We start from the raw sequence: 63,020 nt of genomic DNA, 5'->3' as shown, positions 1-63,020 counted from the left end.
GATGTTAAAACTTGTTCTTGGACTAGCCAAGTTTCCCCCTGATTGGGTTAGGTTAATTTCAGTTGTTCCTGCATTTGTTCAATGTGTGATATTCCTGTAATGCTTGTGTTCTTGTTATAATTGTATTTGTATCCTGTTAGTGTGTTAGATGTTTGTGTACACATGTTAATTTCAGTTAAATGTTTGTTTGTGTGTGTTCATGTTAGACTTTCTATTCACTGTTAAATACTCACTGTTATGCTGTTTGTCATGTTCTAAATCACCATGCTAGGGACTTGATGAATCTCTAATGTCTTATTGTGTAGTACATTGATCACATTGCTTTAGAAGGCTAAACAAGTTTAGGAAAAACTTGAACTTAGTTCATCATCACCTCACTTTCACAATGTATGCCAAGTATACTTTGTAGTTAGGTTCATGAGCTGCTGATAAGCTGCAACTCAAGCTGAATTCATAATCCTTTGACTAGTTGTGCTGTAGAAAGACAATTAGTGCTTTGGAAAGAATACCATAGTTGTGTTTAACTTTCTATAGGAGAATACATAGTAGAAGTTAGAGTGAATTCAACCCCTAGTTCCATAATCAACCTTCCCTGTCATCCATAAATCCATCTTCAACTGTTAGTCTTGTTTCCTTCCACTTGTTTGGTTTACCTGCATTTCTGTTTTGCATTTTCACTGCTTACTTGCTTTCCCTGCTGCATTTCTTCTATTGCTGCAACTGCTGCTGCAGCACTTGTGCTGCTGCACTGTTTTTCCCTCTTCTTGGCCTTGTGCTGTTTTGCCACTTCTTTGCCTGCTGCTCTGCCAAAGTGCTGCTGCTGCCCCTTCTTCTCCTGCAGCCAAGCCAATTCTTCTGTTGCTGCTGCCTTTCTGCAGCTGCTGCTGCCAAACTGCTGCAGCTCTTGCTCCTGCTGCTGCTGCTCCAAAGCCCATAGTCCACATTTCTGAGCCCAAGCTCAGTTCAATCCAATTCAAAATCATTCAAAGGCCCAAAGCACAATCATAACCCATTGGTAACCAAAATCCATTGGTACCCAAAGCCCAACAATAGCAAATTTAGGAACCCAATTAGCTAGAAAACTCCAAACACACCCGATCTCTGTGGATCGACCCGTACTTGCACGAGCTACAACTGACGACCGTGCACTTGCGGTATTACTGTAGGCCCGTTTCTATTGCTTCATTTATACACCTTTCGGGGCCCAACAGTTACCCAGTTCTTCTTCTATATTCATATGAGAAAGTTCTCTCATTTCTTCCCCTTTTTCTTCCTCCAACAGAGCTTTCGCTTTGTAACTATGATCCATTAGAAGTAAAAAAAAAAAAGGTTTTCCTCAGAGAAAAAAATAGCTAAAATACTCACAAGTAAAGTTTCCCTGTAAATTTCTATCAAGAATGAACAATGATCAAGAAAGATGAAGTTCTCTTTAACATATGAGTTTTATGAAATGATCAAAATGGAACACGTTTTATATAAATATGAGTTGACTTTGGGTTTTGGGTTTTAATCTTACGATGAATAGAGTTTTTTTAATGTTTTGATCTTCTCTGAAAACAGAGTATCTTGGAAAACAAGGGGAAAGAGTAAAGCATGAAGAATGGAATTTCTTTTAAACTCAGTTAGGGGTACTATTGGTAAAGTACAAATTATCTTTGTTTCTACTGCGAAGATGTTTCGGTGATGTAGTGCTGCTGGGACCATTGTAGTTTTGTTAACGTCCGATTTGAGCCACATGAACTTTTACTAAATTGTTTGATGGTTTAGGATGTAAGGTGATGCAGGGGTTTAGAAGGTGTTTGGATGTGAAAATTGCAATAAAGGTTTATCTTAGAAACTAGACTATATCCCAATTGCTTGCCGAAAGTATCGAAAAATAAGAGGGGTAAAAAATCCTAACATTTTTAGGGGCGACCCAAAAATATTTAGGGGGGACTATTTTATACTCGGGATGTCCTAATCATTAGTAAAATACTTATATGTGTTAGAGCGCTGCTCGGTCGAACTCGCAAGCGTTGTTATCTCAAGATTGTTTGTCAAGTTTAGTTGTTAAAACTATAAGTCTTGATTCCTAGTCTACTATAGCTATGCCACGAATTAGGATAGAATGTGTAGTTCAGCTTTAGACTTCACGACGTTCATTGATTGAAGATGAAGAACTACTAAGGGGAGCTTGTGGAACTTCAACAACAAAAGGTATGTGGAGACTTGAACTCATCTATCACTCAAAAGTCTATTCAATTTTATCTCCTATTGAGACAAAAGTCGTATAGCTATATAGACTTTACATTATACACATTTGATATTTCGAGCTGAGTTTAACTCGCTTATATCTTTCTCGAAATATGTGTTGGAAAGATTTTTGCTTTAACCACGTTCATCATTATTCTTGACGAAAGTCAAAAGATGATCATGTGAAAATCACCTGGTAACATCTTACATGATTTGTTTCAGACAGTCATTTGATGTAGGCTCGGAATGTTTCGTATTGATCATTCGATCACTTGAAAATTTCTTATAAGCTAATAGTTTGTGTGAGATATCTACTGTCGTCTTCTAAGAATGTTTCAATGATTTAAATGGGAGTTGATAACCCATGTCTGGATACATTATGGTTTGTGTACTTAGTGTACGAACTGTTTTGACGGAATTCAGGACCGGAAGTTTGCATACCCGTTCGCAAACTTATTCAACTGTTTAAGTCAGGGTACTTAAGTTTGCATACCCGTTCGAAAAATTATTCAACTGTTTAAGTCAGGGAACCAAGTTTGCGTACCCATTCGCAAACTGATTTAACTGTTGAAGTCCGGGAACCAAGTTTGCGTACCCATTTGCAAACTGTCGTCATGTGACCAATGTACGAAACTTAAGTTCGCGTACTTGTTTGCAAAATGAAGTGGTTCAAGTTCTTAAATAAGTTAAGTATGATCTCATATTCATGAACAAATATATTTGCAAATTAAGGAATGCAATCTTTGCAAACCGTGGCTAAAATGTTCATGAATTGATTCTTTGAATCAATTCGATTTTGCTTCAATTGTGTCTTGTATACTTCTATGAGAATATAAACAATTGAACAACTCAATGAGTAACACAATTAATTAGATTCATTTGATTATCAATTGATCTAGAAGTGTTAAGATGAACAAGGGATAAGAGAAAAGTGTTCAAATTGCTAACTTCGGTTAACTGTTATTGAGCCAACTCAATATACACGTTTAGGTATGGTTACCCATATCTAAATGAAGGTATATTTCATTTGTGTGTAACAAGCTAATTAAAGACCATCTAACGATGGAAAGATATTACCTTGAATCTTGAAAGATATTACCTTGAATCCTGAATCGGGTTTCATCTGACGGTGAATATTGATTGATTTGTTCCAAAGTTATCAAACCCTGATTTGAAGACTATATAAAGGAGAACTCTAGCAACTGGGAAACCTAATCCCCACACCTCCTGTGTGATACTAGTTGTGACTAGAGTCGATTCTCCTTTAACCTAGGTTTTTCCTAATACCATTATAGGTTAACGACTTAAAGACTTCATTGGGATTCTGAATCCAGGCCCAACTATTTTCTCCATAGTTGCGTGTTCAGATCTTACTTTGTTCTATCGTATTGAGTACTATCTTCTCTAAGATTTTCTCGAGATTTATCTCCGATAAGTAAGATATAAAATGTAATCACAAAGCTCTTCGTCTCATTCTTTGTGATTCCACAATAACTTTTTCTAGTACCATATAGTTAAGTTATTGTGAGGTGACTGATATTTCTAGGTTGTTCTTTGGGAATATAAGACCGGATTATCAATTGGTTCTTGTTCACCTTGATTTACCAAAAGACGGAACAAAACTTCGTAGGTATTTCTGTGGGAGACAGATTTATCTATTCGAATAGACTTTTCTCCGTGAGACAGATTTTTTTATCAAGTCTTCGACTTTGGGTCGTAGCAACTCTTAGTTGTGGGTGAGATCAGCTAAGGGAATCAAGTGCTTAGAGTCCTGCTGGGATTCAGAGACGTAAAGAACGCGACTGTACCTTAATCAGTGTGAGATTGGTTAGGGCTCAACTATATTCCGGTCTTAAGTTAACTTGTAGTAGGCTAGAGTTTGTAGCGGCTTAATACAGTGTGGTGTTCAAATCTGGACTAGGTCCCGGGGGTTTTCTGCATTTGTGGTTTCCTCATTAACAAAACTTTTGGTGTCTGTGTCATTTCTTTTCTGCATTATATTTTCTATATAATTGAAATATCACAGGTTGTGCGTAGTTCAATCAATCGGTAAATCCAACCTTTGGTTGTTGATTGAAATTGATTGACGTATGGATATTGGTCTTTGGTACCATCCAAGTTATTTCTCATATTGATCCGGCTCACAGATTTCTATCTGTTCAATTGCGGATTGATTTGAGAAATTGGAATATAACTCTTGGATATATTTTCCTTGATTGAGTCTGACTGTCTAGTTGATTCTCTTGGAATTATATTGGAGTTAGTCCATACAGATTTCCTAAACGAAATATTGGGTATGGTTGTTAGACCCCCGCTTTTTTAATTGGTATTAGGGCGGGCAAACACGTTAAATACCTCATAAGTCTGTGTTTGTAGCAATCTGACTCTATTGACAGATATACTATCTCAAACAACACATCACCAGTTCAGAAACGTTCTGACTTGGTTCAAAGCTTTGTTTCTCCTGAGAAATCTCTCATATCTTCTTCATTGTCTGAAACTGTGTATAACTGGGAAACACGCCTAGATGAACAGTTGGATGATATTTTGGATGAAAGTGATTCAGACGATGGATACGATGTTGATGAGGAAGTCTCGCAATACATCAAGCTTTTTGACCATATCATAAAGAAAAAGAAGTCAACATCTTGCTTGGCTGAGTTTCTGACTCCTCTCTGTCTAGAAAACAAGAAAATGAGAAAACTCTTTAAAGGTTATGATTTTGGATATAATCTCTTACAATCCCTTGTTAAAGATCGTGAAGAAGATGTGCATTCAAAAAATTCTGAATGTGAAAATCTTCATCGAAATCTCTTTATGTTGAAAAGAAAACTTGCAGAGTCTGAAGCAAGGTGTGACTCTCAACAAAATTGTCTTAATGACAGAGAAAGTGTCTTTCTCTCTCGAGAAAAACGCCTTGAGGCTGATTTAGCTGCTTCTCTTGATAAAATCAAGATGTTAGAGGAGGACTTGAAAAAGTTCAATACTAGTTCGAACAAATTAACCACTATGCTAGGAACAAGTAAAAATCATCGTGATACACGAGGATTGGGCTATAAGGGAATAGATGCTCCAAGTATTAACAAAGAGGTAAAATTTGTCAAGGCTAGTGATTCTTCTCAACAAAAGGTTTCCACTGATGGCAAAAGTGAAATACCTTCACAGAAGTTAAGGTTCGAAAGAGCAAAGTTTATCAACCTCCGAAGCCAACACATACGAATCCGGGTAAGAACATTCCTTATATTTGTCATTATTGTGGAAACAAAGGTCACCTGAAAAGGAGATGTCGTTTTCGTATAAGGAATGAGAAAATTCATGATGTTCTTGTTTGGGCATCACAAGAAGTTATGAAACCAAGATCATATGTTAAGGATAATCCCATTAACATTCCAGGTTGTAAATATCCAACCTTTAGGCAAAGGAATCAGTGTTGTAATAAATCTTGATTTGCCTATAAACGTCATACGAAGCCTTTTCACAATCGTAATGGTTATCAAAAGGATAACTCCGTAGACGAAGATAAGATTCGATGCTCCCAATTGGAGAAAAACTAACTTGAAAAAGAATAGTCAATCCAATTCTCTTCTGAGAAATCTAGAAGAGAGTAATGGGAAGAAGGTTATGGTTGTTCCTAAACGCACTCATCAATGGGTACCAAAGAAAGCCCAGAAAATTTCATGACTATGGAGAAGGAAAAATCCATGATGTTGGAAGTTACAATTTGCTTGGGAAAAATGAATTTGGATATGAAAGGTTCTAAAAGTGATCTCTTTCATGATAATTCAAAAGTGGAACACAACAATCGGTGGAAGAAGAAACGAAATAAACCAAAAACTATAGATTGTGAGAAATCCATGGTTGCGGAAAAGTAGGTTTCTGACACCTGTGGTGAGCATGACATTGTTCACCACAACACAACTTGATTGTGTTGAAAGTGCATCCTTACCAAGAAATGTCATGTTATGTATACGTTGAGGGAAGCATAAGAATTGGCGCGCACACATTATGTTGGGTATGATTTTGAATTTTTGGTAACATTGTAGAATTCGATTGGATTCTTCTAAAAAGGTATGTCTCTAATCTTGAGCAAGATTTATGTTTTTATTATTTGCTTAAAGTACTTATACTGATTCATGCACCTTTTGTTTTCGTTCATGTCTACCTAACTAGATTTGTGTGTAAGGTTCTTAAATATTCCGGTTTGAAAATAGTTGTTCGGGATGTTTGGCCTTCTTGGTACACTTCAGAAATGCATACCAGTTTGCAAACCAGTTTTTAAACTGAAATTTTGTAATAAAATCCAGGGAAATTCGTTTACATACCAGTTTGCAAACTGAAAATCCAGTTATTCCCGTTTGCATATCCGTTTGCGAACTGGCATGTAGACGTCGGTAAACTTGTTTTGGCCGTAACTTCTTCGTCCGAACTCGGAATGACCTCATTTTTTTTTTATTTTCTTCCTATTTGAATTTTATTCAAAATGGGGATGAGAATTCCTGAATTTGGATGAGTTAAGATTGGTCTTTGTCTAGTCTCTTGTTTTTGAGTGTTTTTCCCTGTTTCGTTGCACTTGTTCCACTTCTCATGGACTTGCGCACTTGGATTCTTGGAGTACTTTTATTCTAAGCTCTTTTGTATCTTTGTTAAGAATGTTGTTGGTGAATCACAAAGAAGAAAGTTCAAGAATGGGTAGTAGTACACGTTACTCTGGGATTCTTGAATGTTCACAATCCTCTTTTGTGAACTTTGGTGCATGGTCGTTAATGACTTTGTATTTTCTTTTTTGTTAAGAAAATATTTTTATACGCCATCGTATCTATTCTTGGTGTAAATCCGTGCAAAAAAGATTGATTCTACCTTCTAAGAGTAAAGATTGATTTTGCAGTATTAATCTTTATTGGTTTTATATATTGCAAAAATGTTATGGGATATGTGTGTTTACGTACGTGAACTATGATTGTATCATATATGTCAAAATTTAAGTATATTATGTCATTATGCAAATATTGATAAAAGATAGAATGAACTTTTGTATATTCCATAGTATTGATCTTTCCCTGATCCACTTTTATGTGAAAGTACTGTATGGCTCCATAAATTTTCTTATGTTGAGTGTTTCCGATTAAATTAATCATTACGGTTCTCTTGTGGTTCATTTATTCGAGTATTCTGGATACAAATTCATGTTTCATGTGATTTGTTAATGTCCAAAGAAATCCTTCTTTTCTCGTAAAAGTAAGGTTGCTCTTGTTGTTCTTTCGGGAATGACATTTTATGGTGGAGAGTTCTTAATTGAACTTGTGCTTAATTGTCAAATATTTGTGGGGAGTACGGCTGTGGAATATTATAGGAGTTATCTTGTATCTTTATAAACTCCTTGATGAATACACTAAGTTTCGACTATGTGAAATCATCGAAACAAAGTTGATATGTTCTCTTTTAGTTATGAAGCATCCCTTTGAGAATTTCAATATGATCCCGCTAGTTTTCGTACCTTTGCCAATTTATATTGACAAAAAGGGGGAGAATAATTTTGTAGTTCACACTACATATACATACGGTTTACGGATCATTATGTAAGGGGGAGTGGTTTTCATTGTGAGATTAAGTATTGACTAAGGGGGAGTGATACATATCACCATAGTATTATTGTCAAAGTTGTGATACAATTGAACTTTGATGTTGTGTAATAATACTATGACACTGTATAACAATAATTGAGAACAATTATTTGCTTATTGTTATGGCTACGGATCTTCAACAACTATGATGCTGAGTAGAACACGTTCAGAATCACTGGAGTACTTGGAGTGACGAAGAATTCAAGGAATGTTGAAGAATTCGAGGAATGTTGAAGAACCAAGGAAATCAAGCATTTGGATGAGATGCTACAAAGTTTATTTATTTTTTAATCCATACGTATTGATAGTTTTGTCACTAAAATTAACAAAGGGGGAGATTGTTAGAGCACTGCCCGGTCGAACTCGCAAGCGTTGTTATCTCAAGCTTGTTTGTCAAGTTTAGTTGTCAAAACTATGAGTCTTGATTTCTAGTCTACTTATAGCTATGTATCTGATTAGGATAGAATGTGTAGTTGAGCTTTAGACTTCACGGCGTTCATCGATTGAAGACGAAGAACTACTAAGGGGAGCTTGTGTAACTTCATCAACAAAAGTTATGTGGAGACTTGAACTCATTTATCATTCAAAAGTCCATTCAATTCTATCTCCTATTGAGACAAAAGTCGTATAGCTATCTGTTAAAGTCTGCGGGCATCCAACTCAAAACCAATTGGAAATGAGTGGAGCGGCCCTTGCATATTATATTTGAGTTAATTAAGCGGATTATAGCGATGTGGGATTATTTTTCCTTTCACACGCCCCCTCTCGTGTAAGGCCAGTCACTGGGCCTCACACGTGGACCTCCGTACGAGTTACCAGTCCATTGGTAACAGGTGTACACAGGTGAGTGACTAAATCAGAGGGTAACACCTAGGCCAGTATCGGCACTGGCCTACACCCCGGGTGTACAAGTGACAAAATCGGTTAAACACTTCGGCCAGTAACTCGGCCTATACCCGGCGTACGTAGGTATGGGTCTGGGGCTTACCTCTGATACCATGTTAAAGTCTGCGGGCATCCAACTCAAAACCAATTGTCAATGAGTGGAGCGGCCCTCACATATTATATTTTAAGTTAATTAAGCGGATTATAGTGATGTGGGACTATTTGTCCTTTCACACTATCTAGACTTTATATTATACACATTTGATATTTCGAGCTGAGTTTAACTCGCTTATATCCTTCTCGAAATATGTGTTGGAATGCTTTTTGCTTTAACCACGTTCATCATTATTCTTGACGAAAGTCAAAAGATGATCATATGAAAATCACCTGGTAACATCTTACATGATTTGTGTAAGACAATCATTTGATGTAGGCTCGGAATGTTTCGTATTGATCATTCGATCACTTGAAAATTTCTTATAAGATAATAGTTTGTGTGAGACAGTTATTTTCGTCTTCTAAGAATGTTTCAATGATTGAAATGGGAGTTAAGAGCTAAAACCCATGTCTGGATACGTTACGGTTTGTGTACTTATTGTACAAACTGTTTTGACGGAATTCAGGAACGGAAGTTTGCATACCCGTTCACAAACTTATTCAACTGTTTAAGTCAGGGTACTTAAGTTTGCATACCCGTTCGCAAAATGATTTAAATGTTGAAGTCCGGGAACCAAGTTTGCATACCCGTTCGCAAACGGTTTCAACTGATTTCGGTCCGGAGCTAAAGTTTGCGTACCCGTTTGCAAACTGTCGGCTTGTGACCAATGTCTGGAACTTAAGTTCGCGTGCCCGTTATGATTTCATACTCATGAAAAAATACATTTATAAATCAAGGAATGCAATCTTTGGAAACCGTGGCTAAAATGTACATGAACTGATTCTTTGAATCAATCTGATTTTGCTTCAATTGTGTCTTGTATACTTCTGTGAGAATATAAACAATTGATCAACTCTATGAGTAACACAATTAGATTCGTTTGATTACCAATTGATCTAGAAGTGTTAAGATGAACAAGGTTAAGAGAAAAGTGTTCATATGGCCAACTTCGATTAATTGTTATTGGTCCAACTCAATATACACGTTTAGGTACGGTTACCCATATCTAAATGAAGGAATATCTCATTTGTGTGTAACAAGATAAAGACCATCTAACGGTGGAAAGATATTAGCTTGAATCTTGAATCAGGTTTTATCTAACGATGATTATTGATTACTTCGTTCCAAAGTTATCAAACCCTGATTTGAAGACTATATAAGGGAGAACTCTAGCAACTGGGAAACCTAATACACACACCTCTTGTGTGATACTAGTTGCGATTAGAGTCGATTCTCCTTTAATCTAGGTTTTTCCTAAAACCATTATACGTTAACGACTTAATGACTTCATTGGGATTCTGAAGCCAGACCTAACTATTTTCTCTATAGTTGCGCGTTCTGATCTTACTTTGTTCTATCGCATTAAGTACTATCTTCTCTAAGATTTTCTCGAGATTTATCTCCAATAGGTAAGATATAAAAAGTAATCACAAATCTCTTCGTCTCATTCTTTGTGATTCCACAATTACTTGTTCTACAACCATATAGTTAAGTTATTCTGAGGTGATTGATATTTCTAGGAAGTTCTTCCGGAATATAAGACTGGATTATCAATTGGTTCATGTTCACCTTGATTTATCAAAAGACCGAACAAAACTTCGTAGGTATTTCTATGGGAGACAGATTTATCTATTCAAATAGACTTTTTTGTGTGAGACAGATTTGTTTATCAAGTCTTCGACTTTGGTGTAGCAACTCTTAGTTGTGGGTGAGATCAGCTAAGGGAATCAAGTGCGTAGAGTCCTGCTGGGATTCATAGACGTAACGAACGCGACTGTACCTTAATCAGTGTGAGATTGGTTAGGGTTCAACTACATTCCAGTCTGAAGTTAACTTGTAGTAGGCTAGAGTTTGTAGCGGCTTAATACAGTGTGGTGGTCAAATCTGGACTAGATCCTGGGATTTTTCTGCATCTGCAGTTTCCTCGTTAACAAAACTTCTGGTGCCTGTGTTATTTCTTTTCCGCATTATATTTTCTATCGGTGGAGGGACGGGTCATTACAAATGGTATCAGATCCGACGACGGTTCACCTGCCGAGGGTGAGAAGGTACGCTGGACGGGGTTGGTCCAGGTGCTTCTCATGAAGGGCGGGGAACGTCGGAGATCTAGGCTTGTATGTATATTCCTGAGCCGAGGACGGTTCCAATTTAAGGTGGTGGTATTGTAATACCCCGATATGCGGCAGTGGTTTGACGAATGGAATATAAGTAATGGTTTGTCCTTTCCTAACACCGAGGCCTAATGGGTTCACTTGACTGAGTTGTGGGAAAAACTTTTCAGTTAAGCATGCTCGGCCGGGAGTAGTCACAAGATGGGTGACCTCTCGGGAAGCTGCTGCAGGATGACCGTAGTAGTGCCGCTAAAAATCCTACACTGCTGGATAACCGCAGTGGATAAATAGGAACAATATCGGTGTTAGTTGGAATGCAACTTGGGACGTGTCACTTGTGCTCGGATGGGAGAGTATGTTGGGCCGTTATGCCAGATACTGGTGTCACAAGAGGCAAGGAACGTATACATTATACTGAGGCCTTTTCAGCACAATTGGCTCCACAGTTGGCAGAAAACTCTGCAGTTAAAGCGTGCTCGGGCGGGAGCAATCCAGAGATGGGTGACCTCCCGAGAAGTTACTGCTGGATGAAAACCCCACACTGCCGGATAACCGCAGTAGCTAAGCTGGGACAATATCGGTGGAGGGACGGGTCATTATATTATTTTCTTAGTGTGATTGATAAAATTATGATTTACTTATTATCAATTAAAAATATAACTGGAATTGTAAACAGTCAAACTGGTCATCTGTTAGTCAACTGTTTGACCGGGATTCATCGGGCACCAAACTCAAATTTGGACAAAATTAGGCACCAAACGCAAAGACATACCATTTTATAGGCACCAAACTCAAAAAATCTCTTTAATCAAACATAAGCATCAAAAGTCTAAAAATTATCGATTATTTTGGCACTTAACCCAGTAGATTTAATCTAAAGACCTAAATGTGAGCCTACTTACGTCCAAGTCTTGAATACGTTTTTAACTAAATTACCACTTTTGTAGTCTTGCATACGGTGCCCAGGAAAAAGGTGCCACTGTCTTGCTCGAAGTAACCCCCAGAAGTCTCTCACACTGACAAAACTCTCAAATTTAACTTGGCATTTCATAAACCTCACAGCATAGACTACTCTCATAAACCTCACAGCAAACTACAGCATAGACTTAGAAATATAGAATGAAAAGATATTCAAGGAAAGGGAGCTAGTACCTGAGTAATGTGTGTGTTTTTTCCGTCATTTGCGCCGTAAGCAGAAAGTGCAGCATCCTAATTCGCCTGAAATACCTAGGGAAGCAAGTTACTGTATGTAATGTTCCCTCCCATAAAAATTAGGGGAGAGAATACTCTGAACAAAATTATTGTGATAACTAGATACTACGTACAACTATGTTGAGATGGGACGAGGAGAGCAAAGAACACGGCTCGAGATATATTACTATTGTTGAGAGATTCTTCGAATTTGGGGTAAGGAGGAGGCAATTCAAGAATAGATTTTTGGAGCAGATTATGGAAGTTTATATTCCTAGTTGTAGTAGTATTTAATTAATGTTCACCGCCAAATTTGTAAAACCTTGTACTAGTACAAAAGCAAGTCCTAGACGAAGTCAGTTTCATTCATCGATCTATGCTTACCTATAAATACAAACAAATAGCATACTTATGGTACCCATGCATTCATAAGCTTCTCTTCTCCTCTTCTCTCTTTAAAATTTAATCCAAGCATACTTGCAAATTTCTACCATAAAGATGATGAAGTTTATGTCCAGTTTACTGTCAAGATTATTGCATGCATACACCAATTCAAAAACCAATAGTAATTCGTCCGAAGAGGCGCCCATTAACTCTATACCACGTGAGGTGTTTACGGAGATATTAGCGAAAGTTGCATCTGCATCTTTGGTCGATCACTTCAACGCAAACCAAAGGTATGGAATTTCAAACCAAAATCTTTGTTTAGCTAAACATGCACGTTGTTTTGATATCTCTGTACCGAAGCTTTTAATTAATGTTTCCTGCATGATGATTGTATGCATCTGAAATTTATCTAATATGGTTCTGTATTTCTGTATTTCAGTTGTAAACTTTTCCATGAGGCTGGAAGCGATAATCTCATCTTTCAACATGCTTCTGTCGAACAACTACCAATAATCCAATGGTACCCGAAGCCCGAGGTTGCTACATTCTTGAAACAATGTGAAGAAGCGCAGAACCCAGAAGTTCTGTATAGGAAAGGAATGGTGGAATTCTTCCATAACAATGAAACTGAATTAGGGAAAGAGTTATTGCAGAAATCAGCAAATCTCGGGCACGTAGTTGCTGCGTATGTTCTTGGTATCATATTAATTGATGCTGGTGATGATGAAGATGATGTTCTCAGGGGGAAACAATTACTGACACAAAAAAGCAGGTGCACGGGAAAGAGATCAAGAAATGGAGAGATTGAAGAGTGTCGAAAGAAAGCAAAGAAGAGCATTGGTGGAATGTGGGTAAATAACTCGTTAAGTGGTGCAAAGAAATATAGCTGCAATAATATAGAGTACACAGCCAGAAATCAAACTGACGAAGCGGAAAATCAAGTGCTTGAATGCGAAACATGTAATTGCAACAAAGAACTAGCTTATTTTTATGATATGTTGGGTATCATGAACAACTAGCTAGTCATGTTTTCAATTGTGTATTTGTTAATTTAATCAAATTATTTCCGAGCTTCCTACCTGGGGTTCTCATATCTTTCTGCATTTTATTTTCTTCGTAAAATTCTACGAATGGTTCCGTTATTTTTCGTGAAATTCTACTACGATTTTGTACAATTTCGCGTTACTCTTGATAGTATGAGAACATGACTTCAAAATGAAACATCCACAAGTACAAACTTAGTTTCATGACCGTAAATCAATGTACTAAATTTTCTGAATAGACAAAGTGCTTAAGAAGGATTTTGCATTAAATTTGGTGTTAGATCGGAGGAAAAAAAAAGGTTTGGGAGTCTATCAGACAACCGCACGACCACCACAGCAGGCCAAGGGCCAAGCTGAGAACGATCATCTACAGCGGCAAGGGCTACACCATAGGCCTGTGCGCCATTAATCACGCTCTGGTCGTGCGGTCATGGTTCATCAACCAGACTGCGGTTCCTGTCTCCTTGGAACTCAAGGATACAGAAGTACAGGCCTATAGAACAGATCCTGTTCAAGTAAGGTCGAGCTCGTTTCTCAAATCTAGCAGATTATATTCCTATAGTTTCCGTCGGAGCTTAATGGTATGGGACTAAATGACTATATGACCTTGAGAGTTCTTCCAAAGGTGTACCAACAACAACTTGTATTCCTTCCACACATGCTTAGCAAGGATCCAAAAGGTGGAATCAAAAAGAAATTATTAGTGAAAGTCGGAATGAGTTTTTCTGGAAGTAGTAGTACTGAGATTTTCAAATCGGATTTCTCCAAAGTAGTTAAAGTCGAAAGTTAAATCAGCATCAGCGAAGCACTTCTTAAACTTCTCTTTATGTGTTGCAGCAACTAGCATGGAGAACAGATCTATTTCTCTAGTCTAGCTTACACAATGAAAGGATATTATGCTATTATTCTCATACTAGAAAATATCATTAACACAAAGGAGACTTTAAATTTCAGTTGGATTGAGCGTAACTGGTCGCAGCCTCCAGTTCAAGAATTTTGCAATCTACTTATGCAGAATGGTCAGTATCTGTCATCTTTTATCAGTTGAATGAACTAGAATTACTTCATATTTGTTCAGTAGATTTTTTCATGGTTGTTCGGTTTGTTGGAACGCTATACAGAATTTCTCAACGGATCGAAGTTCTATTAAGATGCTGAAACTTGACATGTTTTGAAAGCACAAACACAGAAATGAGAAAAACATTGTTACAAGACAAGATGGTGCTGCTGGAATAATTCATATTTGCAAATGATGCCAGCTTCCAATTCTTTACCCCCCACCTCCAATACTCTCTATACTATGAAACAGAAGCACAACTTGTATATGCGTGTCTAAACTCGGCAACAATGTTTGAACATTCTTCTTGGCGTGGAATTTTCCAGTTTTATGTGGATAATTATTCTTAATGCATTTTAACATGAATCCAACTGCAGCAACTACTGTGATGGATAATAATTGGAACCTGGCGTCAAAATAATTAGTCCAATTGCACAATATTGTGTTGTTACTCATTTGGGAATCTTGTTTGCCCGTGCTGAATGTGTTGTAATAAACAACTGCAATAACAGTGCCCAGAGAGTTGTCACATACGCCTAAACGCAGCAGAGCAAGGTAGCCTTGGACCTAGGAAACTAAACATTTGGTTTTGAGGATTGTTGGGTTCCTCTTTGGAAAAGAGAAACCCTCCAAAAATAGGCGTATGCCGCTTAGAAACGGCAAGCACACGGTATTCTTTAGTAAAAGGCGAAAGAATAGTTCGCTTTGTGCTTACCGCACGGCTGCGTGAATCATTATCAAGAGCGTAGTGCTACTTTTATACACAGCAATTTGCGGACAGTTGTACTCCCTAACCCGTGTGGGACTAATATCCCCTTTCACTTCTACTCTCAACTGAGACTTTACAGTTACAGTCGCTAGTCCAAGATTGTTTCCAGGCCTGCTTACAGCTTACACAAGGAGACGGCCTTGTTAATGTTTAAAAACATATCCTACTATATCTTTTATAGGTTGAATGAACTAGAATGGCTAAACTAGTACAACCGTTGTCACGGTAGGAGGGCCGACTGAAGAAGAATCTGAAGATTGTATTTGTCTAGGACTACTTTCGTTTCGTTTCAGAAAAAGTGATACTTTCGCTCGAATATCATTTTTTCTGAAACAGAGCGAAAGTATCACTTTTTATGAAACGGAATGAAAGTATCACTTTTTCTGAAACGAAAAGTATCACTTTTACAGAAACGAAAAATTAGTTGATCCATAAACCAAAATATGGTTGAATGATGTGTTATGCATCTTTTATAATGGTTTGCATAATGGTTATGCATTTAATTTTCGAAAATTGTGCCTAAAGCGAAAGTATCATTTTTCTTGAAGTGGAGGGAGTACATACGTGTTTTTTTTTTATTTGAAGCATGTAGCATACATTTTGTTAGTTGCAACGAAAAATTAATTTATGCATAAACCAATGGCTACATAAAGTATTATGTATCTTTTGTGGTGGTTTGCATAATGGATGTATATTTAAATTTCTAAAATTATGCTTAAATGATAAATACCTCCGAATTTTTCGTAAAAGTTCTAAATTTGATATTTGTTGTTTGTACTCGCTGCGTAGGTTTTTTTATAAGCTTTCCAACGAGATAAAATTTGTAAAATTCCAAGATACGGATTTTTAGATATGTTATATTAAAGTTTACATTCCAATTATACCCCTAAAAAATAGGATACACAAGGAGTTATAGTAATTAGACTAAAACAAAGAGACAATTTTGTCTAGTGAAAAAGTAACCATGGACATGGAAATTTCCAATTTTTTTCATGAAATTGAAAATTTGTGTTAGGTTTCATTTGACAAAAAAGTGACCATAAAAGGGACTCCCTCCCTACGGGACCTTCGGGTCCTCCGGTCGGTCGGCCCAATTAGAATGCTAAGTACAACTTTTGAAGAACGATTTTTTGGTGACCATGGTTTTTTTGGGGGGACCATGCTTTTATTTTGGGTAAAGTTAGAAGTAAATCTAGGTCACCCCTTATTTAGATATTTATATTAATACCTAAATTACCCTCCTGATTAATTTTGGGTGATGTTTAGTGAATGATTTAGTTAAAAACAATTAGTGAGATTAAATTAAAAGATGAGTTTATTATTAGTTGAGTAGAATTATTGAGAGAGTAGAGTTAGAGAAGATGAAGGAGAAAAACATGGAAAATAGATTTTTTTTCCAATTCACTAAGTTTGAGTATTCAAATGATGAAAATCCATCTGATTCTTCATCGCCATCCTCTCCTAGAATATTTGTTAATCTTCAAAATGATCCGGATTTGAACTGGATTTTGAACAGTTCGGTTACTTTATATGAAGAACAAGTAACCGAACTTATTTGAAGCTGTAGTTCGGTTACTTTATATGAAGAACAAGTAACCGAACTCATCTAAAGTTGTAGTCGGTTGCCCCGTGAGATGAATAAGTAACCGAACTCATCTGAAAGTGTAGTTCGGTTACTTGTTCCAAACACGCAGGTTACCGAACTCTCTAATAATAGAATTTCTAGGAGTTACAGCGTTATGTTCGGTTGGTTCTCAACTAACCGAACTTTGGTGTACAAAGTTCGGTTGGTTCGCAAACTGCATGCACTTTTGATCTAACCGAACTTTACGTAATAGTTTACAAAGTTCGGTTCTTTCGCAAACTTGGGATTCCAACAATCGGTCTCGCGATTGCAGTTTTAGTCTTTTTAGCTGGTACACCATATTATAGACATAAATTGCCCATGGGAAGTCCGAACTTTGAGTTCGGTTTCTGCGATAAAATTGTAAAGTTACCAAACTTAACAAACAAACAAAAATGTGAAGTTCCAGCGCCTATTGGCTAAGTTCGGTTACTTTGTAGTTTTAAAATTTTTTGCGAAAAAACCGAACTCTATTGGCTAAGTTCGGTTATTTTGGAACTCATCATAGTGGCTACAACAACACAGTTCGGTTAGACTGTATTTATTTATTTTTTCGGTTCTAAGGGTGGAGTTCGGTTACTTTGTAGTTTTAAAAAATTTTGCGAAAACAATCAAACAGAGAGTTCGGTGACTTAGATTTAAATCCAATAGAACCGAACTGTTCTTCGTGTTCTTCATTTTCAAGAAGTTCGGTTAGTAAACTAGGGTTTTTTGGAAAATCGGCATAACCGAACATGGCTCTGTAACTCCTACTAAAACCCCATTTTGATGATTTCTATTCGATTGAAGCAATCAAAATCAAATTAAAGTGAAGGGTTTGTTGGAAAATACCTCCGGAGTGGTCCCGTGACAGAATCAGGCTGCGGCTGGCATCTTTTATACTCGACAAAATTATCATGTAACAGAACTTAATTGTAATTGCATTGATGTTGTTACATTTCTTAAATAGGCGGTGGTGGTGGTGGTGGGAGAAAGGTGGTAATCGGTGGTTGGTTGTGGTGATAATCGGAGGTGGTGGTGGTAATCGGCGGTGGTGGTGGTAATCGGTGGTTGGTGGTGTTGATAATCGGAGGAGGTGGTGGTGGTAATCGGCGGTGGTGGTGGGAGGAGGTGGTGGTTATATATATATATATAGGTGGTTATTAGGTTGGTTTTAAATTAAATTAGGTTAAGGGTAGGTTAGTCATTTCAACGTTTTAGGACACCCCTTATCACTATAGGGAAAGTGGCCTAATAAAACCATGGTCCCCTCAAAAAAATCATGGTCCCTAAAAAATCATTCCTTTTAAAGGTGTGGAATGAGTAACTCATACATACTAAGGTCAACGAAAATTGTTATTGAGATGTTAACTAGCTCAAGACTAATGCTGAGCCAAAGCTAGAATTGAGATGTGAACCAGTCATGTTTAAGAGAGCACAAGACTCATGCTGAGGGAAAGCTAGACCTTTAAAGGCTATACCATGGACATGGTGAACAAATCCATTTCTCTTGATTACACAATAAAAGGATTTACAACAGCATTCTCTTCATGCAAGAAAGTATCATTCTGGGGCTGGGAGCTTACATTCTGCTCGGGATTTTTATTAACACAAAGGAGATGTTAAAGCGCAGTTGGATTGAGCCTAACTGGAACTGGTCACAGGCTCCAGAAAATAGTGGAGAGTCAATTCTATTATGGTATTCACCCCTTACAGACAATAGTGTTAACATAACTGAACTTCGTGTTCTTTGGTTTATCGTCGCTATATTCTTGCCATCTGTAGTTGTACTTTTCTACATAATTTGGCCCAGTACTATTCAGGATTTTAAGCAGCACCGCGAGCTTGCTGCAGCCATAAGAAGTCTAAAATGTGCAGCGAATGGTTCTTAAAACACTGTTTTTCACATTGGGACATGTTGATACTAGATATCATGTTACCAACCAGGGTATACGGCCTTGCCTGTATCTAGATAGCTGCTAATGCTTGTTGCCAGATTTCTACTTCTTTGATATTTAAAATAAAGAAAAAAAGTTTGCTCTTTGAGTGTCGAAGCTAATGGTTCGAATCCTCTTTTGTTGTCCAAAAACCTCAGGTAATCTCTGATAATATTTTAGTGGATGTTCATTTTTTCTTAACTGTAAGTAGGGTTGTGGCGCTTATAATGATTTATGCCCCATAAAATCAGCTCTTGTGAATGGAGAATATACGCATAAAAATTACTGAAAATTTTATTTTCAAGAAGTGAAGATGTACTGCGTTTTGTTTAGTATTTCTAGCGAGCATATCTTCAAACTTATGTGGGAATTAACGGTTGTGAACACTGAAATTCAGTTTGTTACCCACAATATCACTGCCAAACACGAAAACTGTCATGTCCGCTACATTATATACTTCTTTCAATTGAACTCTCAAAACTTGGTAATGTGCTTAACAAGGCAAACTGTGATATATTTTTATTTTCATAACAAGGATGAGAACAGTTATTGGGGGTGTGGGGAATTAGCTCCTCGCCACATATATTTGAAGATGACATCTTCTGAAGAGAGGGTCATATCTAGGCCTGTCAATGGAAGAATATCCGTCGGATATTTAGAAATCCGATATCCGACATGTTAAGCATTACCGGATATTCGATATCCGATAATATCCTACAGGATATCAAAATCAGATATCGATTCCGATAGGTTAAGCTGTCGGATATCCGATAAATATCCGATAGTATCCGGTTATAACAAAAAAGTTTAAAAACCCCTGTAAAACATTTTCATAATTGACACTTATGGGATATTTATCCGACAATATCCGATAATATCCGATACTAGACTCGAAATTAGGATAAATTACAAATAAGTTCCTATACTATCGGATATGGGATATTAACATTTCGGATGGGGTCTAATCCGTTTCCGATATGTTAAGGAAGAAATATCCGATAAAATATCCGATCTGATATCCGATAAAACGGATAAAATCCTATAGGATCTCGAATACTCGGAAACGGATACCGGACAAATATTGACAGGCCTAGTCATATCCTTCATCTCCAGGACTGTGTTGCGGATTCTTAGTAGGATTCACAGTCGGAAAGCCTATGATGAAGCAACTGAGCACTGACTGGCCATCACTTTCCTCAACAATTCTCTTTGGGTCTCATTGCAAGTATATTTGAACAGCAAACAGGGTTGCATTGGCTTTAGCTTCAGTTGGAAGAATGTTAGTCAAAAAGGTAGCAGCACAGCCTTTGAAGATATTCTTGCAGGCAACAATCAGTGTTGATTTTTTGGCAGCCTTCAGGAATAAAACCTAAGGGCAGACACACAAAACTTTTGGGCTTGTGATATTGGCAGGGGCAGCGTGGACCTCACACCCACTCAAAATCAAATTATGACGTATAATCCACCTCTATGAGAATGGATCTTAGGCAAGCGCCCTTCCAAAGTGCAATGGAAGTCACTAACCTAGGCCATAACCCTTCATGACCAGCCATAGACACCGTTAAGGTACGTATGGTTTCCAGTTGAATTTCAAGCTTCTCTTATAGGCTTGTTTTCTGTATCTTTTATCTTATACAACCGAGGTGGGACTATTACCACCTTTTAGCTTTACTTGCTCCCACGGGTAGTTATGCTTACAGTAATCTTTTTAGAGCATTGCGCTCAAAATCAGTACGTCTGTTTGGCCATATATAAGGAGCAGCACCAAATCAGAATGTGGTGTAAGATGATTGATTTAGAATTGGTAACTTCTGAAAGTACAGTCCACGGAATTAGTTTCAGTGTAACTCCATTAAGGGCGCCAGGTTTTACGCTTGCAAAACATTTTGATTTTGAACCTGGAATGACATGGTCTCTAACATTGTTTTCTGGAAATTTCGTCATTTTAACAGGCTGAACTAGTGGGACATCATTGATCTGAATCGTCATGAAACTTCCTTTTGACTAGTTAATGGGAAGTATTTGTTGGAGTTTTACTTGGTTAAAATTTTGCTACCTCGTCTGAACAAAAAGAAATGTGATCAAGGGAACCAGCAATTTCTAGTCGGCAATAATCCATTCGACAGGTTCTCTGCTTATGCATTATAGTGTGCAGCCAATGAGTTCTGTGGATTCAATCAAATGAGTTATAGCTTCTACAGCATAGATAAATGCACGCATCAGATCTATCTCAGCTGAAAGACACAGAACACAAATAGGACTTTAAAAAGGAGAAAATTTGGAGATCGGGCTTATAAGGACAATAGTTGATTTTCTAAAAGCAATCGAAATACTGCATACAATAATTCAAGGTGAACTAAGCAACATTACAGAATGTTTTTATCAGAGTTGTACTTCAAGTGTACGTCCAAAACGAAAAATTAAACTTCCTTTGGTCTTCAGAATGCTAACCATGGGAATAGCATTTTGCAATCGAACTTAGAATCTTTATAACCCCAGCATAGGTTGACACATTCATCTACAATGAAAGGCAATTCCAAAATCCATTCAGTTGTAATCAAAACATTCATCCAATTCTTGTCTTGCAAACGATATAAGAAGCTTGTAGATAGAGATTACCTAGCAAATGGCTTAAATGTGAGAGTAACTACATGTCTGCCTGGAATTGTCTTTGATTTCTCGACATTAATACGATGATCATCGCGTGAACCTGCATTCAAATAACAAAAAAAGACCCATCAATTCACTACTAAGATACACACATTCTAGAACTACGGCAGCAGCTAAACAGTTGATTTCTTTGAGGAATAAAAACAAACAGTAAGCGTGCAACAAAGAATGAGGAATGAATTAGGATGAAAATGAAATTACCTTTTTCCCTTGGAGGTAACCTAGATCTTATAGATGGTTCATCATCTTCAGAACGATGATATGTTTGCGGTTTCTCTTTCGATGAGGACGACGAAAGGAACCGAGGAGAACAAGACGACGAGGGATGCTTCAGTGGTGACATAGTAGTAGTAGTAGTAGTAGTGAGGGATCGAAAGATAAGATGTGAAGATTTCCTTGCCATCACCGTCGCCATTTCCGATCGATTTGATTGATTGAATCTCTAATCTTCTTCTTCTTCTCTGAATCTCGACACGAACCAGTAAAACTGAAACTCAGATTTAGAGAGCCTCTAATTTAGAACCTAAGATGTTATTAGCTAATGCCAATACTGGTTAAGGGCGCCACACCTACTATTAACTATTCGCACACACCGGACGGAATAAGACTGGTGACTAGATACTGAAACTGGAACACAAGTTCCAGTAATAACATCAATCAACAACAAATTGGTTTCCAAATTCTAGAACATTGGCCCAGAGCTAGACAGGAAGCCTGCACTGAACAGCAAGGAACTAGTAAACAATATTGATCTTAGTTTCAGTGAAGAATGAGTAGAATATGCTCCTTACGATATGGGTCGTCTGTTAATAAGAGATGGAAAAAAGAATATGCCAGCGCAGCAGGGAATTCAGAAAACACGGTAAATCAAATTGCAGAGACCAAACAACTGTAGAGTTCCAACTCAGGTATGACCAGCTCAATTTTTACCAGCAAGAGCACAACCAAATCAGCCAAACAATTCATTATAGCTGGGGAGATTATCTTTTTCTCTTACAGAAACAAACTCCTTACACTCTTCTTCAGTCAAAGAATCCCTCTTTTTCTTTGCCGTTTTAGTCAACGGTGAGTCGTCAATGGTGTAACAGGCTGCTTACTGCTTAGCATAGTGCGAAGCTTAAGCCATGATCCAGTCAGAAGGTGTTTACAAACGAAAATCGGGTTGTCATTTTGGAAACATGGACACCACGAGGAGTGCATCTATGTGCACCCTCGCTAAACTAAGGGTGCACAGTCCTACCATTGTTATTGGCCTATATTAAACCCTGGTTATTTCTGAATTTGATCTACAAAGAATTAAACTGTTTTGTCATCCATAAAATTATTTGTTAATCCTTCAGATAACGATCGTCTTGATGATCCTTGGAATTAAGCTTCAAGGATACTGGGCAGAACGAATTGGTTTGGTTTGAATCTTAATCAGTGCGTAAAATGACATAATCCTGGAAATGGGGTGACAAGAATTGAGGCCATAGGTAGTCAGGTAAGTATGAAGCCATCCAAAATTATGTTTAAGAATACTGATTCGATTTGCAGAGCAGTTTGCATTTCGCGTTTCAGAAACATTTAAAATTTATTAAAAAAAAAAAAAAAAAGTGTTGAAAGAAAGCTAAATTTTTATTGCAATGGATCGAAGAAGGGATGGGAAGGTTAAGTCGTTGATTAATTTGTTTGATAACGAAGAAGGAGGAAACTGAAGAGCCTAACAAGCCAAAATTACAACGAAAAGGAAGGCTCCAATAACGTCTGTAATAATACGTTTGCTTCTACAATTTCCGATGAGTTACACTTAATTTTAAAATAAAATAATAAACTAGATAACTGCCGCAGCAGTTGAGGGACGACCAAAGAAAAAAAAGAACAAACAGGTTGGATAATACTGTTTTGTTCCTTTTTTTTTTTTTGGCACATAAAGCAAATTTGATTAATTCTCTGCACATTTGTTGTGACGGACAACATTAGTTATTTTTCATCACATAGGGACTCCCTTTGGTCGTCCAATTAAACATGGTAAGTAACTTGGGTTAAATTTAAACCAATGATTAAGGGAGGAAACGAGATTCTGAACATACAATATAAAGAAGAACAAGAGGCAACGACATGCACCTCCTTAATCAGCAGTTAGACAAGCACTAGAGACTCGACTGTGCAAAAGTTTATATGCACTAGAGACTCAACAACTGAAAAAGTTTGGGCTTATAATATTGGCAGGGGCCGCGCGGACGCGTTCCCCCTCAGGAACAAATTATGACGTAGACTCTCCCTCAATGGGGAGATCTTAGGCGAGCGCCCTTCCAAAGTGCAATGGAAGTCACTAAGCTAGGCCATGACCCTTTATGATCAGCCATAGACCCCGTCCAGGTAAGTATGATTTCCAGCTGCAGTTCAAGCTTCTCTTATAGGATTGTTTTCTATATTTTTTCTTCAGTCCAACCGGAGTGGTAGTATTATTGTTACTTTCGTTCATTCTTCATTCTTTTCATGGGTAGAGGCTGTGCCTATAATCCAATATCTTAAACATCTAACAATCCAGTTTTTTGCAAGACAGCAGAGTTTTCTATGTCTTCCACTAGAACAGAACATTAGGATTTTGGCTGGGGAAGTTCTGGCCGAACCCTTTACACAGGTTCACCAAATCCGAGTTACCTAGATTGCGTGGAGTGTGAAAAAGAGTTTTCATTGTTGATTTTTCCGGGAGTACTAAGATTTTCCAACCAGAAGTTCATTGGCATTAGTGCAAGGCTTCAATTTTTTGAAAAACCCCTTTAAATACTATAGCATGGACCGCAAATCCGTTGCTCAGGTCTAGATTACTTAACGGATTTACAGTCATACAACAAAATATCCTTAGTTTGGGGCTGGGAGCTTACATTCTGCTCAAGCTATATTAACACAAAGGAAATGTTGAAGTGCAGTTGGGGTGAGCGTAACTGGTCACAGGCTCAGTTCAAGTTTTTCAATATCTTTCATCATTTCAATGAAATTGTAATTCAGGTGCTCACAATTGGTTCGAAAGCACAAGACTCAAATCCATAATTGAAATCCAATAATTTTCAGATTTCTTACTGTAAAATGCACAGCATCAGGTCTGTCTCTAGTCAAAGACATAGAACACAAACAGGACATAAAGAACATTCAAGCACAGGCACAAGGATATATATTCCAGATGATGAAGGATGAAAAAATATAGACGTGACAGATGAAGAAATTTGATAATGATGCAACCTTAGCACTGATTATGAGCCTAATTGACCTTCCCCTTAGAAGAAACAACACTTGCAGATAAGCTTGTTCCTAACATTAATCTTAGATTTGGTGGGGGTGCGCCAGGCCCTTGCAGTAGTGCAACGCAAAGGCGACGCGTGAGAACCCCAGCAGCAAGCTGCTGTGATGGGAACTCCCCCATGAAAAAAATTAATTTAATATCGTGTGAGCCGATGGCTCACATATCAGATATTAAACTGATAAGAACAGATACTACACTTGATCTTAGCCAAAAGGCCGAGAAAGGTATGCTTCTTCTCAGTTTAAGCTTCTGTTTTTATATTTCCTTTTTTCCATACCACTGCTCTAGACTAGTCTATGTGGGACTAAAGCATAAATTCACCCTGACAATTGGGGTGGGATGAAATTCCAGCTTTATACAAGTACTGTTCGGGTTTTTTCCCTGCGATCTAATTGGGACCTTTCCTATCTTTTCAACTCTAGTGTTATCAGGACCACTTGTACTATTGGGAGGTGAACCCCATGGATGGGCGCCCTTGCCACATTAGCCAAAGAGGTGGCGAATTTATGGCGTGCAGAATATACAGGAGGTGAAAGGGAAGAGCTGCAAAGAGATTTTTCATGGATGAGATCAAGATAAGATATTCTCTCTGTAATGTAGCAAGACTAATAAGAGGCAATTTTGTCAAGAGTAACTGTTTGTAAACATGAAAGTTCAACAGACAAGTTCATGAGTTACAAACTACAACACAATATACACATCAAATTCAAAGACATCCGGTTAATTAGAGTTGTTCTTGTATTTGTATGGAAATTAGAGTTAAAGGTTGTCATTATGACGACAAGTTCATATGAGATACAATCATACAAATAACTATTCACCAATACACATCAAATGAGAGTAATAACCTAAGAAGAAAAATATGCCCATGAAACATGAATTTGAATGCAAAAGAGAATGTCCATTATGTAAATATAGATTGCCTATGAAGCAGTACCAATTTTTTCTGCAAAATTCACACTTCTTGTGTGTAAAAATCATTATAATTTGCTCCTCTGATGATCTGATACATAAGAGCAGTTACATTGTATTTTAAGATTACTTTCTTAGTTCCTTAATTCTTAGCCTCAAAAAGGAAAAAAATACATGAGTGTGGATCTAACAACAGCCTCAAATAGAAACTTTACATATGCTCTTTTCTATACCCAAAATACCTTTCTGAAAGAAATTTGGAAAATGAATTTTACATTAAGTTACGGTTTTAAAATGGCAGGACAAAGGAGAATCAACCTTTGCAGCTCTCGATAGACTTCAATCGAGATCCATCACTGTGTATATATTCTTGGTTCTCTTCTTTTCTTCACTTTGTATTTTCAGTTGGAGGTTAAACAAGTAGGGCATTGTGTTGATGCTTGCGATGGAAATATAACACTGGTCATTCTTCTTCGTCGGCCAAGGTGGAAAAAGCGAAGGGTTTGAACTTGTACCCATCACCATAGTAGAACTTGTTCTGAAATTCCACCCAGTGGAGACGCAAGGCATGCAGTAAGGCACTAAGTGTTTCCATCCCAAGTAATACGGAAGCTGTGGCAGACACAAAAACCAAAAGTCCTACCAACCGAATTGCGGGATTATCATACCTGTGAACATCATAATTTCACTCATTATTCACCAAGGATCCATTTTAGAATGAGTTTACACGTTCATGTGATTCACAACGTCTGAATTTGATTCATTTTATATAAGACATACTGCTAATTTGTGGTCTGTTATAATGCACAGTTTCATAAAATAGAGTAGAAAAATCTGCACGAACAAAAAAACCGAGATCTGCAATATGATAAAGTTCTAACTCACCCCCAGGCAAGGAGAAGGACTTTCTCATAGAAAACAGTTGACAGCTCCGAGTGGGCCAAGCTGTTATCAGTAGAAGTAATGAACATGAGCATAACTTAAAATCATGCAACGAAATCAATATGACAAGCAAAATAAAATACCTCAGAGCCCACAGACGAAGGTATGATGCAGTATTTGAAACTGCACCCAGAACAAACTCAATAGAGTGTATCATTTGATGCACGAAAACCTCACTGAAATTGAAATCTTCGTGATGTTGCCTTGCAGAATCAGGCTCCACTTCAAGATCCATTTCTGAGGTGCCAAGCATTCCATATGTACGACCTTGAAATCTCTATAAACATCACATAAAACAAATTTAGTAACCAAGGATATTCAGTGTTTAAGAAGTAAATTTAGTAATTAGGAGTTTCAGTGTTTATGAAGCTATCCACGTTCATTTTCCTTTGTTTACTCAGTAAGAATGTACGATATATGGCTTACTTGAGAAACTCACTGACAGAAAAAGATAACATTACCAATTTGCTGAGTGAGGTGTGAAATTAATGGAAATATACGAGAAATCAGATAAAGCAAGACTAAACAAGGAATGGAACTAAGATGCACTCCGAGTAATAAGATGCACCAGATAAGCTAAGATGCAGTATACCTCAGAATGTTGCTTCTTCAAAATAAAAGGCTTTGGAAAGAGCATCCAAGGAACAGCGACAAAAGCCAAAAGTAACAACACTATCTGCAAGAAGAATTTGGCATACCAAAATGAAGACCAGAAACAATAGTATTAGCGTCAACTAAAACTACAGGAAGAGTGGATATGGAAATTGCCTGCAGAGGTCTCTGGCCTGGAAACAACTGATTGTCTCCAAGATCATCAGTAGGACTCAAGAACATATAAATCATCACATGATAGAGATCTGCCTGAGATCCTGTGCACCACTTTATGACAATGAGGAGTGCCAGATACCCAAAGAGGCTGTTAAGAAATATCATTTGCGGTATAAACTGGTACCTGTGGACAGCGAGACAGTATCAAAATGCTATTCTCTATAAAGATGGAGTGGAGTTAAAGAGAAGAACCGAAGGGAGAAAGAAAGACGGACACACCTTACATCTATTGAACTTCCAAAGAACCTTGCATTGAAATAACTCATTATGATTCCTAAGTTCATCTGAGTCACACCAAATAAAATTGACATCTTCATTTTAAGGGAGTTAAGAAAAGGTAGCTCTGAACGACTTCCACGCCAGCTAGGATCCAGACCGAATGGGTATGGATCACGGTATTTAATCAATCCAATGGTACGTGCCTCACTGATACAACAACACGGATGTACACAAAATCAAGTTACTCTCATATACCTTGTCATGGCAGTAGACTAGCAATATAACATCTTATGAGAGTACAATATAATCATGCATCTCCATGGTTAATATGGTATTTATGCAGTAGCATAAACTGGGGAAAGGTTGTTAATGCATCTTGATTCACATTTATAGTTGAAGCACACAAGGTGAGAGGGAAAAAGTTCATTATTTTTATTAATACCAGCCAGGTTACAGTGGGTGTGTAGCCAGTTGTTCTAGATTCTGCATTGAGAAAGCATAACTATCTATAATCGTACCTGCATTGAGTATCTCGGCATCTATAAGCACTCTGACCGAATATATGAAATGGAACAGAGAAGAATTCGTTGTAGATTAAACCGCAATAAATAGAAAAGATAGACATCAAAAGAAGCACGTAGCGCCCACCAAATGCCATCTCCAAGAAGCTGCCAAGTTTCTGACCAAAAAAAAGTGAAAATTGCAAATCAAACAAGAATCTAGGTCTTTTGCCTGGTTCTAAAGATGCTTCAAAACCTACAATTTCACAAAGCACAGAAATATATAAGAAGAGATACCTGAGATGCCAGTTTGCGCTCTTGAGCTATAAGAATTAAAGCACCAATCAACAGGCATAAGCCATGACCCCAGTCCCCAAACATCACAGCAAAAAGAAATGGAAAAGTAATAACAGTATAAACTGCAGGATTTGCTTCTTGGTATCTAGCAAAACTGTAAAGCAAGATCATTGTGTAAGAATTTTAATCAATATGATCCCAAAATGCAATGGTACATATGTAAAAAGAGTCAATTGTATCTGTAAGTAATCCAACCAAACTGGAATCACTGAAGAGAAAGGGCTACATTTCAAGCATCAATCTCCATTCAGGGATGATCTCTGATGCTAGGAAAACTTTTCACTAAAAGGGATAAGTATGTGATAATAAATATAACTACATACCCATATGCATCAACAATTTCCTGATAGGCGCTAGTGAAGTTGTTGGTTTTAAAATAAGTAGGCGGTGATTCCATGGTATCCATCATGTGAAATATTATTCCCACTTGTGTATTGCTATCAATTGTTGCTCGCTGCAGTGCATCTTGAATCTGTTGAACATACGCATCCATACTACCAGTTAGTATCACCTGATAACAAGCATTGACAAATTAATGAATCAGATGTTAGAAAAATTACCTGAGGTTTTGCAAATGTTGGGCACCATCCCTCTCCAACAAGACATTTCTTCGTGACATCAAAGTTGAGCATATTCAAAGTATCATACACAGCTTTCTCCTTTCTTACCTTAAAAAGTGAAGATAAAGGGAAAACCATACATCCACAATGATAGTAAAAGTTAGCTGCTCATCCGGAATAGTATTGCACTGCAGCTACTAGTTGCTCTAATGAACATGAATTGTATTTTACTCACCATGATTATCCACTTTCGCAAGTAGAATCCAATTTCAGTAAGGGCTTTATCTCGATGACGTGTCCCAGCATCTAGTGTGGTTTCTAACTCGGACAATCTGGCTGAAACCTGCAAGATAAATGTCGAACTTAATGCATAAGAATAATATAGAAGGAATATACACAGAGGTAACTGATAATGCCACAGGCCCACAAACTCAAGATCATGTAAAATAATTTATTGTAATTAATTGTAAAATAGCACAACTAAATAATATCAGATCAAAAGCTATGTTGGAGACCAATTCCGAATGTAATGTGTATCCACACATCTTCTACTAACAAAACGGATTTTCAGCAGAATAACTTCCTCACTTAAGCAAGAGAAATATCGGGCCTTTAAAGAAACCAGAATACCTCTTGAGTTATATGCCTCTGTTTGGTGATGTCTTCAGGTACAGGGTAGCAATTTGCACTGAATGCTTCACAAATTTTCAGTATTTTATTTTTTGCTTGCTCCCCTGAAAAGAAAACTACAAACACTGTTTTCTCGACCTGCACATTATAAACAGCGGAATAAGAGAAATTGGTAATCAACGTAAAATATTTAATCAGCGTGTAACTGTAAGTGCATTCAAGACGCATACCATTTCACCAGATATGGGGTCCGCGACGTACCCTTCAGCTGTTGCCTGATTAAAAAGCATATTGCCTCTTGTAGCACGGAATAGCATCCTCTCAAATCTTAAAACTTTGGACTTGGAGATAATCCCGCTAATAAATCTTAAACTAGGTTGCATAGCTGGCCCAGGGTGCATTTGCTGTCAAATCAATATGAACTAAAAACATCAAAGCAAATTCATTGTAGTGTTCACGTATTCATGCAAGTAGAATAAGGAAAACGAACCTCCTCAAGCAATGACGCATTCTCCACATAATCATCCTTCAAAAACACATTTTCATCCAACTCTCTCTCCTGTGTAGTTGAATGGTTCGGAACTGTAACAAGAAATTCACCTGCCTGGAATGATAAGAAATGAGATAGTATGGATTTATGAACCTATACAGTGACACAATAGAGCAATCTACTTTGAAAGGACCGTATAGGTTGAGGTTAATCCCAATTATATCACTACCATTTTAGAAGGTGAGATAAACTTAAAAAAACAGCCAGGAAAGTTGGAAAAGTGCATTGCCATCTGTCTGTGTATCATTGAGCCATGTATCATGACAATAACCAAAGAAAAGGTGCCTAACAGACCAAATTTTCACATGGGGTCTGTTTTATTTTTTCAAAGAGTTTTGAATATCTGTACCAAGATACACTACAACGCTGTTTTCTCAAGCACTGTAGTGGTTTTTAAAAGACTATATATATATACCTTATTCAGTACCATCTTGAACTCTAAGAGCTCATTATAAGTTTGTCGTAGTTTCTCACTGTTGGCGTTCATTTCAATAAGTTCTGTTTCATGCTCAGAAAGTCGTATCTGAAACCAAATAAAATAAAATTGATTAGTAATCTGGTAGTCACGGGATGTATAGCATAATCCACTAATAAGTGTATGTGTGTTACAAGAGCACCTACAGATAAATACAAGTGCTAAATGACCAAGTCAGAGACTCGGGGCTGAATTATAAGAAAGAGAAAGTATCCACAACAATAAGTTACCTCTAAATCTTCTAATTCAATATCAGGTTGCATGCCAGGATGAGCAGAAGATGCTAGACCGGCCTTGCTGATTTGATCTTTAAAGAACCGTAACTTCCGTGACATCTCTCCACATCGTTTTACCTAAGCAATAGCTTTCAAACATAAATACCAATAATTGGAATATCAAAATCTCCTGAAGCAATTTTATTTTATTTCATTTTTGGAGGGTGAAGGTTGGAATTACGGTAAATCTGATCGGTAAAACCAATGCATTTATGCTAAGACTAAGACACATCAAGGTATGGTCTGCTTCCAAGTTTTTTAACATAAAAAGAACTTTCATGAGTTAAACTCCAATATGAACTACTCATACCTGATTGACAAATGTCCGCTGAAAAGGACTTTTACTATCGTTTAACTGTCATCAGAAAAGTTACAGAGTTAGGACATTATATATACAATTACATCAATAGCTTACAAGTGCCTAGAACAGTGAGTCAAAAATTAAAATAAATTGGCATACCAAATGAGTAAATACAGTCATAATCCAATGCATACAACACGAGTCAAGATTAATCAAACTGACTCGGCAATTGGTGGCAGCTTACTCGGGAAATGCGGCTTAATCAAACTTTATCAAAGCTTACTATCTTCACAGCACCCAGATCGATTTAACCAACACAAAACATGTACTAACAACCATCTTCATAGTCGTTCATCAAACTATATTTTTACCAGTCACGACGAAATGCACATCCCTAATTCTCTCCTTAAGTTAGAATCATTTCCATGATCCATGTAACACAATCAATCAAACAGAGAGTTATAACATTACTTTCTCAAATATTCACAGAAAATTAGAGTTAACACCACTCGTATCCTAAGTTGCATGTATGTTTTTAGTTCCAACATATCCCCTACCTCATAAATCTCAACACAAATCCTAAGTTTGGCGTTTCCATCACTCTGATCCAGAACAAGATCTACTCAACTAACATTTCTAACTCTCATTACCGTCAAATACAACAAATTATGTTCTCAATACACCGTAAATTCGTAACTTACTACCGACACATTCAAATTTAAACAACACCAAGCGAATTACAACTTGGCGTTACCGATTTAAGATTCAACAAAAAATCATAACGAATTCTCTAATCCAAATGCACAGAAATTAAATTATAGTGAGAGATCTGATGTAAAAAATTAGGTCTACTTACATCTTTGAATTGAAGGAGTCCAATTTCCCCAAGATAAGAAACGGCTCTATGAGCAGATTCGACAGGAAATATAAGCTGAACAAATGACATCTTCTCCGACCGCATTAGATCCATGCTCGGCAATCTGTCTATGAACTCCATTTTCCATCAACCGAAACCAAAATTATTTCTCTAGATCTTCAGATCTGACGACGAAATGTAAAGAAAAGACAAAAGAGCTTAAAGAGTTTCTCTCTCTAAAGGGAGGGAGGGAAATTTATTTTTGTTGGCTGCCTTGCGTTGCGTTCTTGCGTTGCGTTCTTGCTTGCAACTGCTGCCAATTTCGGATTTCCCACTTCACTTTTCCGAAGCCAGATGACTCCTCCCTTTGGTGATGATCTAGTGGCCACCAAACTTTTTTGATTCTGTGAGTTGGCGGGGCCTACCTTTACATAGCTTAGATTCTAAGATTGAGTGGATCAAAGACCGTGATGATCAGGAGGAGGGTGATGATATAATCAACGGTTGATAATAGGGGAGGTGGTGAAAAATTATTAGGACAGAGATCCATTTAATGTGTGGCACGTGGCGTTTAATTAAGTTACTGACGTTGTTTTTGTCAGTGCCTAGGGGAGATAAAATAAAGAGATGGTTAATGACTTATGAAGTACGGTAGTATACGATCCGAGGAATAATCTACGAAAGGAGGAGAAGAAGAAAAGTAGTAGTTTGGTAGTGGTGAATGAACGGGACGTTCAAATACTTAAATTTTTAAGATAGACAAGTATGTGGATTGATTAAACTTAAATTTTTTTATTTATTTTTTTTATTTTTTTTTTTTGAAGGAAATACGGGTATTAACAACCCGAAATTTATTAAATTACCTCATTAAAATTGAGGTTTGAAGGATACATAATGGTGGAGAATAACCATTCCACCCATTGGAATTAGTAACATCAGTATCAATTACATCATTAGAAAACAAAAAGAATAACCTAATACTAAATTTACAGATTTCGAAACTTAAAGAAACGAAAACCCGAAATTATATTGATTTACATTCTGTCGACGAAATTGACATCCTTCTAATGGTCATTAATTCAAACCATTTTGATTCCTGATTTTTGATTCTTGATTATTAACATCATATATGTTAAATGCTTCCATGTAAATGAAGTAATATGCCCAAAATAAAATTATCACTGCCAATTTTGGTCTTGTTTGCTGAAGAAGATCATCGTCCATGATGTGATTGGTAACAATGAAGCAGCAGCACCACAAAAAAACACCAACTTGGCTAATATATGACAAATCTAGATGACATGGAGAAGTCATTAGATCAATTAAAGCAAAATATTAAAAAAACCTAAATAGAAAAATTGTTGGATCAACAATTTGTTTTATTGAATAAAATTATAAAAATTAATAGTACTAACATTGATTTGTCGGCAGATCTGAAAATCAAATCTAATCCAGGCAGATCAAGGATTTTAAACAAAGAAATAAGTAGGTTTACTGTTTTTTCCTGTGTGTTTTGGAGAGAAGAGAGGAAAGAGAAGAGAGCGGTTTTGTGTAAATAAATGACCAATAGATAAATGTAGTCCAGCATTTTTTAAAGAGGGAGGATCCCATCACACTCTTATTTTCACACATGTTTAGAGGCATTTTTTTAAACCAAAATCAAACGGTAAGGTGTTTTGAGCCAATATTTTGGGAATATGTTCGTTTTGCAAAGTTTTGCATACCCACAAAAAATAAGCTCATTCCGAAATACCAAACTTCACCATCTACCAATCTTAATTTTAACGATTGAAAATTAGTCGATTTTCAACGGTCAATTTTCAAAGTATTAGATGGTGGAGTTATACATTTCGGAATGAACTCATTTTTTGTGGGTATGTAGATCTTTGTAAGACGAACATATCCCCAAATATTTTACCATTTAATTTTGATTAAGAAAAATGCCTCCAAACGTGTGAGATAGTGAAACTAACAACGTGAGGGGATCCTTTTTCTTTTTTAAATCCCATCGTAGTAAATGACTGTGGGCAGAACCTACCTTGTGTGAAAAATGCTTGTTTCATTGGGAATGAGTGTATTATGTGAGTTGACACTTGACAATTTACTCAGAAGTGGGCACAAGTGTCCGACGTTAAAACATCATTGACTAAGGGCGAACCTCAATTAAATAAGAAATCCAACTCTTCCCAGAGACGGATCCAGAAATCTAGAACCGTTAGTTATTTCATTTAGCGTATAACTGGAATTTTATATGAAATTATATTGTGATCATTATTTGAGCTTATTGGCTAAGTTCTTAGAGTGCTTCTGTGATTAACAGTTAGTCTATGGTAACAGTGATCGATTCAAAGGATGAACCAGTGGATCCAGGAATACAAGGTAGGCGTGGCTTGTCATCAAATCAGGTGGGGAACTCTGTAAACTTCTTGTAATCATTTAGTTTATTTTCAACTGCGAGCATGGTGCGTCTTTACTTTTATGAGCATATTTGCGTGTAATTAGATGGGTATGTTGTGTAATATGCGTTGTTTGGATTCTCCAAATGTTATATTTATTTTATATCTATTATAGCCCTGATGAGGCAATATCGTAATCGGGGCTTCGGCTCTCAATATAATTTTTTCACAATTTCTTATGAGAATCCATTCGTATGCATATTATGCTTGATTGTAAAATCTTCGGGACTTATTATGGTAGTTTCCTGAATCATGGTTTATATGGGCATTCTATATGGATAACGCTATTATTAGAGTCTGGAGTTATTATGTCGTTTCTTCTCCAATGAGTTTGGCGGGTCTGAGTGGCATATTTTTGGTTATTCTAGTTTCACTTTTGTGGATCATCCGGTGGTGGTCTTTCATGGTTATTGTTATTATGGTATGTAATATCTGATGAGGTGGGGTTAGAATAACTTTTTCTTTCATAAATGTTATATTACAATGTTCGTTGATTGCTGAGTGAATAATTTGATGGGTGTTTGTGTGATTTACCCGCGAGGAGTGAATGTGGTCTCCCCACAGCTCCTTGTTAAGTCTTATTCAGCACAGAAAGTGTAAATATTTTATAGCACGGGAAGTGCAATATAGCTATCTATCACGTAAAGCGTAATACTATTACTTTTTATTTTATATCCTAATTTATGTCGTTAATAGCTCAGATGAGGCAATATTATATCGAGGTATTTGGGGAATTTACTCTTATGCATGTTATGCACGATAACATGTTTAATTACCATTCTTTCGAACTGTGAAGCATATTAGTGATTACTTGAAAGTTATATGTTTTCCATTGGGCACCCTTCGGGATGATGTGCTCACTCGTTCCCACTTCAGTTTCAGTAATCAGAGGAAAAGGTGCGCATGAAGATATCCGTTTTCGTAGCTTAAAGCTTTTATCTTATTAGAGATTTTTCATATCTTTTATATATGTATGTTTTGATAATCTGTAAAAAAAAAAACATTATTATATTCATATCACTCCAGAGATTTTCATTTGTATAATATCAGAGTGTATGGGTTTGTTTTCGGATTAGCTTATGTAATTAAAGTCTTCAGCCCGACATTCGATAAAATTAGTCACCTCATAGAATCATATAGTAATAGACGGAATAACTGTTGGTCATCTGAATCAAATAATATTATCACAAATGAAAGGAACGGGCCAAGAAAATGAACAAACAGAGCAGATACTTAAAAATGTCTTGTTAAAGACAACTACATTTAGTTGTGGTTCGGGCTCTATAAAATGGTCCAAACATTTTCATGGATTGGGTTCCTCATAGGCAGGATCCTAAGGATCAGGTTGTCGAGTCTAGAAAAACTCAAATAAAACTCAGAAGCACATAATAATAACCTGAATAAGTGTGGATCCTCAAAGTCAAGCAGATTTGACTCACACGGTTGACCATAATGGAAGTGGTGATCATTCTTAAGCAAATGTGTTGATTCTAATTTTCTAAAATAATTAGGCTTAGTCTCAAAACTTAATAACTGACACATTCGAAATTCACACGTTCCCACAATTGGAAGAAAATTTTTTAGTGGGAAAACAAAGTCAATCTTATTGTCACATGAGTAAACCACGATCAACCAGAAGATGGGTTCCTAACAATTGAACTTCTCTATGAAGATACTTTTGTGAAATGGTGGAGGCATATATTTCAATTCCACCCCCAAAATTATAATTTTGGGTGTCTCTAAATAGACTAGTCACAATATTCCTAGTTTATAAACCATCAGGTTCCTGAAAATGGTCAATTACTTCTTGCAGGTTATAATCTGGTGGTTCATCCTTTAAATGAATATGATGTATACAAACTGTGGCACTTATGTTCCCAATATCCGCTATGATCCACCCGAAGGCTTCCTTATTGTCTTGAAGCACGATCACTAGCTACTCTTATATGGGACAAATCGGAGGCTATAATCACATGAAAGTCTCAGATGGGGCCTAAAAACACATATTCCAGAGAATCGGGTAGTTGTTTAAGGTTCAACTTAGTTGGCTCTTCTAAAGAAGGAATTAAGGTAGACTCATAAGCTGGAAATGGATCGATCTTAGCTTTATATCTATCAATATCTAACACATGGATATAATCTAACAGAGCATTTACTTGTTCAATGTTGCTATCATCATCAAATACATGGTAATATCGGATAGACAACTCTCTGATGGATCTTCGGACAAGATTTTGGAAATGACTCCTGAACTAAGGTTCCTAACATATTCAACTCTTAAATGAACGTGTCATCTAGCTCAAAAGGTAGATTATTGAAATTAAAAATATTCAGCTCAATAGTCATATTACCAACGGATAGATTCATAATACCATTTCGACAGTTAATTATCGCATTAGACGTAGCTAAAATGGGGGACTCAAAATCATAGGCATCTGGTTCTCCGGGTCAGGGACAAGTTGGGCATCTATGAAATGACGAGGGTACCCAAGTACACCACAATATTTTCGTTTGATCACAACCTATTCAAGAACCACAGTGTATAAACCTATTTAAGCAACAATCACTAAAGGAATATTTCAACATTGTGGCCACTTGGAACAGGGTTAGTCCGGCTGGCCTAACAATGAGAGAAATCAAAGCCAAGTGGCGAATCACAATACACCTTGAGTGATCGTCTATGGATACAAGATCGAGAAAATACAACAACAAGATGTTCACTTGATAATAGTTATAGTACAAGACCGAAACATTATAAGATCAATATCAAGTGCCTAGTTAACGTACGCACAAGTGTATTTACTTTAATTATAATATATAAACACAATTATAATGCGGAAATAAAGTAAAGCACACACCAGAATTTTGTTAAAGAGGAAAACTATAATCTCAAAGAAAACCCCCGGGACCTAGTCCAGTTTTGAATACTCAATGAATTAAGACGCTACAAAAATAAACCTGCAACTTCGTGTAGACGATACCAAGTAATCTAAAATCCTAGTTGAAAAAGCGGGGTCTAACAACCACACCCAATATTATTCTTTTGGCAATCTGAGAGGACTTACTCCAACAATATTCTGAGAGTGAAAACTCAATCAAAGAATAATACTAAAGAGTGTATCTCTTTTTCTCAAATCAATCAGAAAATCAAACAGATAGAAATCTATAAGCCTGATTGATGTGAGAAATACTTGGACGGTACCAAATACCAATATCTAAGGTCAATCAAAATCTTATCCAACAAAATAAGGTCGGATTTATCAATAATGATTGATTAACGCACAACCTGTGATATTACAATTATAAGGATACACAATATAATGTGGACAAGAAATAACGCAGACATCAGAAATTTTGTTAACGAGGAAACCGCAAATGCAGAAAAACCCCGGGACCAGTCCAGAATAAACACACACTGATTATAAGTTGTTACACCAAATTCCTACTACCTATTCGGACTAGATGTAATACCTGCTTCAGCACTAATAGAACTCCTAGCAGAACACCGATTCTCTTTAGGAATTCTTCTCGCATAACTTCTAGCAGAACACAAATTCTCTTTAGAAGTTATTCCCGAAAATCTTCTGGCAGAACAAAGTTCTTTTCAAAAGATACAACAACACGGTTGATATTTTTCGATCTATTGTTTTCACAAAACACCGAATCAATTTCCTTTTAGATGTAAATCAAGGTTTTGGAAATCTTGTGTTTGTTTCGAATACAATCAGTATGCGTACACATAAGGAATCCGTGAACCTGATTTTCATAAGTGAACTTGGGCGATTCCAAAGATCAATTTCCAAGTTAAGAAAACCCTAATAATTCTACAACAAGAAAAACTAGAATAAACCTAGAGATATCTTGTTTAAAACTTCTTAAGGATTTTTACGAGATACCTTAATCGAAGTTTTATTTTTAGCTTCCGATTTAGACTAACAAGTGTTGGTATACGATCGGAAACTGAAATCTATCAAAACCTAGGGTTTATGATCAACTCTTGAATGGTTTTATATCAGAAGAGAAAACCTTAGAATAGACAAGAGGTGAAAAACCTAGATTACAAGTTGTATAATCAATCATGAAGACTAAATCCATCTCGTCTTTGTGATCCCCAATACAAAGACTTTTATCTCAATCTTGTTCACGAAGAACAGAAGACATGGAAAACAACCTTATGAAGCTTACCTCAATTTTCCAAAAGGGGATGAAAACGTGTAGCACTCACGAACCCTTTATTTATAGTGAACAAGGTAGCTTGAAAGCTCAACAAAGTTATTTTTCTTTTTCAAGACTCTACTAATTTTGGGAGTCTTTCCTAAGTTACAACTCTTACCAAAATAATTAAATAAATAATTAATTATGCAAATATTGTATTTATGTGAATAAATATTTATCTTAGGAAGGAATATCACAAACACTTTAATATGGTAATTAAATATGTTTGGAGTAATAGCTATCTTGCCTAGATAAGGAAACATCAAAAACTTGACCAAAAATGGCTTCTAGTCACGTAATTGGGCTCAAGTCCGTGAACCGTTGCAAACAGTTCGTGGATTGTTTCCTACTAACGAACTGTAACAATTAAAGCAACACTTATAATTGTTACTTTAATAAATCACTCATAAATTCATCGTTATAACTCGGAATTGAGTGATTCTTGGCTCGTTGAATTCGTAAGCTCATTTACTACAACATGAGAACCTTTCCATAGATAAAGGTTATTTTCACAAAAGTCGTGGCTCAAATAACCTCGAGTATATATACAAAAATGTACATTTACTGTCATAGGAATTATTCTATAGAGTGAGCATTTATTTCTATAAATTAGAAAGGTAGAATTGAACAAGAATCCAAATGAAATCAATTAACACATACCTTTGTTGATGAAGTCCTTGTTGATGTCTTTTTGTAGTCTTCAAATTTCATCCGTCAAGGATAGCTTCGATTCCACTTCTTAGACTTAATCTAGTATGAAACTATCTTTAGTATACTAAATCAAGAATGCATTTCGGCAACTAAAATTGAAAACTAACTTGACATACCAACGCTAGTGGGTTCAACCGATCAATGCTCTGACAATCTCCCCCTTTGTCATTTTAGTGACAAAACCATTTTACATATGGATTGTACTTGTTAAAAGCATTACAGCTCCAAAATCCTACATGCTTGATTTTCTTGGTTCTTCAACTATGTGTATGTTCATCCTATACTTGTTGAAGATCCATCATAGTACTATTACACAGCATCAAAGTTCAATTGTATCACAACTTTGACAATAATACTACAATAATATGTATCACTCCCCCTTAGTCAATACTTCATCTCACAATGAAAACCACTCCCCCTTACATAATGATCCGTAAACCATATATAAATGTAGTGTGAACTACAAAATAATTCTCCCCCTTTTTGTCAATATAAATTGGCAAAGATACGAAAATCATGGGATCATAATGAAATTCTCAAAGAGATTATTCATGACTAAAAGAGAACATATCAACTTTACTTTAGATGATATCACAGAGTCGAAACTTAGTGACTTCATCAAGGAGTTTATTAAGATACAAGTTAACCCCTACATGTTCTACAGCCGCTTCTCCCCTCAAAGATATAGCAATCAAGCACAAGTTCATTCAAGAACTCTCCCCCATAAAATGTCATTCCCGAAAGAACAACAAGAGTGACCTTTCTCCAGGGAGAATGATTTAGAAATCCCACAAGGAGATACGATCTAAGGACCAATCATTAAAAGTCTCTCATGAGATCGTGTTACAAGAGAATGAAACTATCTCATGGTAACAATACACAATATGTAATCATGAAAATAAAGTATTGTGATCATCTTTCTAAGATACAAACTTGTATAAACAAGACTTGATATGCTTAAAAGGAGGAACAACCTTTTCCACAAGGATTTACACCAAGAATGGTTACCATAAGAGAACGAAAAAGTTTCTTTGACAATAAAAACCAACATCCAATGGCTTTGATTATTGCTTCTAACCTGTTATACTTAAGAATCTCAATCACAAATCTAGTTAGGTAATTAAGAATCATACACGTGGTATCTAGCCATATTCATCTTAATCATAACTAGATCAAATGACTCAAATGAAACTAGTTATAGAGTTGTTCAATTGCTATATTCTCATAGAAGTATACAAGAACACAATTAAAGCAAAATCGGTTTGATTCACTCGAATCAATTCATGAACATTATAGCCACGGTTTGCAAAGAATGCATTCCTTAATATATAAATGTATTAGATCATGTACACAACTGATTTTAGAACTTTAACCTTCAAGTATGCAAACGGGTACGCATACTTGAAATACCCGGACTGAGTTTGGGTTTCGCCAGTACGCGAACGGGTACACACACCTCCAATCCCAGCAGAAAATCTTGGACATGAACCTCACACCAGTACTCATATGGGTACGCATACTTAGGTTCCCGGACTTCTCAAACCAACAGGTACGCATACGGGTACGCATACTATGGTTCCCGGACATGGATTACATGTTTGCAAGAGTACAAAACATGTCACAATCCAATAATGGTTAAGTGTTCTAAACTCTTATTTCTATCATTGAAACTTTCTTAGAGGATGGCAATATTTGTTTTCACACACTATTAGCATCAAAGCAACTTTCAAGTTATTGAAATAATCATAACGAAACATTCCAAGTCTACATCAAATGATTGTATCACACAAACCATGTTAGATGTTACTCGGAGATTTTCACATGATCATCTTTTGATTTTAGTCAAGAATATAAGATCAATTTGGCTTACCAACACATATTTCGAGAAATATGTAAGCGAGTTAGACTCAGCTCGAAACAACAAATTGTTCCACATATTCAAAAATTACCCAACATAATATGTGCGCCCCAATTCTTTTGCAATCCTCACCACATTTACAAGGGCTTCTTGATGAGGATGCACTTCCAACACAATCAGGTTGTGTTGAGGTGAACAAAATCTTGCTCACCAAAGGTATTCGAAACAAAATCATGCATAGACTCTAAGAATTTAACAACTTCCTTGAAACTTTCAATAACTGTTCCATACCTTTTTAAGGTGTTATCCCTTGTCGAACTATTTTCAGGGAGATCCTTCTTAATAGCACTCGTTGCTTTGTTGATCTTATTTGGTACCCATTTCTGAGAAACTTTTGGAGCAACGTATTTCTTTTTCTCCCCAATATAATTATGAAATTTCTTAAGGAGAATACTAGAAGAACTGATATTATGAGTCTCAGTTTTTCTCCAGTTTGGAACATCAGACCTTGTCATATTAACAAAATCAGATCTGGATTTATCTCGTTTAAGAAATCTGCAATTACTTTGTAAGTGACCCGGTTTTCCACAATAAAAGCAATGTTTAATAGAATGGAAAAAGTTATATTTAGTGTTACCGGAATGTGTACGTGCTTGCTTTGGATCTTGACATAATTTCCTCTTTTCGTCCTCGGCAGTTGGTAGAGATACTTCACTTTTGTCAACCGTGGAAAGTTTTGGTTTAGAAGAATCTTTAGCTCTGATAAATTTTACCTCTTTGCAAATACCAGGGGCGTCTATTCCTTTATATCCCAGTCCTCGTGTATCACGATGAATTCTACATGCTCCAAATATCGAGGTTAATTTTTCTGAGACCTATTTCTAGACAGACTCTCTTTTAAGCTAGAGTTTTCTTCTTCCAACCTTTTGACCTTTTCAAGCGCAATAACTAGATCATTCTTGGATGATTCACATTGAACTTTGAGATCTTCTCGTTCCGAATCAAATAACAAGTTCATCTCAATGTTCTCCAAGTTATCTATCTTTGGTTGAAGAATATTTTCCCGATCTCGACCTCCGACAATTTTTTCTTTAAGCTTTCGTATTTCGTTGAGATAATCTCTTGCACCAATAGAATCAAGTTGGTCTTGCAAGTATTTATTCCGACTACGAAGTCTGTCATATTTAATTTTCTCACTGAAAATGGTGCTTTCAGCTTCCGACAGTTTATGATGACATTCTTTAAGAAGATTATTAGCAACTGGATCAACATGGAACACTTATTCGTCATAATCAGAATCAATATCCGAAAGAAATTTTCCAGAAGCTAATTCAACCTCTCCTGAGTACTCTTGGTGATCATAATTTTCAGGTCCATCATCAAGAGTAGGCAAAGCTGCTGCATATGTCGATTATCTACGACTCCAGCTAGGACATGCTGAGAAAAAGTGCCCGAAACCACGACAGTTAAAGCATTGTACATCATCATTAGGAGATGTTACACCTTTAGAAAAATCTTTTTCCTGTCTCTCAAGATTTTTCTAAATTGTCGTGGAGTAACATCCTTAGCATCTGGCGAACCAGATTTATCCCTAGAGGATTCAGAATCGTTTGCAGCTTTAAAAGAAATCACCTCTTTTCCACACCGGTGTTCATTATCAAAGATCTTTAACTTTCCAACAAGAGTATTCCTGAAGAGTGTATAAAGATCGCTTGCTTATTCAATGACATATTTCTTAGACTCGTATCTTGATGGTAGAGACCAGAGAATTTTGCACACAATAACTTTCTCCGGAATAGTTCTTCCTAATGAATATGAGGAGGTAACTATTTGAGAAAGTCTTTGGTTAAACTCATCAAAGGTTTCATCATCAGACATGCGAAGGTTTTCCCAGTCAGAAGCTAGATATTGAAGCCTTACTTCTTTCTCTGCGGCATTCCCTTCGAATACGGTTTCTAAGGTATCCCAAGCATCTTTAGACTTATTACACGTAGTAACGTAGTGCTGAAGGTAATGGCATGGATGATAGCATTTAATCCTTCAGAATTTTGCTTTGCAGCAAGAATCTCAAGATCATAACAAGCACCAATATCCTTTACAACGGTTACACCATCTACTGTAACTAATGGAGGATTATAGCCATTAACAATACGAACCTATGATTGAAAATCTCGCGCTTGAATAAAAGAACACATAGCAATTTTCTACCATAAATAGTTTGTGTCATCGAAGACTGGCGGTATGTTTATATACTTTTGTCCAAACAATCAGATTGCTTCAAATACATACTTATAAGGTCTTAGCGTGTTTGCCTGCTCTGGTACCAATTGAAAAAGCGGGGTTCTAACAACCACACCCAATATTTCGTTTGGCAATCTGAGAGGACTTACTCCAATAATATTCCGGAGTGAAAACTCCATGAATAATACTAAAGAGTTTATCTTTTTTTCTCAAATCAATCATCAAATCAAACAGATAGGAATCCATGAGCCTGATTGATGTGAGAAATACTTGGACAGTACCAAAGAGCAATATCCAAGGTCAATCAAAATCCTATCCAACAAACAAGGTCGGATTTATCAATAATGATTGATTAACGCACAACATATGATATTTCAATTATAATAATAAACAATATAATGCAGAAAAGAAATAACACAGACACCAAAAAATTTGTTAACGAGGAAACCGCAAATGCAGAAAAACCCCGGTACCTAGTCCAGAATAAACACACACTGATTATAAGTTGTTACACCAAATTCCTACTTCCTATTCAGACTAGATGTAATACCTGCTTCAGCACTAATAGAACTCCTAGCAGAACACCGATTCTCTTTAGGAATTCTTCTCGTATAACTTCTAACAGAATACAAATTCTCTTTAGAAGTTATTCCCGAAAATCTTCTGGCAGAACAAAGTTCTCTTCAAAAGATACAACAACACGGTTGATACTTTTCGATCTTTTGTTTTCACAAAACACCGAATCGATTTCCCTTTAGATGTAAATCAAGGTTTTGGAAATCTTGTGTTTGTTTCGAACAACCACCAGATAAAAGTAGAGATACCGAAACAAACTTGTAGATTAGGGTTTTAACTTACAATTAGTATGCGTACATATAAGGAATCCGTGAACCTGATTTTCGTAAGTGAACTTGGGGATTCCAAAGATCAATTTCCAAGTTAAGAAAACCTTAATAATTCAACCGATCAATGCTCTAACACTAGTTACTCAGCTTCAACAATATTCTTGTTTTGATAACATCTAGCAGAATCGAAGTTCTCAATAGATGTTTGATACTAGATATCCTAGAATAATAGGCGTTCTCTTTAGGACTAAATATTGTATATCTTCTTAATAGTTCACAATAACTTCCTCTACCAATCTTTCAACTGGAAATACAATATTCTTTTGGATCGTATTCCAAACAGTAAAGGATCGAAACTATTTGGTAACCGAACTCAGTTTCTAATCACAATTCTGAAATATATTATAAAAGCACAGTTATAGATCTTCTATTTTTAAGACCCGTTACCAGATCTGAAGCTCATAGGTTACGAGATCAAACAATACAATGATTACCGAAATAATCAATCTTGATTACAGGGTTTATGATAAAATCACAAACAACTTGTTGATCTCAAAAGGCTTATGTTTATCGAAAATAAACAACCTTTTAATCCCGGAAAATCAAGTCACAGAAAGTCACACCAAGATCAAAACACAAGAATAAAGTCTTAAAATCTTCAAAGTCTTCAATCTTCGATGTAATATTCAAAATAACATCCTGCAAAAAGAAACTTGATTCCCTATTGATATGTCGCACATAACGGAGTTTGTTAACATTGGAAAATCAATGAATCTATATTACAGATCTAGAAAACTTAGATCTGTAGAAACATTAAATCTTTGATCTAATTTGAGTGACCTTTTATCAGAAGAGAAGGATTATGGAATAAACACACTAGGTGCAATCAAAGATTCAACAACCGTTAGTCAATCAAATCACTAATCGAAAAATAATAACACTGCAATTATCTAGTTTCCCACCACTGGTACTCATTGAGATTCTTGATCCCGCATAAGTCTTTAAACGAGCGGTCGTAAGATATTTCACCTAATTAGGATACTTTCCTCTCTGAATAGACGGCTCCACCAGAAACAACAAGAGATGAAGTTTGTCTGGCTCTTAGGATAGTTTGCAAGAAATGCAAACTCAAGTGCTTATAGACCAAGGTTGTCTGGACAACAAGGAAATTCCAAAACCGAAAATATTTTCAAGATATCCAATAAAGTACCTAATTTCGGTTTTCCTATTTCCACTTAAATGCAAAACCTATAATTCCGAAAACTCTCATAGAAAACTTCTATTATTAGTCTAACACATTAACTAATAATATTTTCCAGATAATATGCTTTAATTATTGGTAATTAAAACATATATAATGAAAATCATAATTAAATGCTTTTCAATTTTTCTGACCAGGGATCACCTTGAGTACCAAGGAATATATTTGAACAATAAATGATAAGAGTTATGTACATGTTCAAATATGTCGACATCTAGAAGTTTCTTAGCAAACCCTAATTCCAAGCTTCACATAAAACTTACAGAGATACGTGAATATTGGAAACTCGGTTTTGGTTGTTGGGATCAGTTGTACCAACCTCACAATGTAAGTTGTGATCGGTTATACCATGTTTCCCAAACCAGGAAGTGACCGGTTACACCTTGCTTTCCAGAGGTATCATTTGATCGGTTACACCTTCCTTCCTGAGTTAGCTTGTGATCGGGAACACCTTGCTTCCCAAAGGTAGCTTGTGATCGATTACAACTGACTTCCCAATTCATCTTGTGACTGGTTATACCTTGGTTCCCAAATTAACTTATGGTCGGTTACAACTTGCATTCCAATATAGGTTGTGATCGGTTACAACTAGATTTACAATGAAGCTCATGATCGATTGCAATAAACTATATTATATAGGTTATGACCGGTTGTATCATAAATCTTAACAAGTTAAGATAGGTTCTACCAAAGTCATATTTCATTGGTCATCCAAAAGATATCCAAAGAATAGCAAGATCAATCATGATTTCCCTTTTGATTGTGAAATAAGTTCATACACCTACTTCCTTAAACTCATGTAAAGATACATAGTTTTCTAGGATGAAATCATACCTATAGAATGCACACATAATCAAATAATATATACATTATATTATAACGATGTTGTACTTACGAAGTTCCAAAAGATAAGCGTTCATACTTCGTAATATGTTTTCCTTGACACTTTTGTCATATTATTATGACCAAGTCACATCACTAGAGTATTATATACAATATATACAACTTCTCATGTTATGTTTTCAATCTAAAAGACTTGCAAGAAACAAGATAGAAATGGAATAAGTCAGGTCATTAGTTACTAACCTCAAGCTGAAGGATAATGTGTTCTTTGTCTTCAATCCATCTTCATATCTTCGTGAGTAACTGGAGCACAGTATTTCTATCGTTTATAGCCTAGCCTAATGAAGTTGACTTTAGTTCATTAATTAAGCGACTTGAGTTTTGGAACTAAATATGATAACCGAACTTGACATACCAACGCTTGGTGGGTTCAACCAAGCAGTTCTCTAACAATCTAGGATAACAAAATATACTGGATAAATAAACTTGTCGACCTCGATAAGAACATCCTCTATAACGCCTCGAGGAAAATTTATAGACCTATCAACTGAAATGTTATCTTGGTAGGTTTAAATTGGCCAAGTGCTAGCCGTAAGTACACATGGTACTGAAGTAAGTTCACACTGTCTCCTAAGTCAAGTAAAGCTTTCTCTACCAGGTATTTTCCTATCATACAAGCAATGGTAGAGGCACCTAGGTATTTATACTTGGGAGTTGTGGTTCTCTGGATAATCGAACTTACGTGACTAGCTAAAAAGGCTTTTTTAGGGACACTGATCTTGCACGTTCACGTAGACATATCCTTAAGGAACTAGACATAAGCAGGAAGCTTCCTAATTGCATATAATAAAGGATGGTTTACGATAACTTTCTTAAAAACCTCCAATATGTCATTAAAGTTGGATTCCTGCCTCGTTGGTACTAGTAGTTGTGGGAACGGGGCTCTAAGCACAAAATCGGGCTTATCAGGAACCATATTAGCATCATCAAAGACTTTATTAGTCTCCTCAGTTACTGGTGGTCCCGAGGGGGGAACTACAATATATTCAGTATCGGCCATGGTTTATTGTCTACCATTTCTAAGGATTTTAATTGCATTCACCTGATTTGATGGTTTTGTACCTACTTCATGGACTCATCTAGGGTTTGGTTGTGTTTGACTTGGAAACCTATATTTTTCTCTCAAAGATTCATTTATCAAACTAACCTGGGTTTTTAACTCAGAAATAACCAGAGAGTTAGCCTTGACCATCTTTTTATTTTCTTCTAAACCTTAGGAAATCGATTCTTGAAACTTAGCAGTTTGTTGGGTTAACAAGGCGAGAGACTCCTCTAAACTGATGATCTTCATATCTGAAAGGTTCCGAAATTGTGTTTGAACTGAAGAATTCTTAGTATAGCCAAAACCTGGGGGAGCATTAGACTTAATAAACTGACCTTGACTATGGCCCTTAAACCATGAAAGGTTCGGATGGTTTCTCCAACCAGGATTATAAGTTTCTGAATATGGGCCAAATTTCTGAGAGTTATCGAATCTAGTATTATTTTAAAGAGCATGGGCTTGCTCTTAAAAAGTTTGTACTTCCCAAAAAGGCTCTACTTTACCACTAGTTTGACTCAATTCTACAGCTTCTAACCTTTTTGATATAGTTACAATTTTGACATCTGATTTAAAGCCTTCTTTTACCCTATTAACGTTTCCTCTTCCAAGAAGAATTGTTTTCTGAGGTTCCCTACTATTTTCCCATTGCTGGGTCTTTTCGGAGATTTCATTCAAAATTGTCATCACCGCACCAACAATTCGATTTTCAAACCGACATGTATACATAGGCTCAACCATGGTTGTTGTCGAGTAATCGAAAGGATTTGAACTAGCCTAACCTTTTTTAATCCATTATGAGGACATTGAGCTAATAAATCATCGAGCCTTTCCAAATACCTATAAAAATATTCTCCCTTTTGTTGAGCAAACGTGCAAAATTGCGTCCTAATAGATGATGTTTGTGCCTATGGAATATGTTTCATTGACTAGGAAGTCGAACTGTATAGCCAATATGTGGATTTATCTCTCAGGGAAAATGGAAATAACCTAAACTTAAATGCTTCGTCATCTAGGTTTTTAATCCTTGGAAAACTACAAATTTCCTCAAAGTCCTTAACATGGAAATAGGGGTTTTCATTTTCCTTCCCTAAAAAGACTCAGAGCATCTATATAGTTTCATGTTTTAGCTCATAGGTGGCCTCAATATCAGCTAACTTGATACATGAGGGGCGAGTGGTCCTAGTTGGGTTAAGCAAAGTTCTTAAAGTTGCTATTTCTGATACTGTTGGAATATTAGGGGTGCTTTTCTCTGAGTATCTTTACCGGTATGTTCTTGCTCATCAAATCTGTTTTCTCACGATATGCCTACCGATCAATTGTAATTTTCTCCGTAGATTCAAATACCACTTTTTGTTAACGAGGAAACCGTAATAGCAGAAAAACCCCGGTACCTCATCCAAATTTGAACACCGGATTGTATTAAGACACTACAGACACTAGCCTACTATCAGACTTCGGACTGGAACGTAGTTGAGACCAAATCCACCCTACAAGCACGCAACGCTCTACACAATTGATTACCTTAGCTGACGTCCTTTACAACCTAAGAGTTGCTTTAGCCGAAGTGAAGACTTTTGATGCAAATCTTCCTCTAACAGTTAAACCTATTTGATTTCTGTTTATATCAAAAGTCAAGGTGAGGAAATATATTTGCAATAGATACAGCTAGCAAATCTCACGAATCCGGAACGTACGACTCCAAAATAGCAGCCAAGATTCTTAACCACCTTTCAAGAACAATCTTCAAAAGATCAATTAAGATCAGTTTTCAGATATCTATCTTGAGGAATCACAAAGTCTCAGATGAAGAAAAGTTTGCGATTACTATCTATCTTGCCTGAAAGAGATTACGAAAACCTCGATAACAGAAAAGCAAGATCAGGTACATGAACTATCAAGTTAAAGATTGTAACACTCATAGAAATTTAATTTAGATTGTCGGCTTGAGCCTGACCTACTCATGCTGGGATTGTGCATTGTGGGAGTGCAATCTTAGTGTCGAACGCTTATAGCGTGATATGTAGTTGCAGGAAATCCTACAACACACCCCTTGTATTATCATGACTATGATTTCTAGATCTAAACTTATTTGATATGAAAATAAAGATAAAGATAATGAAAATAGAAAATAAGACACAAGATTTACGTGGTTCGATCAATGTGATCTACATCCACGGGGTTAGGGATCTTCACTATGATTGTTTGTAATTACATATGGATTACAATTGAGACTCCATTAATGAGTATTTGGAGCTCTTGGTTGAAGAAGGAAGAAGAAGATAATAATACAAACTCCGCTCTCTCTCTACAAATGTTTCCTCCCTAAAGTGTCTCTTTCCTTTTTCTTTTTGATTATCCACCTTTCTCTCTCTTGCCTTTCTCTTTATATATGTATTTACATAATGGATGACAGCTTATATATGGTGGGGTACAACTAACATTTCCCCTAATTTCGGATCTGGCTTGCGGTATTTTCGCAAACTTACAAATGTTAACTTCGCAAACATCCTAAATTTCGCACGATCATCATACTTTTCTCACGTTTAAGCTGATGTCATATGTTATGTCATTTCTGAAATTATACTGCGATGTCTTCGTGATGTATTGCTAGTAATTTCGCAAGCATGTCGTTGTTGCGAGATTCTAATCCTACATCTTGCCTCTTTTTTCTTGAATATTGCTTGAAGAGCGATCTTCAGGAAAAAATCTGTTTTTGTAATTGTTGGAGCGAGATACGTGTTGTTGGAGTAGTCTTTGATCTTTGTTGATGAAGGAACGAGCGAAAGAATACTGGACTTGAAAAGTACGTACTTGCCTCTATTCTTTTGTGAAGTTCCGGAATGTTGCGAAGTAAATAAGAAGTATCATCTTTTGAAGTATGCGAAGTATGAAGTATCCTTGAATAAGTATGCGAAGCATGAAGTATCCTTGATGAAGTATAAGAAGCATGAAGTATCCTTGATGAAGTATAAGAAGTATTCAATCCTCGAAATATAAGAAGTATCCGTCCTTGAATGAGAATAATAAGTATTGCCTCTATTCATGCGAAATTATTACTCCATTTTTGGTGATTCTTGCCGAGAAGATAAAGAACATAAAATGTTTTCTTGGTAATCCATAGTTGCCTCTGTTCTTTATCTATGAGGGTAGAATCCTTGAGAAAATGTTGAATGTGCGAATTGTTTCTTCATTCTTATCTTGCCTCTGTCTCATGTTTTGTGCTCATGCGATAGTATAATCTCTTCAAGTTGCTTATAATTGTGCGAAATAATTGACCGAGATAATCACATCATTCGAAATAATCACATTCTACGAAATTCTGACATATTCTACGAAATTTCGAATTATTCTGCGAAGTTCTGAATCATTCTACGAAGTTCTGAATAATCTTGCGAAATTCTGAATAATCCTGTGAAATTCTGAGTAATCCTGAATAATTATGCTAAATTCTGCGATATTATTGCGAAATTCTGCAATATTATTCCGTACAGTTTTGTAAAGTACTTGTGCGAATATAATGCTTATGTGATGATTATGTTATGAAATGTGTATGCGATGTTTATGCTATGAAATTCTTATGCAATGCTTTTATGATGCGAGTATGATGCTTGTATGATGAGAATGCTTATTTATTGCAATGTATAGCTAATGTTTGTGTTACTTAGCTCATTTTGCACGCTAAAATTGATGTAGCTTTAAATTGCCTCCATTCTCCATTTCTCTGGATTTTTCTTTAGTGTATGCATTCCTCTTCGTGTAGTTATTGTTCCTCACAAGTTCTTACTTGTGTTTCATCTTTCCTCTTTCCTGCACTATTAGTATCTCATAACAGTATGATCATAGTATCAAGTCTGCGGCATTTTCACTGCCTCAATTTCATAATACATATTCGGAATCTTATTTGCTTATATATAATCATTTTCGCAAGCTTATTTGCTTACTCATCTTCTTATGTGGTATTATTTTGCCTTCCTAGTTAAAGGTCTTATTTTGCCACCTCTTGTCATTGCGAAAAAATCACAGGACGTCTTTACACTTTCATGTAAGGACCCATTGATCTTGCCTTAACTCTCTCTTTTATTTGAATTTTTGTTGCGACAATATGATAGGCCTAAATATTCTTGCGAACATAAAGCCCCATGACATTGTCGTCTTGCGACGAAATCGCAGGACGTCTTCACACTTTCATGTAATGACCCATTGATCTCGTCTTATCTTTTTCTCTAGTATTATTGCCTCTTCAGGATTGCCGCACAAATATGACAAGCCTTGATACTCCCGTGAGTAAGAAGCCTCATGACATTTGCGTCATAAGACACTTATCAGCTCCCTAATGGAGGGTGCCGCCCTTATCTTCCCCTTGGTTGCCCCTTCAAGGAGGCGTAATTCTACCATACAAGGTTAGCTCCTCCCATCCAGTCTTAACAACAACCAGTTGTTTTCGTAGCCTCTTATCCCTTTTGCCTATATGGCTTATGGTTATGAGACTACACCCTAAGTGGGGTTTTCTTCGGGCCGAGTGCATCATTTGCCAAGACTTGTCAAGAGTGGTAAAGAAGCTCCAACGCCCCCCGCACTCTTGAATCAACCGTGTACCTCGGCCCCTTGATCGATTTCTGCACTCCTTAGAAGAGACCCCTAGTCGTCCAACCTAAAGCAAAAGCTTAGGTTGAAAATCCAAGGTACCTCTCCTGGATGTGTTTTATTGACCCCAAATCTCCATGACTCAGGTTCTAGGGGCGGTGTAACCTTTTCCCTGAGCCATGCAACAGGTACCCCCCTTCTATGACGCACTTTAGGTCTTACATTTGCCTCTTGCGAAATTTTATTCGCGAACTAGGGTGTACGCCATAAAGGTTCGCCTCTATCTGCGAAATTTTATTTGCGTTTCTGCGAAATTTTCGCGTCTCTTTGTTTCTGTGAAATGTTCGCGTTTCTTTATTCTCTCATTCATATTTTCATTTCTGTCATCTCTTTTATTCATTCTTTCATTTCTGTCATCTCTTTCATTCATTCTTTCATTCTCATAATATCATATCATTTAAATCAAAATAAATATTCAAGAGAAATTCTAATACATGGTAACTCTGAAATCTTTGTAGTTGTGAAATCTTTGTAATTCTGCGATTCTATCGCGTTTTGTAAATCAAATCAAAAATCTTTTTATTCTCCGCAAAAGAAATATTCTAGAGAAACATATGAATTGAATTTTCTCAGTTTTCTGTAATTTTGAAATCTCGAAATCTCTGTAATTTTGAAGTCTTTGTAATCTTGAAATCTTAGTAATCTTTATAATCTTTGAAATCTTTATAATCGTGCGATTGAATCGCTTTTTGTAAATCAAATCTAAAATCTTTTTATTCGTTCCTAGTATAAAGTAAAATGTTCAAGGAAGTGGTACTTATCTTTCATGTGAGTCACTATTGTTGTCAGAGAAGTGAATAAATGCCTTGAAATGTATGAATTTCGCGCAGCAAAAAGAAGTGTGAGAAGTGAGACTTGAACCCTCGACCTGCTTCTTGGATTTTCTTGCACCATACCAACTGTGCTAAGCCTTTCTTGCGAAATAATCAAATTTCTTGTCAAGTAATCAAATTCCAACTGTGTGAGAGGCAATTCTGTATAAATTTCGCGTAACAAAAAATAATCATGCAAGAAGCAAGAATTGATCTCGCGACCTATTGCTTGCATTCATGCCTCGTGATCAATTGTGCAAGCTTATTCTTTGCGAAATATCTCTGCGAAATTATCATCAACTCTCTTCTGTGCGAAATAATCAAAGAAATATATGTGCGAAAAAATACGCCTGTGTTGGGACTTGATCACACGACCATGAACTCATTAACTTCGCAGATGACCAATTGTGTTGCCTCTTGTTTGCGAAATAATGAAACAATATTGCGAAATTATCATTTTTTCGCTCTGTGTAAAAAAGAAGAAAACTATGTTTGCAGGCGAATTCGAACTTGCGACCACGAACGCACGTACTGCTCTTTGGACCAATTGTGAAAGAACCTCTCTGCGAAATTAACGCATAACTTTTTTCCTTATTCCTTTATTCTCCCATGCAAATGAGAAGAAAATGAAAAATATGTGTCTCTGCGAATTCAAACCCGTAACCTATTTATTGTTCGCTCAGCCTTGAACCATCTGTGCGAATTTCTGTTTGTGATAGAAATTGCAGCATCTGCCTCTTATCTTTTCTTCGTCCTTCCTTAACTTCTTTCACATTTGCCTTCATCTCCTGAACATGAAAATGTTCCACTGAAACTTCCATTTTTCCCTTAAATTTCACCACAACAACTAATTTTTTCTCTCAGTCTTGTCATGTCTTTGAATTGTTGATGATGTTTACTCCCTGAAAGTGTGATTTCTTCCATAAAATTTCCATTTTGAACCTAAACTTTGTAGATCTAGAAAAATATGAACAATAGCTAATCTTCATGGAAATTTTTTGAACCAACAAGCTACAGGAGGGATAAATCCTTTACTCATCCCTATTGCTAGCGCCAAAATGTAGTTGCAGGAAATCTTACAACACACCCCTTGTATTATCATGACTATGATTTCTAGATATAAACTTATTTGATATGAAAATAAAGATAAAGATAATGAAATTAGAAAATAAGGCACAAGATTTACGTGGTTCGATCAATGTGATCTACATCCACGGGGTTAGGGATCTTCACTATGATTGTTTGTAATTACATATGGATTACAATTGAGACTCCATTAATGAGTATTTGGAGCTTTTGGTTGAAGAAGGAAGAAGAAGATAATAATACAAATTCTGCTCTCTCTCTCTCTACAAATGTGTCCTCCTAAACTGTCTCTCTCCTTTTTCTTTTTGATTATCCTCCTTTCTCTCTCTTGCCTTTCTCTTTATATAGGTATTTACATAATGGATGACAGCTCATATATGGTGGGGTACAACTAACATTTCCCCTAATTTCGGATCTGGCTTGCGGTATTTTCGCAAACTTACAAATGTTAACTTCGCAAACATCCTAAATTTCGCACGATCATCATACTTTTCTCGCGTTTAAGCTGATGTCATATGTTACGTCATTTCTGAAATCATACTGCGATGTCTTCGTGATGTATTGCTAGTAATTTCGCAAGCATGTCGTTGTTGCGAGATTCTGATCCTACATGATAAGTTCCCAAAACCAGTATGGGTGTTTATATGTATATTTTTTTTAGTTATCCCTTAGTAGTGCTAGGGAGCATGATTAGTAAGTCCAATGAAAAATTCCAGAAAAGTTCAAGCATGCTCGACATTTGGCACAAGAGCAGATGGGGGCGTTTTTGTCTTTTTCCACTTCAAACCAAATTTAATCAGAGACTGGCCTTTGGTTTTTCATTTGTTTCCCACATTCGTTCCTTTTCTTCATACTCTTTTACTGATTTTGAAGACCATCTTGGGTAACGAAAATATTAATTGGTTTTTCAAGCAAATTCATTCTCTAGTTTTGGCTAAGGAGTTGGATTCCATCAAGGTAGAGTTTTCTTCCATTTTCTTTCCTTTATTCACCAATTTTAACTTCAACTTATTTTGGTTGGGTTTGATTTAACTTTTCAGAATAATCCTCGCATGTTCTTACAAAAGTTGGTGCTTTGATTCTCAATGGATTATGTTACTATTTGGTTCAAGGTAGGGGGTTTTCTTTCCTTTGATTTACCGTTTTCAATGTAGTATTTATATGTGGTAATCAACTCATTTTGAAGAATTATTTGACTTAATTCTTTCTTGTTACTTATGATTCATGATTTTCATTTAAATGGGTATTGTGTAATCATCATGCTTTAAATGTTCTAACAATTTAGTTTGTGAATGTTTTGAATTCCTCCATACTTGATATGAGATTCGTTTAGAATGAAAAATCAGGGTTTCAAAATAATTTGTGGTTTTCTACCATCTTGTGTTAACTTTACAATTCATGTATTCCTATCCTTTGGGTTTGTATTACTTCTGTTCAATTTTGATTTTGATGAAGTAATTGGCTCATTCCCTTTTCTCAATTGAAAATCCAAGATGATAAGGGTGATGGTTGTTTTATATTTATGATATTATTTGAACTCATAGAGATCCCAATCCTCTACAGCTTATATACCATGGCTTTCTATAAATTTGTTTCCCTCAAAGCTGAGAATTCTGAAAACCTAATTTATGTCATGTTTTATGGAGGCCTTTCCACACAGATACATGTTTCATTGCTTTTGTCAATTATTTTTGCGTTAAAGAGGACTTTCCAAGCTTTCTAACGAGATAAGATTTGCTGAATTTCATCGCATAATGAATTTTGTGCGAATTTTCTAGTGTAGACTACCGAAACAACAATTTTTCTGAAAACAAGATTTCTGTTCTGTTTTGATGAAACATTTTGACGCAGATATAGACCTATTTACTTGTTCTTATCATTTTTATATAAAAGAGGGATCTCTCAGCTTTCAAACGAGACCAAACTTGCCCAATTCCATCACCCAATGATTTTTGTATGATTTTTGAATGAAGACTGTCAAATCTGTAATTTTCTGACAACAGATTCAAGTACTGGTTTCCTTATGAACTTTTAACTCACTAATCCACCTTATTATTTTTACTTATAATTTTTGTATGATAGATGGGTTCTTTTAGTTTCTAACGAGCTATAGTTTACTGAGTTTTATCGCATAACGAAGCGGGTGTGAATTTTCGATTAACAACATTCAAATCTGAATTTACATGAACATTCATCTCATACTTCATTTTCTACCATGCTATGATGTTCTTACTGTTTGAAATTCTTGGTAGACTTGCAATACTATTCTTTTTGTATACATGATGGTAATCTTAATTTCTTATTATTTGCGGCATTTGAGTTTTTGTGAATTAAGTATGGATTCACACACTTCTCGATTGCTCCGAACCTAATGTTACGCTCCCGAAAACGTTTTCCTGGTAAGGTTTTGAGAATGCTGCCAATGTTTGTTGTTGTGCACGTTTTTAGTTATGGATTTACGATATTTTCATAACTTGGTTTTGTGGATGTTTCCTTGACGAATACCGATTTGATTTGGAAACTAGTGGACTCTACTATAGGACCGTCAGGCCTTAATTGGCACCCCATCTACGGATGACAACCCGGAAGAGCGTTCGTTTGATAAGGGTGGCTGGTATCGGATTACCCTGACGTTGGCGCTGGCCTTGTAAATAGTAGAGTGATTCTATCAATTTTTAAATGAATGGCAGCTTACAAACATTTATGAACAAATACTTTACGTTTACTTATGAATTTCATATTCTAGTTTTATGCTCTATTGATGCTTTTAAGCTTTTGGAATTTCATTTGTACATTTCATGGCCTTCGATTACCGTTATATCCCCTGCTGGGCTGTGGCTTACCCCGTTTTGTTTTGTTTTTCCCACAGAGTCTGGAGCTAGCTTGATGTGGTAAGCCGGGAAGATCTTACGACGTGGATCTAAGGACATAACATGGTATATGTTGTTGTTCTTGTGTATATATATCATGGGCTGTTCATGGGGTGTTTGGGCATAAATACTAAGTTACCTTGATTATATTTTACCAAATACAAATGGTTTAGATTTGCATAGTTGAATGTCAAATGGTTTAGATCTGCATAGTTGAATGATAGTTTTGTAAAACTTTCTGGACTATCTCAGATGTTAAATTTCTTGTGTATCAATTCTCATTCATTGTTCAGAACTTTTAAATTTTAGCTTCTAATACTTCTGTAAGAAAATTTCACTAACTTGCTTGGTAGTTACACAAAAATGAAATTAGTTTGGACCTAAACACTGTTTACGAATGTCAAGTATTCTTAAGTTGTTTTTTTTTTCTTTTTTTCATGTAAACTTCTATTGTTGAACTTTTACATTTAAGACAATAGTTCTAATTTACAGCGTGAATTCATTTTCATTTTGTTGTTATTCTTCTGAAATGAATTTGCTTATCCTTTTATACTTTCGAGTGACGGAACAGGGGGGTTTAGCCTTGCTGGACGGGTTGAAATCCAATCAGCTAGAAGGGAAACTTTCTGGTCCGTTACAAAGATAGTCGGACCTGGCTTCACAAATCCCTAAAGAGAAGTCTTTTCGTCGTAGAGCTAGTTATGTTTCTCAGAGGAAACCTAGGTTTATAGAGGAGGACTCTAGAATCAACTAGGACATAACGCGTCAGGGATTGAATTTCCCAGTTGAAAGAGCTTCTCTATTTATAGATTTTAGGACCAGGGGTTGCTTAGAATTTAAGCTAAGATAACTTGAGAATCAAGCAAACACTTTTAGTTCCTAAACATACAATAGAAGAATATACACCAGGAACCGGTTCTGGAACCGTGTATAATGATTTTTCAATTTGGCAAGTATGCCAAAGAACCGAAGCAATTTGATGTTCATTTAAACACCTAAAAATTAATTTAATCATGATGCAGACACATAAGTGTTTGAGTGATCAATGAAGTCTTACAAGTGCTTGAGAGAGTTCCAGCAATGCTAAACATATTTAAAAAATAAGTCTTTGAGGCATCTGCTAAAATCTTAAACTGGGATGGTTGGTACAACGGTTCGTGAACCCTTAAGCTTGTTCACGAGTCAGGGTGCAACAGTTCGTGAACCGGTTCGCCAACTTTATAAGAACATCGAACTCAGTTGACTACGGTTTGAGAACCGGGTTCATCAACTGCTAGCCTATAATACCAACTTTCAAATTCAGTTCACAACGGTTTGTGAACCGGGTTCGTGAACTATCCCCATCTGAACTTGCGGTTTACGAACTAGTTCGTCAAACCTCCTGTATTTCTGAAACTCAGATATCTATGATTTACGAACTAGTTCGCCAACCTACCCTGAGAAGAAATATCAGATAGTTCAATATTTTATGTATGATTTATCTCAATTATACATATTGATAGCGCTCATTTTTGTACTTATTATGGTGTTTTATGTGTATGTAGGTGTTTTTCGTAACCTTCTTTTATTACGCAGAAATACCGCCAGGTCAAAGCGTACCCATGAAGTCGTGGGGTCGCCTGTTCTAACAAGTATATGCGACAATATGTTATGGCGTGGTCTATGATAGCAACCACCGCCACAAACTCTTTGAATAATCTATCTGTTTGTATGGTAAAATTACTTCTACCCCAAGCACGAATTTGATGATGATTTTGTCGAAGATCGATCCGCTGCTTTAATCTCCAATTGAACAATGTAGGGGGTACCTCCAAAAACCCTCTGATGTTAAAGTTAGACATAGTTTTTCACAGAAGATTTTGTGTGGAAGATTGCTTACCTTTTGGGGTTGTGAACCCCATGTATTAATATGGTGCGAATTTCCGTTTCTTTTCTTTAATTTTGTGGTAGGCATCAATTGCCATAACTGGCCCTGCATGCCTCCTCACATAAAATTTAATTACTGGCCCTGCATGCCTCCTGTAGTAACTGGCCCTGCATGCCTTCCTAGCATAACTTCCCTGCATGCCTCCCTGTCATAACTTGCATTGACTGGTCTTGCATGCTTCCAGAATCTTCCTCATGGGTTATGGAATTGGCTAACCAAAAGGTGCAACGGATTTTCCCAAACAATTAGGTGTTCAAACGCCAAGCCCAAGGATTAGTACAAAGTGCCAAGCCCAACAAGGAAAGTTTGCTTTAGCCCACAAAGGGGCGTACAAATCCGCAAGCCAAATGGGCATGAGCTGAAAAATCCGTGAGTCAATGGCTCAACTCGGCTAGCTCAGCGAGCTTGCTCGATTCAACCATGTGGGGCGTAAATAACCCTTAGTGTACAACAGTTGGGTGTAGACAACCTGTGGAGTATGCTAACTGAGTGCACCGAGATGCACGGAATCGGGGCCACGATATTATCTCACGACACACACTGAATCACTGCCGTTTATTGGACGGAATGGCCGCCGGCGACCTGCTGCTGTGGCGAAGAAGATGACGTTGTCGTAGAAGATGACTATCGCCGGCGACCTGTTGCTGCATCGGCAACAGAGAAGGTAACCGGTGACGGAGAGGATGACTTTCAGATGATGTCATGCTGATGTCATCGACGGGATATGCTGACGACGTTAGGTTGATGCTGACGGCGTTGTAACGATGACGGAATATGCCTAGAATATTCTAACTACGTCACTGTTTCTGTCTGCCGACATTATACATATGCCACTATAACGTCACGCTGGCTGACGTCACAAAGTATGTTGACGTGTCTGTCCACGTCATCATCTGACGTGGCAATTTATGTTTGGTCTGCGTTGCTGACGTGGCACCTCCTCACTGACGTGGCATCTTTTGGTTGGTCAACATTGCTAACGTGGAAGTGGTGAAGGGGCTCCTTGCTTGATTTGGACCTATGCACATGGGCTTCTGTGTAAGGCATATGTATGGCCTAGTTAGCCATACTTGGCTAACTAGATGAGCATATTAGGCCCAATGACCCATACTTAACTAATAGGAGGAGTTTGGTAGGCCTTAGTTAGCCCATTTTAGGTGTAGAATATTTAAGGGTACAAACATCGCCCCCTCTTAATCCATATCTTGTTATGGGTTAAGAAGTTCGGGTTCCCCAGTTCTACTGAATTTTTCTGGAGTATTCCATAGCTCGCCCCCAAGCGCGTTGCTCGGAGTGTTATACTACTCTCCCCCAGGAATGTAATGAATGCGCTGGAGTGTCACATATCTCGCCCCCAAATGGTTGAGGTGACATATAACTCGCCCCAGTATGTTATGAGTCATGCTGCTCAATGCCCGTGTAAGGGTGCTGATCGCTGTCGTAGGCGTCAAAAATAATTACACTTTCTTACTACTCAAAATATATAATGAAGCAAGGGCAAGAAATGATCGTTCCCACAGAGATGACTAAGGTTGTCAATATGTTTCGGTTTCTTAAAGGTAACAAGGGGGGTATTTTCTGATTTATGTAAAATAAACTACAATAAAAGCAAAAAAATAAAAGTACACAAATCAACTCAAGGATATGTGAAAGTATTGGTCAAGGATTTCGTTTTCAGTCACTAACATGTTCTTGTCTTAATAACTAGAATTGATATTTAATCTCTCATTATCAAAAGCCCTAGAATACCTTGTCGAAAGGATATCTCGCTAATTTCCTCTTGTCATCAACAAACACATTAAAAGATGCGAATATGAATTCTACCAAAAGAATAACCTAACGCCTTGCGCTAATCAAGTTCAATTCCCATGAAATTAGGCTAATAATTGTAATTGAAATACATTGCGCAAACAATTTAACAAAGGCCACGATTCACATATGATTACAAGGATGTATCACTACAAGCTATAACCATATTTATGCTACTTGTGTTCAAGGATTGTCGCTCGATGATTAACACTAAACTAGAAATAGATGTGATTACAAGTTCTACCAATTTGCAACTTGACAAAACAGACAATCAAATCATGTTATAATACGTCAATCATATAACTATATTTCCATAGAATTATGAACGATAATTATGAGACAAAACTAATTCATTAAACCCAAAATCATGTTATGTGAAATTCAACTATTCCATAACCAATAATAAAACTCTAGCTCATGTTCATGGAGTTCATAACAAGAAGAAAAATAAAAGCTCTCATGTTTCTAAACCCTAGAACAAAAGTAGAAGAAAAGATCCCCCGATTGATTATCCTAATACCTTTTTTATAGGTTTACATTGCTTGGCCTTCACATACTTAGTTTGGTTTAGGAACCCGACCCAAAAATATGACCTAACGACTCCAAACGTGCCCTTAAGCCTTCCAAGGTGTGAATACACGTTTCCCATTGATAAGTTCACATAACCAGTCTGTAAACTTCAAATTCCAGTAGATAGTTTCAGAAATAAGTCTGCGAACTCGGTTTGCAAACCCAGTTCGCGGACTTCACTGTCTTCGGTATTCAATGAAAACTGTTTTGGCCACAATTTCTTCATACGAACTCGGAATGACCTCATTCTTTTTGCATTCTTTTTATTTTTCGATTATATTCAAGATTATGATGAGAAATCCTTAATTTGAATGAGTTAAGATCGGTCTTTGGCCTGTGTCTTGATTATGAGCGTTTTGCTCATTTTCGTCGCACTTCTTCCACTTCTCTTGGACTTGGGCACTTGAATACTTGGAATACTTATCTTTTTAGCTCTTTTCATCACTTTATATCTCCTTTTTGAATGATTCACCTAATTGAGACAAATAAGAGAAAACCAAAGTAATAATACGAAAATATGCAAGAATAATAGCTAAAGCAAGTATGGAATGGATACTAAAATCATATGAATTATGCACTTATCAAATTCCCCCACACTTAGATTTTGCTAGTCCTCGAGCAAACTAAATAAAACTATTCCTAAATACAACAACTCCATGTCGTGAGGATACGGTTACTCTTAGCATGAATAACATGCCTTTAAACCCCTAGGTGTCCCTAGTGGACGAGTTATAGTCTCGTGAGGGCTTACAAGAGGTATACCCACAAAACCTACTCCAGTTTCTCGCCTTGGAAGAACCACTAAGGATAGACACAAAGAAAAAAGCCAAATAATTAACTTGCATATGTTCTTTAGCTACAAACATCCCACATACATTCCAATCATCACACACAAGCAACTACTTACATGTGACATTCAACCTGATTGCAAAACTCTACTAAGATAGTCATCGTATTTGTTGCAACGTTTATCACAACACTCACATAGTGAAATCACATGGATAGATAAGAAAATGGAAATGAAAAATTGAAGTGTGCAAATGTTGACTTATTGAAAGATGTTACCCACAATACTTGTATGAATGTCGTCAAAAGATATATATTTATAGCGCAATAGTTGAGAGAAGCACCCATTTAACTCGACCAAATGATTAGATACTCTAAGCGCATGTTCCTTGTCAACAAGTATGTGATAGTTTCCTTGGATCCTGCACTCCACGCTTGCTTCGGCGACGGAGACAGGGACAACGTTTCACACATACTACTATCCAAGTGTCAAGAACCTCATCAATAGTCTTTTTGACTTGCTATATAATGATGATATGGTTTTTGTTTTATCGACTATGATTATCCGCGATTCCGGAACTATCATTTATTAGTGTCGATAAATGAAGAGGAGCTTTATTTATATATAAT

General features: G+C 36.5%; 3 protein-coding genes, 1 long non-coding RNA gene and 5 other non-coding genes across 9 annotated transcripts; 2 read left to right on the top strand and 7 right to left on the bottom strand.

The window, feature by feature from the left end:
- Positions 1-12,695: 12,695 nt before the first annotated feature.
- On the top strand, positions 12,696-13,603 carry LOC113311667 (F-box protein At1g67340-like). Its single transcript, XM_026560472.1, has 2 exons — positions 12,696-12,874; positions 13,024-13,603. Exons 1-2 carry the CDS (start codon positions 12,696-12,698, stop codon positions 13,601-13,603), a joined length of 759 nt encoding a protein of 252 aa, XP_026416257.1.
- A 330-nt stretch (positions 13,604-13,933) lies between these two features.
- LOC113314671 lies at positions 13,934-14,152 on the bottom strand. The gene has a single exon (XR_003342549.1). It is a non-coding gene; the product is annotated as a small nucleolar RNA U3 (small nucleolar RNA).
- Positions 14,153-15,288: 1,136 nt separating this feature from the next.
- On the bottom strand, positions 15,289-15,408 carry LOC113314496. The gene has a single exon (XR_003342436.1). It is a non-coding gene; the product is annotated as a U5 spliceosomal RNA (small nuclear RNA).
- A 4,994-nt stretch (positions 15,409-20,402) lies between these two features.
- Positions 20,403-20,567, bottom strand: LOC113314712. Its single transcript, XR_003342590.1, has one exon. It is a non-coding gene; the product is annotated as a U1 spliceosomal RNA (small nuclear RNA).
- A 717-nt stretch (positions 20,568-21,284) lies between these two features.
- LOC113307544 lies at positions 21,285-22,420 on the bottom strand. Its single transcript, XM_026555980.1, has 3 exons — positions 21,865-22,420; positions 21,613-21,703; positions 21,285-21,511 (listed from the first exon to the last, which is right to left on the bottom strand). Exons 1-3 carry the CDS (start codon positions 22,076-22,078, stop codon positions 21,508-21,510), a joined length of 309 nt encoding a protein of 102 aa, XP_026411765.1. The 5' UTR covers positions 22,079-22,420; the 3' UTR covers positions 21,285-21,507.
- A 1,450-nt stretch (positions 22,421-23,870) lies between these two features.
- LOC113314696 lies at positions 23,871-24,032 on the bottom strand. Its single transcript, XR_003342576.1, has one exon. It is a non-coding gene; the product is annotated as a U1 spliceosomal RNA (small nuclear RNA).
- Positions 24,033-24,979: 947 nt separating this feature from the next.
- Positions 24,980-25,177, bottom strand: LOC113314714. Its single transcript, XR_003342592.1, has one exon. It is a non-coding gene; the product is annotated as a U2 spliceosomal RNA (small nuclear RNA).
- A 672-nt stretch (positions 25,178-25,849) lies between these two features.
- LOC113309754 (V-type proton ATPase subunit a1-like) lies at positions 25,850-32,698 on the bottom strand. The gene is made up of 18 exons (XM_026558268.1): positions 32,355-32,698; positions 31,508-31,552; positions 31,153-31,275; positions 30,863-30,970; positions 30,388-30,501; positions 30,128-30,301; positions 29,898-30,035; positions 29,503-29,610; positions 29,268-29,375; positions 29,031-29,179; positions 28,648-28,801; positions 28,369-28,529; positions 27,851-28,057; positions 27,572-27,755; positions 27,396-27,479; positions 26,887-27,080; positions 26,747-26,806; positions 25,850-26,529 (listed from the first exon to the last, which is right to left on the bottom strand). The coding sequence occupies exons 1-18, from the start codon at positions 32,493-32,495 to the stop codon at positions 26,325-26,327; spliced, it is 2,457 nt and encodes an 818-aa protein (XP_026414053.1). The 5' UTR covers positions 32,496-32,698; the 3' UTR covers positions 25,850-26,324.
- Positions 32,699-55,252: 22,554 nt separating this feature from the next.
- LOC113313536 lies at positions 55,253-57,583 on the top strand. The gene is made up of 3 exons (XR_003341925.1): positions 55,253-55,385; positions 55,469-55,540; positions 57,298-57,583. It is a non-coding gene; the product is annotated as an uncharacterized LOC113313536 (long non-coding RNA).
- The last annotated feature ends 5,437 nt before the right edge of the window (positions 57,584-63,020 follow it).

This window comes from Papaver somniferum, chromosome 9 (genome assembly GCF_003573695.1).
Source record: "Papaver somniferum cultivar HN1 chromosome 9, ASM357369v1, whole genome shotgun sequence".
NCBI lineage: Eukaryota > Viridiplantae > Streptophyta > Magnoliopsida > Ranunculales > Papaveraceae > Papaver > Papaver somniferum.
The sequence above is the reverse complement of the archived record's forward strand: the minus strand, read 5'-3'. Positions and strand labels throughout refer to the sequence as shown.

Coding starts and splice junctions, on each gene's coding strand:
- LOC113311667 (XM_026560472.1), top strand. CDS start 12,696: ATGATGAAGTTTATGTCCAGTTTACTGTCAAGATTATTGCATGCATAC. Junction 12,875..13,023: donor CACTTCAACGCAAACCAAAG/GTATGGAATTTC, acceptor TCTGTATTTCAG/TTGTAAACTTTTCCATGAGG.
- LOC113307544 (XM_026555980.1), bottom strand. CDS start 22,078: ATGGCGACGGTGATGGCAAGGAAATCTTCACATCTTATCTTTCGATCC. Junction 21,704..21,864: donor GTTACCTCCAAGGGAAAAAG/GTAATTTCATTT, acceptor ATTTGAATGCAG/GTTCACGCGATGATCATCGT.
- LOC113309754 (XM_026558268.1), bottom strand. CDS start 32,495: ATGGAGTTCATAGACAGATTGCCGAGCATGGATCTAATGCGGTCGGAG. Junction 31,553..32,354: donor GACTCCTTCAATTCAAAGAT/GTAAGTAGACCT, acceptor TTCTGATGACAG/TTAAACGATAGTAAAAGTCC. Junction 30,036..30,127: donor ACCCCATATCTGGTGAAATG/GTATGCGTCTTG, acceptor TATAATGTGCAG/GTCGAGAAAACAGTGTTTGT.